The following is a 68,497-nucleotide window of genomic DNA, read 5'->3' on the forward strand; positions in this document are numbered from 1 at the left end:
GGCTCCAAATCTGGAATGGACTATTGAGTAACTTTCACTAAAACAATTCATCGCGTTTTTCGTAACTTTGGCTTTTTATAATTGAATCCAGATTCCAGGGTCACTTCTTTTTTTAGAAACCGGCTGGACCTGGAAGTCTTCTTCTTCCGTGTATGTTTACATGTAAACTGGGCATGCTTGACGCTAGCATCCAACAGCTAGTAATTTGACCAAGAAATGGTCAAGACAGCCGCAATGAATTTTCAAATTGGTAACGGATCGAACGACAAGGGAGCCATGAATGGAGGCTCTGAATTTGACAAGAAGAACGAAGACTAGATGGGCTGATCGTGGAAAAGAAAAGATTAACAGAAAAGAGAAAAAGGAGAGTCGGAAGAGGAAGATGATAATTCACAGGATTCTCTGACAGAGTAACCCTGCTGGAGAAGCCTCATGACAAGCCATGAGCCCACGAAACCCCCCAGCCCCGGTAAGAACGACCGGAAGCCTGATTTACCATCACGACGGCTGGGCGAAGGACTGACTGATTTACTCGTCTGGGTTGAGTCACACTCTCTACGCATAAGAAACTCAGCCCAAGTTGCAGCATTCCATTAAATTATGGGGAAGTGGGAAGAAGCACCGAAAATGAAATGGCGAGAAGTCCAAATGAAAAACAGAAGAAATTTTGGACCGGTTGACCAAGAGGGCGCCCCCTTGAATTGGTCACATTCTGCCTTCTGACTAGCCGCCAAATGAACTCACCACTAACCCAACCACACAACGAGTTGCGTAGTGGCTACGAATCGTCACGTGTTCCACTTCAAAAACAGATAGAAATGGAATAAGATACTCGTACTAAAAAAAGAAACAGCTGAATGGATGGCTGAGATCGAGGCCAGAGGGCACACAATCATAGAAATATAATAAAAAAGAGTCAAAACTAGGCCGTTTTTCTAACTTCGACCTTATCTCTTTTCTATATATTTCTGCCTCAGCACCAACCTCCATTTGGACTTGCGTTCATTACCATCATCCACTCCTTCACCTGTCCCCGGACACCTCTCCCCTCCCGCTTCTCCGCCCAAATATGGCAGACGATCATCAATCTGGCGACGACCTTCTCAAGTTGTTCAGATCTTCTTCTACAACCCGGAGAAGTCGACGGGGATACCTGCGCTTGGATCCCACCCACGTCTTAGACTCCAACGACCCCAAGACCAATGGCACCGAAGCCGCCGGGGCGAGTGTGTTAGCCTCTCCGGCTGCTAGAGCCTCCCCGAGCCCCTCCTTGAAGAAGAGCCCATCGACATCAGCTTCGAGAACCAAGAGCCACCCGCTCTTCAGTTTCTTTGACAAATCTAGCCGGAAAAAGCCTAAGGTGAAGCCGGAGCTCATGAGGTACATGGAGTACATCAAGGAAGGAGGGACTTGGGATCCTAATTCCAACCGACCCGTAATTTATTTCAAGTAGTCTGTCATCCCATTATGTATCCCTTTTTCTTTTTCTCAGTTCCTCCTCTGTGGTTCTGTTTCAATAACTAATGTATCATTTTGGTCCGTCAACGAAAAATAAGATGGATTCATATGTAAATAGCTCTAGCTTTGGGTGTTCGTTTTCAGCAAACTTGTTCCTTTTCGTGAATGGTGGATTAACATCAAATGTTTTCTATGTGCCGTTTTCTTCTATCTGGAGTTACTGGATACAGGAAAAAAGGGGGAAAAAGTGCGAGAATCTCTTCTCAACCAATCGAGAATGAACAAAGTTTTGTCTCGGCACCAAGAGGAATAAAGCTGGGGTGAACCTTACCAGTTGTTCTATGAATGAAAGAATGGCATCGACAACGGGAATGCCAATTTCCCAAGCGATTTACTGAATAAAGGCAGCCCAGGGCCTGATCAGATCAGTTCGAGAAGGCGAATTGCTTAACCAATCCAACCAAAAGATTTCCTCCACCGGGTCCATTTCATCTCAAATCTCGCCTTCACAGTAGAGAAGGAGCCGTCCGTGACCCTAAGAGTGTAAATGATGGATGGTGGGGGCCCTGGGGACGAGGAGCAGGAGGAGAGTGAACGAGAAGAACCAGCTGAGCTGGTTCAATGATTTGGCTCCACTTACTAGTTGTTACTTGGCGCCTTCTGCTCCAATCGCTAATCCCTCCTAATCTCATTATTGCTCTGATATAAACTGGCTGACGACAACTTAGCCTATGATTAGACCACTTATCACATCAATGAACGGACCCCTTTGCATCATTGCTCAATCATTCACTTATACGTGTTTTTTTGTTTGGTGTTTTTTTAAATATCATAAGTAATTATTAAAATATTTATTTGTGGGTATAAGATCCGTGAGGTTGCTTTCTTAAAAGGTTTCTTAAAAGGTTCAAATTTTTTAGTGCACTAATTTTAACATGGAATCAGAGTAGGTCGGTCACGAGTTCAAATTTGTCACTAAGTTTTAACGCAAGTTTCAACAGTAATTAGTTCTCTTTTTGTATTAGTTGAAATCGTCAACCAATGTTTTTATTCAACAAAATGTTATTTTAATTAGATATTTAAGTAGATATAAATGGTTGGTGCTTACCAATAAACCTTCGTCCCGAAAAGTCGGCTCAAAAGCACGTCATAACATGTGATTTATGCCGTTTTGATGAAAATGATTTTTATATTAAAATATATTCTGTAAAATGATCTAAATAGTAATAAAATAAATAATTATTTTCTTTCTCTCTCAGAAAATAAAAATAAAGGAAAAAATATTTTATATATTTTTATTTTTAAATAATAATATTAATATTATTGTAATATATACCCGTTTAGTGAGATTTTTAAATCCGATTAAATCAGATGGATCAGAAGCGATTGGGTCACCGGATCCGGTTTTATAAAATTAGATCCGAACACGTCGAAATACCCGATAAGGGAAAGGAAATGACGACAAATTCCCATCAGATATGTTCTGCCTGTACAAACCCAGACACGTGCAAGTGAAAAAAAACAAAAAATGCTTTCACGGGTATTCGTGTGGTGCGGTTTTCCCGCCTCCGTACACCAAATAGCCGCTCGTGTCGATCTTATCTGCTTCAGTTTACTCTTTTACCGGTTTACCTACCCTGATCATGGACTTGTTGGTAAAATAATGGTCGGGTGAAGAAAAGGAGCAAGAAGCTATGCGAGTAGAGGACATGAGCGTCTTCCCTGCACAGGGCAAGATCCAATTGTCACTGTGATGGAAGTGGTCGACGTCGTCGGCTTCGTTTGATTACGTGGCGGACTCTTTGCGCTGCGTTTTTTTTCATCTACTTCCCTTTCTCTGGCCACAATTTCCTCCCCAATCACTCTCCATCCTTTTCTCGCACGTCAATGCAATGGGCATTTACGGAGCTGAACTGCATGTCCGAGTTGAAGCCTCCGGGTAAGCGCTAGGCGGAAAAAAAGGGAAGTAGGGGATGAACTTCTCCTAATCCCTGGTTCGCTTATTCGTTGCTTTCTATCCTTTTTTCCCTTTGCTTTTTTATCCTTTTCTTCTTCTCTTTTCAGTCGTGTATGGTCTGCCTTATTTGATAATCTCCAGTTTTGATACATTTTCTGGCTTTATTTATGTACGGGATTTTTTTTTCTTTTTTTTTCTTTTTCTCTCTTTCTTTCACGTTGTTGGATCAATCTTTCTTCTTAACAAGCGGCACTTCTAGGCCGTTTCTTCACTTTTTTTGTCCACCCAAATTGATAGAAGAGAGTTCCTTGCATTACTGTGTAGCTCAAAGGTTAGAGCGTGGATGTTAGATGAACGATCTTCAGACTCTGGATGTTCGTTGGCCTTACTCGACTTCCGCTCCCGCAGAAAGCAGTTTCAACTTGATTTACTGATGCTGCTAAGAGTGACTTGAATGTCAGTAGCATTTTAATATCCTGTTCTACGGTTTGGAGGACGTCTTCCATCTCTCCCGCCATCACGTGAGTGATTGCTAGTAAATATGAGGTAAATCTTCGCTCTTTTCTTTTAATAGAAATGTCTGTTCCCAAGTTAGGTATAGCTTCTTGTTTTTTACGATCTGGAGTCTCTTTTTGCCCCTTGTAGCAGCAATCTTTATTGGTTCGAGAATCACAATTTTCTCCCCCAATACGATTTTTGCTAATAAATAGATTTCTTTAAACGAAAGCAATTTTTATGTATTTTTTTATCGTTTTAGATTTTCTCTTTGCGTACACGTTTTATTGATTTGTATATATTGAATATGCTAGTTTTTCTGTTGGAAGCTAAAATTGTTATTCTATGTTTGGCACCTGCAATAGAAGACATTGGCAAATGAAACTTTTTTGTTTCACTCATGTTAAAGCTTATAGAAGAACCTTGTTGCAGTTACTCATCTTCCATTAAAGCAAAGCGACTTTTTATAGTTTCGACTACAATTATTTTCAAACAACATAATAAATAAATAAATAAATCGCACTAGATTTTATTTCTTGATGAAAAGTGCTTTTACTTGAACTGATTTGCCCTAAGTCCTGATAATTGGTTGCGTCCAGTTTCAGATGGTAAAGGTGATCACTCCATTGGATTTATCTGGTGATTCCTTATGTCAGACTCTGTAATACAGAGTGCTAAAGACTTGAAAGCTATAATGTCAGACCGTTCTGCCCTAAAACCTTTTGGTATTAATGCTAAGGCTAGAGGTGTCATGCAACCTTGCCAATCACTTTGGCTAGCCCATTGGATGCGCACAAGCTATGGTCCTGCATCACTTTCTAATGACCCATCCACCATAGGTGATGACAGGAAGGATGGAAATTCTTTCAGTAAACAGAAGATGATAACATCTCAAATAACAGAGTCTTCTAGGAAAGGTACAAGAATAGCCATAGATATAGGCCAAAGTAATCCTCTTGATCATAGCCATGCAATGAAAGGCAGAAAACGAATGTTAGAAATGCCATCTGATGCCTGTCAGTCTGGTGCTCAAGTGGTCACTAGAACTACAGAAATCATGAAGAGAAGTGAAATGCCAACAGGGAGCCCAATAGAAAACTTTTCTCCAGGAGTTAAAGCAACAGCAACGGACTCCTTATCTCTGTCCAACTTATGTGAGCCTCCTTTTGATGGAAGGAATTTAGCCTGCCTATATCCAAAAACAGATCCAACTATCTGCTCTAATGATCCTCAAAGTGGTGGAAAAGCAGGATCTGTTGCCACTGTTCTAGATAGATCCAGTAAGTATCTTGTCCAGGCAGAGAACATAATACAAAACCAACAAAAAGAACCTGATCGAGATTCAGAAAAGGAAAATGTTCTTATTTCAAGGTCTTTTCAAGAAAAAATTGCAGGATCCACTTCAACTTCCGTACCCTATGGAGTTAACACCGGAGCAGCAAGCACAAGTTGTAGTTTCAGAAAAGACCAGGAGAACATCCATACTTTTCACTTCAAAGATAACTGCCAAGGTTTTCGTGCATATTTGGCTGATATGGAAATAGACACTAGGTTGATTAGTCCGGATTCCAGAGGACTAAATGTGCACAATATGGGAGGAGGTTCTTGCTTCATAAACCTTGTCAAAGATGATGGTAGATTTCATAATTCATCTGTTCCAATGTTACTTCCATCCCGTAATTATAATACATGTGTATCAAGGTTGGAAGAGTCAAGATATGGTCAACATGAATCACCACAAAGAATGCCTGCCTACTGTCTTCAAGATCTAGAGACATTGCGGATATCTACCATTATGGATTCCATGGAGCAGACAACCAGGGGGCCCCCAAAGTTTTCTAAGACCACTCAGCATGTGTTAATCACTAAGAAGACAGATGTCAACGTATCCCACAGAGGAGATGATATGGTTAAAAATTCAACTGTGCATACTGACTTGAAAGGAAATACCTTTGATGGAATGCTCAACCAGCCAGCATTTTTTGGCTGCAATATGGACCAACAAAAGCTTCAAGACGTCTTGGATTCATCTGATAGGGAGAAGGAAGATAGGCATGCCATGAGGACTCGTTTTGTCAACAGACATAATGAATCATCAACTGAAACTGATACTATGTTCTTTGACATGTATCAGCTAAGGAACTCATTTGCAGGTGCATACTTGGTCATGGTTCCAATATGCTGTCAGTAATAATCTTCCTCCATAAGTTTTAGATGTTATACATCCTTAAAAAACTAATTTCTTCTACTGTATGTTTTGCAGGTGGAACCTCTCCTCCGTCAGATAAGGTTTGGTTAGGAATACCCTTGTCATTCAATACTTTTGTAGTTTCTGGTTTTTTCTTTTTGAATTTTGAAGATTAGTCTGCTTCTTTTCTGTATGCTTTGGAAATATCCTACACTTGATCATAATGTGCTCATATACACGAGGAATTCCGAAAAATTGCACGAAAATACCATCAACCTCTCTGTAATTATATGGTTCATATTGAAGTGCTTCTTGCCCTGTGAATTTGTTATTTCAGGTACCGTATACTTTTGCTACTTAGTGTGAGTATAACTAAGCATTAGATATCAAGTCATGCAATCCAACTGGAAGAAATCTAGTGAATGATTTTGAATCTGTTGAAGTTGTAAGCTCTTAAAACTAAGATAAAACATGGTTTGGCCAAATCACGATGTTGTTGTTCCTGGCTTTCATCATGATTAAGAATTGTATGATTTCCAGTGCTGCGTATCATAATGGCAGTAAATACAATTTGCACCATCAGTTAATGCTGATAAGATTAGATCTTTACTTTTTCTTTACACTCCAATCATTGTGTGTAATCTCAATTATTCTGATTCTATTGCATGTGGTGCTTGTCAAATTTCCATCGCATTGAGTTATCAGTGCCTTTGGTGGTGTATGTGTGAACTCCACTCAAATAGCTGGAGTCCTGAACCATATGCACATGGCATGTTTGTCAATGACAGGACCATCAATTATAAGGTTCCAGCACTCTACTGTGTGAGTACATGGTGACCCTTACAAATGGGGTTTTCAGGTTTACTCGCCCTTATCATTTGGACAGTGCTTTCCAAAAGCCTTCTGTCTGGATGTGATTTCTCAGATTCCAGATCAAACAGTTTGACATGGTTGGAACAATTGACAGCTTTGGTGGTTAATTTCTCCCAAAAAAATCATTTTCTGGATCAAGCAGCATGAACTGAGATTGTCACATTTCTGACATAAATTGTCAAGGAAATTGTTCAATGTTTTTCAGAATTGACAGCTACGTCTCCATTTTTCTTTATTTCAAGGGAGAGAGGGAGTACTAAATAAAGAAATAAGTCTGTACCATGGACCAATACAGTAGGACTCTTCCCAGTTTGAAATCTGATCTGCTTCTCTAAAACTTGGTTTTAGGTTTGTGTTGCAGTGTATCTGGGGTCCCCTTCATTTGGTGGGATTGTATGCCCTGGGAGTTTGTTTGGTAGTATACTTTAGTACAGTTATATGTTATCATAGTGCTTAAAATGCTTGGAACCTTCAAAGCAACTGAACAGAAGTTACCAAATTCACCCTCATGGATTTCTAAAGATGCTCAGGGTGTCTCTAATCTCCTTATATGGAATGTTGACTGCGATCACTGACTCAATTTCTTGCAGAACGTTGTAGCAGTGGCTTCTTCAGGCAAAGCAGTTGAGATGGGAATGTTGAGAATTGAGTTACCTTATCCAAATGATGAGTTCCCTACTGTTTCAGCTGTAGCAAGGTCTTTAGGAAGCAAAGAGTTGAGCACATCTCCAACTGAGAGTTTGGATGTGGAGAACTTCCTTTCCCAAATCAAGCAACAGCCAGATAATGTAAACTGTTACTCTCAACCCGAAATTCCTCCCACACCGAGCTCTTGCAGCAGATGGGTTAAGCGCCTTAGGACAAGTTCCTCTGATTCTCAACCCCTCGGTACCTATCCTTGGAAAGCAAGAGAAGAATTACATGGTGAAAACATTAATAAGTTGTTTACCAGAATAATGAGTTACCGAAAGACTGGATTAGACCCCGGATTGGGCAATCATCTTGGGAAGGGAACTTTGGAAAATACAGGCATTTTACCAACAATTAGGGAAGCATCCTCCGGGGAGCCGGTGAAGGACCATCAAGATACAAACATCTTGTCACATTTTTGGATTCAGAGACTGCGTTGCAAGCAAGAGGTGGCCCCAGAGACTAGCAGACCTCCTCAAGTGATGTGCGAGCCGTTAAGTTACGACATAGCATTAGAAGAATGTAAAAAAAAGCAAAAAAAGCAGCTTCCCAGCATCGCAGCAATGGCAATGATGGGCAAGGCTGTGGTTGAGCCACCATGTGAATTCAGGAAAAAAGGCGCTTTTGTGGTTTGGAGTACTTGAGAGATGTAATCTTAGTTACAATATGATCTAGAAAGGAATAAAATTTTGACATGCCTCAAAAACATTGGGATGTAAAAGATGGCATTGGAGCAGTCTCAAAGACTGTATATTAAGAAGGATGCTCCAACGGACTATTGTCAAATGAAGCACAGTGAGTCTGGAATGTTGCTGCACTGGTATGTACTCTTGGATTTACGCCATTACTCATTCTGGTGGCCTGTTAAAGTATATCTGGATTATAAGATCTTGCTTATATGTCATTCAAGAGTTTGTGGAAATCAAGAACTCGTGACAGCAAAGTTGACATGTATTCTGCTGTGTTACTGGGATTGTCCATGACCGGTGTCAGATCAAGAAGCCCTTGTGCCTCTTCAGTGAGGTTCGTACAATTTTATACAGCGGTTGGTGTGTTAGATGGTTGTGAGGGATTTTGTTGTGAAAATGTTATGCAAGGGGTTTACACTTTCACTGCTCGTTTGTATTTTCTTCTTTCCGTGTTTTTTTATTTTTTTTTTATAATTTTTTTAGTGAAATGGAGAAACATATATGTTGTACTGTTATTAGACCAGATTGGACTGGCCGGTTGAATCGGCCTAAATGATTCCCGCAGACTAGAAACATGTTAAGGCCTAAAAATGAGTCAAAACTGGGTTAAACTAGGTCATTTGCATGTTTTATTGCTGTGCAGATTTGCCGGCAGTTTGATGGTTACCGCGCTCTCGGCACTGAGAGAAGTGGTCAGTCACCGGGTGGTGACTGAGATAGGTTTTAGTTACATTGTTGTATCAGAAGAAATATGAATGCTTTAGCAAATGACTTGGACTAATTGATAGTTGTTCATCAATGACTTCCTCCGTTTTGGGTGATCCCATCTTGAATTAATCAGACTTCAGCCTTGGACTGGGACTTTTTCTGATTTGAATTTTATGAAAATTGAGCTCCAATGAAGCTCTAGTAACCCATCTACCAGTTTTACACTACAGTTTTCAGATATTCTTTTTACCAAATTCTTACAACTCTATAAAATATCTTTAAAAAACTGATACCCAAGAACAAATCCCAATTTTAATAAATTGATTTTTTATTTTCAAAAATAAAAAATAGTTAGGAATACTGATGTCCATTGGTGGGAACTCAATAGGTCCCTCTCTATTCAAAAACTTGTGCACATATTCTCATTGTATGCTTGTATGGAGCTTGGTAGTCCATCAATTTACCTTGTAACTTCCTGGTTGAATGATTGAACTGGGTCATGCTGACTCATGGGGCTTGCCTGAACTGGGTCCGTCCAACTCTAAACTGGAGTCAGCAGTCGATAGCCTCTTGGGTCCATTTCCTCTCTCCTCTGTCGCCGTCCTCACTTCTTAAGCGCACACCCGACTATCTCCGAATGGATAAAGCCTAAAAAACAACCAGGAAGCAAATCGTCAAGCTCCCATGGAGCTCTCTCTTGGCATCTCTGCATCTCCTTGCATTGATAGAGCTCTCTTCACTTCTTCTCATTTTGTTCAGTCTCAGTACCCTCTTCGTCGTTTTACCAGAAATTCCTCTCGGGAACTTCTTTGCCAGCCTCGAAGTCAAGAACTTTTGCTGGAAAAGCACTTTTTTAACCAGTCGAAAATGAGCAATGAGGACGATGAAAGCACTTCTTGGAGTAGCTTATCGGAAGAATCAAGATTTCTCTCGTTGACCGAAAAGCCTGACAGGAACTTCACGGTGCTTGACGACTACGAGATGGAAGAGCTTGATATTGATGCTGACCCCAATCACCGAAGCGGTTAGAATTTCTTTCTTCTTCTCACAGTACTGTAATTTTCCGTCCTCTACCAGAAATTAGTCGGGAACCCATGGAAGCTCCTGTTTCGATAACATACCCCCCAGTCTCCACGTCTACTTTGTTCTTCGATGAGCTTTATTTTTGGATATGCGTAGCCGTGTATTATGAACTGTTCTGTTCACATACCGAGCCCTAAACTGCATAAAGAAGAGACTGTAAGTTGTTGTGTGACATTTGCTTAAAATAATTAGCTCATATGATTCAACAGGTAGACTACATTTTATCTCAGACTGGTAATCGAGGTAGAGATAGAACCATACCATACTGCAAAATAGACTACGAACTCTTAAGAAAGTGCAGTAGGAAGCCACTAACAACAAAAGAACTAGCAGAAGGAAAAAAAAAAAAAATTCCTTAAAGTTTTGATCAGGAATTCCCAGGGTCAGGTCGCCAGCCTCTAATGGAACATTTCTCCGTGAGTGGAAAATTGAAATGGTGATGTGCCAATCACCATTGGTACCAATGAGGCTAAATTAACATGAAGTAGATAGCTTTGCTTTCTTTTATGTCATCTACCTCTATTACGACCTTCTTATGTGACACAACTCAAGTCTCATGTTACTCAAGTATCAAATAACCTCTCAAACGTCACTTTGCATCAAAGGGAAAATTGCCTTGGGTGATGCCTAGGTAATTGGATTCCTCGATTCCGTTTCTAAATCTAGTGGGCCTCCTCTAGAACTTTACTATTTCCTTTACATCTTTGGACAATCTTCCAAAAACTCCATCATAGTGGAAAAAGAAGGCTTGGTATCTCTCTCTGTATTTGCCTTTAATGTCTCTTGATTGGTCAGGCTATGTAGCTGTACTGGGCAAACCCAATGTTGGAAAGAGCACACTGTCAAATCAAATGATAGGTCAGAAGCTGTCTATTGTCACAGATAAACCTCAAACCACTCGACATCGAATTCTTGGTATATGTTCTGGCCCTGAGTACCAGGTATAGTACTTTCCATATTTGTCACCCTCTTATTTGATTTCTCTCTCTCTTCCCATCATACACACAAACACATGTATCATACTTGCAAACATGCATACAGACAATTTCTTTTTTTATGTAATTGGTTATTCATGTGAGTAAATGTACTGGTTTCCAGATGATTCTATATGACATAGGTGTTATTGAAAAGAAAATGCACAAACCGGATTCCATGATGATGAAAAATGTGAAGAGTGCCGCCATTAATGTCACCCTTTTATTTAATTTCTCGCCCTGACCAAACCATGCTCTCACTCTTTCTCTCTCTCTCTCTCTCTCTCTCTCTCTCTCTCTCACACACACACACACACACACACATGTATGCATACAGACAATTTTTTTTTCTACGTAACTGGTTATTCATCTGGTAAATGTATCAGTTTTCAGATGATTCTATATGATGCACCTGGTGTTGTTGAAAAGAAAATGCACAAACCGGATTCCATGATGATGAAAAATGTGAAGAGTGCTGCCGTTAATGTCACCCTCTTATTTGATTTCTCTCCTGACTAAACCATGTTCTCTCTCTCTCTCTCTGTCTCTCTCTGTCTCTCTCTCTCTCTCTCACACACACACACACACACACACGCAAACACATGTATGCATACAGACAATTGTTTTCCTACATAACTGGTTATTCATCTGAGTAAATGTATTAGTTTGCAGATGATTTTATATGACACACCTGGCGTTATGGAAAAGAAAATGCACAAACTGGATTCCATGATGATGAAAAATGTGAAGAGTGCTGCCACTAATGCAGATTGTGTGTTGGTGGTGGTTGATGCTTGCAAGCTACCTCAGAAGGTGCTTTTAATTATAGAAATCAGCTTACAGAATACTATGATATTTTCTTTAGATCGATTGATTTATAATTTCTGTAGATTGATGAGGTGCTGGATGAAGGTATGGGGAGTCTCACAGACAAGCTACCAGTTCTTATTGTATTAAATAAGAAGGATCTTATCAAACCTGGAGAAATTGCAAAAAAACTTGAGGTTAGTGGCAAAAAAATGCAAAACTCCTAATCAAGGGACAAATTCTGTTAATTCAGTGTAAAGGATGCAGCATATGTGATTCCACAATAAAACTTGAGTGACATGTTAAGTTGTCTATTGATTTATTGTGAATGAATGTAAAATCATTTGTCTATTGGGAATAGTTGGTTTGATGATGTGAAAGGAAATTTTGAGCTGCAAAGGTTTCATTTCTAACTAGTTTCTTCCTATCCCTTTTTAAGTCATACTGTGTTAGTTAATATGCTTATGCATGCTTTGATAGAAGAAACTGGAGTTTAAGCATTTATGCAGATATGCTAGAAGGATTTCCCTTTTTCTTGGGAGAGGGGAACAGATATGCAAGAAGAGTTAAATTATTACGTTTCATTTAAAAAATAATGTCAGGGTTTTATGCTTTTCTCACCACATTTTCCCCAACTTGAGGATCTTTTTGTGGTATGCTCCTTGTTGCATTAGTCCATCTGTTTGGTGCTTGCCGAGATTGGTTCATGATTGAAAAGTAGAATTGTTATTGCTGCCATTAGAAATAAGACGAAATTTTGATTCACTTTCTGAAAGAAATAAGGAAATGAGTTACTGAGATTATACAGAGATTTTAGAAGTATAATTAAAGATTTTGCAAAAATTTTCAGTGGTATCAGAAGTTTACAGATGTTGATGATATTATACCCGTGAGTGCCAAGTATGGCCATGGAGTGGAGGATGTTAGGAGTTGGATAATCTCAAAACTTCCTCAAGGACCTGCTTATTACCCAAAGGTAAGTTAAAGAGTTCCCGTGTGCAGGGATGTGACATTCTGATAATGATCTCTAAAGTATTCAGAACTATGTTTCCTACTTTCCTATTGCTGCTTATTTTTCTATTTTTTCAGGACATTGCTAGTGAGCATCCAGAAAGATTCTTTGTTGGTGAAATTGTGAGAGAAAAAATTTTTATGCAGTACCGGAATGAGGTTCCATATGCTTGTCAGGTAGGTTTAGGTGATTGGTGCCAGCCATTTTGCATGCATTCCCATGCTTCGTTTCTTTTATGATAATGCCTGCACCTTGCAACAGTTTTCCTTTTTTGATGTTTTACACAGGTCAATGTAATAAATTACGTCAGTAGACCAACTGCAAAAGATTTTATTCAAGTTGAAATTGTTGTCGAAAAGAGCTCACAAAAGATCATTCTCATTGGGAAGGTGTGTTAATACTTATATGGACTTCTAAACTTTGACTTCCTTTAGAATTTCTTTATTTTTTATTAATTTTTTACGAGTTTTTATGAAGTGAAATATTGGTCAATCAAGAACTAACGTCTATAGGAGTTCAAAGATGGTAAAGACTATTTTGCATAGATGTGTCAAAAGTATGAAAGATAACTGGGAATGAACTGATTAGAGAACACTGAGGAGAGGCACTTCGAAGTGGTTTTGACAATATAGACCTTAAAGGCATTGGCACTCGTCATTGTTGGTAATGGACAAGAAAGAAATAGATGAGAGCAGAAAATCACGGTGAGGAAGGGTTTTTTTCAGTAGAACAACCTAATAATGGAGTAAGTGGAAGACCAGAATGGGGAAAGATTGCCACTAGAAACTAAAAGATTCATGTTGCCAAGCACAATGGGAGAGGATTCTCATGATGTTGATGATGGTAATAAATAGCAGTTGGTTTGAAGCATTGCATTCCATAATGAATTAAGAATTGATGTGGCTCATAATTAATTTAGAGGATGAGCATCATCTAAACCACCAACAGGAACAGTAGAAAATGCACTCTCAGGAACCTCCTACACCCTTTGGCCCATCAGACTTCCATGTGTCTGTGGGGGTGTGAGAGTGTATAGTAGTGTTTTCTTAAGAACTACCAGTAATCTGTTCTTGATGAATATGTCGCTGATCCCTACACTAATTTATGCATATGGGCAGGAAGGACGGGCTCTGAAGCTTCTGGCGACAGCTGCACGACTTGATATAGAAGATTTTCTACAAAAGAAAGTTTTTCTTGAGGTGCTTGTTTTACAATTTGTTGATTATTAAGACGTTGCTTCTTGCTCTTACTTGGATTGACCAGACTAAATGTTTTATACGAGACAGATTGACGTGAAGGTGAAAGAGAACTGGAGGGAAGATGAAGGCCTTCTGAAGCATTACGGATACGGAGGCCAAATACGAGCTCTTTAGCACCCAAGTAAGGAATGTACATGTAAATGTAAACCAGTCATTCAATTCGCACGACCAGTCAAGTCAGTACCCGCCATAGATGACAGTGTTTCAACTCATCGTAAACGTTAGGAGAGATGAAGCCGTCGAGTCGGGAGCAGACGAGTAATGATATTTTTTGTACCAAGGGTGACATCGGAATCCGGGTGTTGCAGTCAAAAAGTAATTAATTTCTCAGCGTCTCCTTGTCAGGCGCACCATAAATCCTCGTCAGAATTGCATGTGGTAACTGGAGGACTTAATCCCTTACGATCGAGCCTTTTCGGAAATAGAATCTGCTACTATCTCTGGATTCTTCTGAAAGTGAGAAGGCCATGTTCATAAGAATGGGATGGCAGGCAACCGACACTAGCGCACAGATCAGAGGCCCCTCGACTAGATGTTGCAACAAATCCCTTTAGGAGAGAGTACTTGTATCGACTGAAGTTTTTTATTTGGCCGACGATTTGCGTTCAACATGTAACATTTCGGTTCACTTTGCCAACTGACTCGTGGAGACACGATCTGCGTTCTTAATAATTTCAGTCTTCTTCAACAGGTCAATGATTTACAGTGCGTGACTCTGGGAAGGATTTGTTAGTTTAGAATTCAGTAATCGAAGGATCCTCCTGTACTACATCAGAACCAAAGTAAATTCCTGCTTCCCCTTCGAAGGAGGCGTGATTGAAGGAATAAAGAGAGATTAATTTCGCCATGAATTGCGGTAGACGGTGGAAGTGGAAGCAAAGCTGTCACCGATAAAAGGCACAGAAGCACCGGGAGACAGCCACACATGCCCAAAACCTCGAAACTTTCCAAAGGGTCGGTGATAATCAAGGATTTAAGCTGTATCCCCGATTCTCAATAAGAGTTGTTGCGTCTCAAAGAATCTCCGTTGCTTCGAGTGGCATCGGCTTTGTGCTCCAGATTCTTAGATATTGACGATTGGACTGCAATGGGGTTAGCCCCACTCTGGAAAACGATTGAGCACGGCAGTTTACAGATGGAGGACAGGAGCAGTGAGTGGAGAGCAAATGCATTGAGGAAGACGAGGCCCACCCAGGGCGCACGCACCATACGCTTCTTTATTAGACGAGACAGACCCTCACCACCTCCACATGGACTCCTTAATTTGTTAACGCTTCATTAATAGTTTATCCATTAATATGAACCAGAGCCAGATTAAATCTTATTCCTAGTCTGTTTTATCTCCTCATTTGTGTCGATTTAGATCATTTGATAACATTCGAAAGACGAAGGGGTGAAGAACCTTAGCCAGAGCCCGGGGAACCACGTGGGTGGGCCAAGAACCTCGCAAAAGAAAACAAAAGCTTTTTCTTCAATCTCCTCAACTAAAAAGTATGAAATTATAGTAGTTTGGGTGGTGAAGGAACAAGAAAGTAAAAGTGCGGGATAGGAATAGGAAAAGATCGTTCCAAATCTGTTACTACCACTCCATCATCAAGCAAAGAAAAGTATCATATTCACATGCTATGGTCACCTTTAGCTGCTTGTCTTTGTCGTCAATCAATGGCTTGTATGACCTCCAGAGGCGCTTCGGTGGAGCGTTTGCCTAACGTCGTATCTCATTCTCTTATACCACTGGACTTTCAAACCTTACAAATGTAATTTAATGCAGAACCCAGGCCAATTGTAGTGTTTTTCCACCTTCAGACCAGTGAACCAGTGAGCAGAACCCAGCTACTTTATCTGTAATTAATTGCCGTTGCAGTACCTGAGTAGCATTCAATTTAGAAAACAACCTCTGGTAGAAATCTGTACTGTAAAGTCACAGGCTTTCGTTCCAGGTTTGTGAAGAGTTTCAACTGCTTTACGGTGGGGGAAACCGTATACCCCTACTATGACTTCCTTCTCTACTCTCTACGCATCACTGTTCTTTAACAAATGCACTTCTGAGGCCTATTTTAAGCTCCCGTGAGGCCACAGAAGTAGGTGTCAGACCTCTTAGAATCCCATTTCTCTTCTCTGCTGTAAGACGGTCTCTCGGCTGTCTTCCTACTGCATTTGTTCTCTGTGTCTCTAAGCGAGAGCAGGTAGGAAAGAGGGAGATCTCAACAGAAGTTGATGAAGCAAATGGGTATTGCTTTCTTTCTCCTGTTGTTGTTTTTTCAACACCAGAACCTGCTTTTTGTTGGAGCAGATGGTGGTTTCGTGACTACTAAGGGGGTGCATTTCATTTTGAACGGTAGCCCTTTCTTTGCAAATGGCTTCAATGCCTACTGGTTGATGTCACTGGCATCAGACCCTTCTCAGAGAAGCAAAGTTTCAGTAGCTTTTCAAGAAGCCTCCACTCATGGCCTTAACGTTGCAAGAACTTGGGCTTTCAGTGATGGTGGTGGTGGAGCTTTACAGTACTCACCCGGCTCTTACAACGAAAATGTGTTCAAGGTCTGGAATACTCATTTAGTATTATTGCTTTGTTTTCTCATCTTCATTTGCTTTATATTTGGAAAAGGGAACTGATTTTTATCTTTTATGTCCCGTTTTTTGTTTGTGAAGGGCTTGGATTACGTGATATCTGAGGCAAGGAGTCATGGGATGAAGCTGATCCTGAGTTTAGTGAACAACTATGAGAACTTTGGAGGAAAGAAGCAATATGTTGACTGGGCTAGAAGTCAGGGCCAGTATTTGAGTTCCGATGATGATTTCTTCACAAATTCTGTTGTTAAGGGTTACTACAAGAATCATGTGAAGGTAAGAGTATCTGTTCTTCCGTTTCCCTTTTATGGGTCTTCTTCTGTTTTTCAGATTTTTCCAAAAACTTTATTTTTCTCATGATCTTTTGAGATTCATTTGTTTTTTTTTTTTGTATTTTTCGATGTAGCCACAATAGATGAAGGTCCTATCCTTTTAAAGAAGAACAATTTTCGTTCTTTTCTTAAAAAAATTTCGCACGAAACAATTAGAAAACGAAGAAAGCCCCCTAATCACCTTCTTCCTTTTACTCATTTATATTTAATGGGACTGATGTCATGTTTTCTCTTGTTTCCCATTGGCATTGAAGACTGTTCTTACAAGAGTTAATAGCCTGACCGGCGTTGCATACAAAGATGATCCCACAATCTTCGCTTGGGAGCTGATCAATGAGCCCAGACTTACCTCTGATTTATCCGGGAAAACAATGGAGGTAAACGATTTGTTTATTTACGGGCATTTTAGTTTTATTCTGTAGGCTAAAAATGCTGAAAGTCCTCTAAAGTCGGGAGTTGGTACCAAGTTTTCAACACATTCTGCAGAAGCTAAACGTAATTTCTTCAACCGTGGAGCTCTTCTAAAAGTGAAAAGCAATTGATAACCAAACAACTGTAAAATACGAGCTTGAATGTCCAAGAATTCGTTTCGGCAATGATGACTTTCATGAATTGTGTGCTTCAAAAAATCAATATTCCCGTAGTCGATTTCCTTGTCCATGGAGAAATTCCAGTCGTGTCAAGTCTCTGCGTGACTGTCTGCCATAAAAAAATCGCTGGCAATTGAAAGCGTATAATCCCACTCGTAACTCGCGGAGATCGGTGGCCGATCTCACATGGAGAACAGGTTTAAATGGTGGACGAAGACTCCTCACAGCTTTCTTCTGCAAAAGAAAAAAAAAGGATTTCGATAAAGTAATGCTTCATTTCCATTTCTTTGTTACTGGGTTCCGAGCCTGGCATTCTCTCGAACAGTAGCTTGATGAGAACTTCAAAACATATTGAAAGGTCCTTACCCTTTCGCGGTCAGTCAGAATCGTTATGGATTCTCGAAATCTCCCAAATCTCTATAATACATAAAATTTTTCGTCTTTAACCTCTGTACGCTGCTGTTCTGTCTTTGTCTTGTTGTGCGCATTGTGCACAGAGAGATGCCATCCACGAGCCCCTGTCTGCTAACCCCATTTCCTTCATGGAAAAGAGAGCATCGCAGAAACTTCCTTTGTTGGTTTGTTTGTTCTCATCATTCAAGGAATAAAATTAAAAACTAAAGTGGTGACGTCGATCACTGTTGGTTCGTGATAAAGATGTTAAGAGTACTATCATCTACAGGCTTGGATTGCAGAAATGGCCGCTCATGTCAAGTCCATAGACAGTAATCACTTACTGGAAGTTGGTCTGGAAGGATTTTATGGAGCGGCATCAGCAGAAAAGAAACAATACAACCCAGGTTTCGAACTCGGAACAGATTTCATTGCAAACAATCAGATCCACGGCGTCGACTTTGCTACAGTTCATGCGTATCCAGATCAATGGTAACAGCCCAAACTCGTTATCTATATCTTAGGTTTTTTTTTTTTCTTTGCATCTCGCAGGACTGGATGGAATTCAAATTGAATTTTTTATTGTTATGTTTCACGAGCAGGCTATCGAGCGCAGATGATCAAAAGCAACTCTCTTTCCTCAACACTTGGCTTGACGTCCATATTCATGACGCCCAAAACATCCTCCACAAGCCACTGCTCTTCACGGAATTCGGCAAATCCCGGAAAGACTCTGGTTACAACACCTACCAGAGGGATGACATGTTCAGCACAGTCTATTACAAGATTGTAACATCAGCGCGCAGTGGAGGTGCCGCAGCAGGTGGCCTCTTTTGGCAACTTCTAACCGAGGGAATGGACTCGTACAGAGATGGGTACGAAGTGGTGCTGAAAGAGAGCCCCTCGACTGCTAGTAAGATTTTCCAGCAGTCCCAGAAGCTACATAATCTGGCGCGGATGTATGCCAGGCTGAGAAACATACAGAAGATAAAGAGAGCAAAAGCCATTAGAAAGGCTCAGTGGGTGACCAGAAACAAGGGAAAGAACGTTGGGAACTGAGAGAATGGTTTAGCTGTGTATAACTTAAATGGGTTTTTATGTGCCATGGGGACTCATGGAATAGGACTGTGTGAAGCAGCTCTTTGAGATGGATGTTGTTCATCCAAGAGTGTCTTGTGTTTTGTCTTTCTCAGATTTAGAGCTGCTTGTTTTTACATTTGACAAAAAAATATTAGAAATTTTGTCAATCTATTTTGAAGTGAGATAAGTTCTTATAATACATTTCGATCTTAATTCTTCGCCAAATTCTTAAATAGATATAAATTCTCAATAAGACGAGTTATAATTGATAATTGGATATAAATACTGTTTATTAAGACAAAAACGGGCGTTTGTCTTCTCGTTCTTCCACAGGAGAAGAGTAATGGAGTTCATTTCAAAACTTAAGATCCTCAATTAAGAAAGGAAGACAAACAGAATGGAGAGAAGTCTAGTTATATACAAGGATTCATCAAGAATTTATTTCTACTAGACATTATGCTCTCTTCTGGCACAAAACAGGTTCCGACTGAAATACACCAGGCTCTCAGCTAGACTGCATTCTTCTGGTACTCTTTTATACAGACAATGTCCATTGCCGCATCACTCCAAAGCTGGGAGAGAGAGAGACTCTTTTGTTTTTTACTGGATAACTCTATATGACAGTCCCATCTTTTATCATTGCGTTCTTCAGTATTATGGTGATCCCTGAGCGAATACAAAATCCTTCATGTGGTCTGTTTGCTTCTTGAACACCCTGAGCAGTCAAACGTAGGAATAATAAGCCTAGTGCTTACTTCTATTAGAATTGGAAAGATTGAAAGGATTTGGGTAGCGGCACTTACATCTTTGTTTTCGATTATAACGTTCTTTCCTATCTTGGCACCCATGTCAATGATGCAATTCCTTGAGAATAACAAGACCCATTAAAGTTGAATTTGGCATTGTGGCCTGTTTTGAGTCCTTTTATTCCTGAAGAAAAAACAGATAAATTTTTTACCTGATCTTAGAGTTCTGTCCCACACCAATGGGAACCTTCCCTTCAGCCAGTAAGGATGCTATCTCTACTTCTGTTTGGTAGTAGTCAGCACCCATCATCATAGTATCCTGAAACAATTAAAAGTACTTGAAATGGTTCAAAATCATGAAACTGTTTCATTTTCATTGCAGGTAAAAAATCTTTTCTGAATCACATTATTGGGAGTTGAATTTTTGCTGAACAGAGATTACCTGTAACTCCACACCACATTCTAGACGGGAGCGAACACCCACAATAGAATGCTTAATGCTACATTCACGTAAGAAACACCCGTGCGAAATTATTGCATTTTGAATCTGAAAAATTTAGGTTGAACTCCATGAAATTCAAAGCATATTAGAAAGCAAGAAACCCATACACATAGATCAGAAGTACCAAGTACCTGGCAGTTGTCTACTTTGGTTGGAGGCAAGAATCGAGGTGATGTGAAGAAAGGTGTCTTAGGGTCATAGAACTCAAACTTAGGATGCTGCACCATAATAAACAAAAAACATAAAAGAAAAAACATTTGAGTGCACCGTGAGAAACACTTATCTGAAATTCATTTTGCATTATACTTATCATAAATCTTCAAAATAAGAATTTTTGGGAGCATAATCTTTGCTGAGTTTGACCAAATTGATTGCAAAAGTTAGTGTCTACCTCATCGGTTAGGGCCAAATTAGCATCAAAGAAGGATTTAATTGTTCCAATGTCTTCCCAGTAGTCGTTAAATAAATAAGCCTGTCATGATAACAGGAATCCACAACCTCATCAGAAGCCCCTTTCATGAAATTTATAAAGAAGAGTCCTAACAAAGCACAGAAAGGTGCTGTGGTGTTTTTCATAAATAAAGGACATCATGACAGAAGCACATCTAGAACATCAAAGACTTTAAGAATCACCTGGACATTGTGTTCTTTCACAGCTAAAGGGATTATTTCTGAACCAAAGTCATTTGATGTTGGATACCTCCATCTGGGAAAGTAAATCAATTTAGTATTTTTAAGATGGTCAAATCTGGTTTTCCCTTGAAAGATACTCGCCTTAAAAGCTGTAATAGAACATCCGTTCGAAAGACATAAACTCCCATTGATGCAATATATGGAGATCGTGCAGCTTCATTTGGAGATAATCCCAGATGAGTGGTGTCAACTTGCTGAAACAATCCAACAGTGGTTTCACATGAAAAAATAAAGTTATAAACCAAGGAAAATTAAATGTGGGAACTGAAAAAAATCTAAGGAAAATATGTCAAGTAATGTATTGGGTGCACCATGGATTTAAGCTCAGCCCCGGTTGGTTTCTCAGAGAAGTGGATGATCCTACCCGTTGCATCTATCTTCATCAACCCACAATCAGATGCTCGACTGAAATGCAACAAGTAACTCCAAATAAATTAAAGCTGATGTAAGTGAAATTTCAAACTAAATTTTGTGTTCACAAAACACACAACTGCTCATATCAAAAAGCAGAAGAAAAAAAAAGTCACTTTAGGCTATGCTAGTTAGTCATTTGTTCGTGTTACAACTAAAAAGGGTGGCCTCGCAAGAAATGCATTTATTTTAACAGAACCACATTAACATACCTGTCATCAATGGGAATGCATGACACTGTAATATCAGCACCTTTCTCAATATGTGTCTGCAAGAACATCAATGATAGAAGTTCCCAAACACATGAGAATTTTTTTTAAAAATAGATTATAGATAATGCAACCACATATCCAATTCAGGGAGATTGCCTCTTAATCTTCCAGGGAACATCGCATTAAACTAGCTCATACATATATATACCTGAATGAAGTCCATGTAATTCATTCGATAGAGATGATCACCAGATAAGATGAGTATATGTTCAATATTCTTATTTTTGGCATCCTGCATAAGTCAATGAAGGGACATCAAATGAATCCACGCTGAGGAACATAGTTTTTATTCCTTAAAGATGATGATAAAGCAAGCAGGTTGAATTCTTCACCTCAAACATCCAGATAAATTGTCTAACGGCATCCGCTGTGCCCTGGAACCATCTCATTCCTGCTTCACCGGGTGTCTGAGTGGCAGCCAGGACCTGTTCAGGGACAAAGGAATCCAGCTCGTCGAGAATTATGAGTAAAAAAAAGATTTACACGAAGATTCCTCTACTCTTGTGTGCTAATGCCTAAATCATAAAGCAAATTAGAGCGGGAGAAGAGAGAAAAAGCAAATCTTTTCTTCTGTGAATCTTACCTCCACAAAACCATCTCCAAAATTCACTCCATTTCCAAAACTGTAAGTTCGAGCTATGTGGCGATTAAGTGAAGCAGAGTTAAACTGAGTCAGGACAAATATCTTGTTTATTCCACTGTTGATGCAGTTGCTCATAGGAATATCAATAAGCTTATAGCATCCACCAATAGGAACCTACAGAAGACACAAAACCATATGGTATTCCAACATTAATGATCAGAACGAGGGGATCAATTTATAACAGAAACATAAATTTATCCAGAAATACCACATATTCAAAGTAGTCATGACCATACTCTCATCGAATCTCAGTGCTTCTTTCCTTAATTAAGGTGCTAGCTCCCACAAATTTATCCAGGAAAGTTTTTAGGTTGCAGGCAATATTTCTGCCGTAATCGTCTATCTAGAGCGAGCAGAACACTGGCTACGTATAAAAAGAATTAATCTATAGCATGAATGCTTACTGCAGGCGTGGCTCTTGTGCTGGTCAGAGGGAAAAGTTGAGTTCCGGCGCCTCCACCCAATATGATCGAAGCAACATTTTTGGGATTTGCTATTTCCCTTCCAAATGTTGGTGCCCGTAAGTTCTGAAGTAAGGAGAAGAACAGTTAAGTAAATCCATATCGGATCAAGGAATATGATACAATTAGAAAATAAAAAATAAGTAGAGAAACAATCGGCCATTTGGCTGATCACACACGACTGTTTTAACAGAAGTTTAGATCGTACACTTCAACAGTACCAGGAAGGCTTCAGAGAGCAACTGAGCTAAGAGAGGTCAGTATGATCATCGCTGTAGGGAAAACTGGAGGTGAAATTCAGAAATAGAAACAATCTTTTTTTTTTCTTTTTTCTTTTTGTGTGTGTGAAAATACTCACCAGCATCTCCTTGTTGACGTCCGTCAGAACACAAAACGTAGTACCAGCCTTTCTCCTCTTGGAAACAAAGCTCATACAACTCGAACTCTGAGCCAATTTAGTGCCGTAAATGCTGCTTTTGAAGCCTCCTCCCCCAATTCTATCGTCTCCGTTACCGATCGCTCCTTTGGTGAGTTGTGCTAGTCTGGCATTCGCCTTAAGGACCATATTGCAAGGATCCATTGCAGGTAATATGGCGGGTGCTCTTTTCTCAACAAGCCAGCCAATCTACAGACGAGACTGGAGAGAGTAACTTTACAATGAGCAGAGAGGAGGCAAATCAGCAATTACAGAACTTTTTTTTTATTTTTATTTTTTGCGGGAAACATGCCACAAGGAAGAACAAGAACCGTAGCGTAATATTCCAAAAGACAACATACGGAATCCCTGAAATCCAAAAGAGTTTTAACACGTATAACTTCTTACCTGATATAAACCGCTGAAAGCCCAAGAAAGGGAAAACTCCGCAATTTGAGAAAAAAGCAGAGTGCAGTTACAGAATTCCAAAAAGTCCCGGCAACTGAAGGGAAGAAACTAAAAGGCCCAGATCAGAGAAATCTAAAAAAACGCCATAAAATGCATGAACGGAAAGATTGATTAAAGAGGTGGAATCAGCAGGTGGTCTGCAAATGCATGGGTAGCAGCAGAGGTGGTCGGTTTATTGGCATGTGAGCCGTCACGGAAATACAGAAATTCCCTTTTAAACTTGTAATTGCGGTTTTATCAAATCTTTTACATAAATTTGAGCAATGGGTGATGTCGATCGTCCTCTACCTCTCTTGGGGAACGGGAGGAGGGGTCGGAAGCAGGGGAGAGAGTGCAGTGGAGAGCTCTGCACTCAACACTCTTTTTTAAATCAATTCGTAAAGCAGAAAGTTCCAAAATCCAAACACCTAGGTGTAGAACTTTACAATTTTTTTTTTAAACAAACGGGAAAAAACCAGTGTAGCCGTCAAATCGTCATGTTTGACAGACCCACTTGCAGAGGTGAAAGCAGCCGTGAGGAGAGTTTGATATCTTAATCGACATGATTGATTAGATTAGCAGGAAGAGAGAGAGTGGCGAGATATTTAGCAAGTGAGAGAGAGACTACGTCAGTCGACGCAACTGAGAGGCAGAGCAACGGCTCAAGCAAGAAGACGAATTACTGTGTAATAGGTGACCATGCTTATTATCCCATCCAGAGACCAACACATGCTCTCTCTGTCTGAACCCTTTGCATTTGCCAACTTGAGTTAACCGTGACATATAATTCTCAGTTGTCCGCACCGGGGTCCACGTCTTTTTTGACGGTCCAAAAGCAAGTGGTTCCATTAATGAGGAGCCAGTTGGTCGAACCGGAGACAGTCGAGGACAGAGGAGTACAAACATTTTACGTTTGTGTGCGTTGTGGTGGTGACGGAGGAGTTCTCCAGGACCGTCCACGTGGTTTTTGGTTTGTTTGTTTTGCTTTTATTAATGATTGACCCAACAATACCGGGCGTGTAGAGCTGCGACAAATATGCAAGTTGTTCTAGATAGACATGTTGAGATTCGATTTTGTCACCCACCCCTTAGATCTCCTTCCTTCGGACTACCCCTCTCAAATCTGAGTTTTACAGGGCCTGTTTATAATGAGAATGAGCAGTTAAAAACAGAAGTAACTATGTATTCCAATAAAAGTCGAGTCAAGAAGAAGATAACATCCGGCTAGACTACAAGCAGCAAATACCATCCATTACATTGACAAATCTCACCATGGGATGTCGGAAAATAATACATCCCAGACCAGTTTCCGAAAACATTAGTAACCAAATTTTCTAATTTTTTTTCCAAAGGCTGATCCAATCCAAAACACTATCTCTGCGATCCGATCAACGGCTATCTCAGTCATCCGATCATGATCAGCCGACTGAAATAACCATTTCACACTAAACGACTGAAATAGCCTCAGATAGCCTCTTTCTCTGTAAAAGTTCAATCCACAGATTTGTAAGCCACAACATACCTATATAAACTGATCAAAAAGTTTTTTAGAAAAAAAACATACAGAACCCTTGTATTGTAAACACGATTACCCTGGAAAGTAGTTTAATTCCAGTACACTCTGAGTTACAAATTCCTTTCTGGTTTGATGAACCTGTAAGCATCATCTTCAAGCTTTCTGATTTCCTTGTAATCCATCTTTACCACAGAATTATTCCTGCTGCATTTTGCAGTAATTCTTTTTTTCTCCAGGTTTATTTTTTTTCACCAGTATAATGTTATTTTATTTTTCTTCTGGACTACACAACGTTTATCCCTCGTTCAAATGGAAAAACTGAGAAAGATGTGAACGCCAAGGTTCAAGTTCAAATTTAGTCATAACTCAACCCATTAACATAATATCAAACTCGATAGTTTTCTCACTGAACAACAGTAAAAGATACCAAAAACCCATATCTCATATAGCTCTAATAAAACATGCTCATTCAACTAAAACGGGGTGCCCTGCAGAGATTGACCCGGATTTAGAAGGTGAAAATAGATTACAAGGTGTCCTGAAGAGAGAAATCTCATGTATTGGTTGCTCTCGTGTAGATCTGCTGACTTGCATGTTTAGAGACCATCCTAATTGACCCTTTTGACATCAAATCCATAATCGCCCTACGGGCAAGTGACCCATTTATCTGACATTGAAGCAGCACAATTAATTAGCACTTCAATCACCCAAATATTAATAAATAAAATGGTCCCAGTACACAAATTCAAAGTATCAGCATGCCAAGGAACAACCAAATTACACATATTTTTCAATATAGAAACAGGACTTGTATACTAAAAGGTAGAGAGTCAAATTTCCTCCTCCTACACACATAGTTACTTGGGTAGCTTAAGTTACCAAAGGTAGGGAATCAAACTTCAAATTCCACTCTTAAGAATGAAATCGTTGAAATCCGTCAAATGATCAAGGATTACACAATGGTACTAACCTGGATGTAGATAACTGATACCTACCAAGTATGATCTGTAATCGGATAACAATGCCAGACAAGAAAACTTACATGACACTCCAGTTAAATGTAGGTTGGTAAAGAGAGGACACATAACAGAGTCAGCCTTAATCAAGTAAACACCAATTCTTAGCAATTTCCTCACTCATGCTGGAGAACATAACTATAACCCCTAACACCATACTGCAACTTCAATAATTATCCACTCTTCGAAAAGCCTACAATTCCAGCATGTCCCATAAGAACTACAGAAAAGGTGGGACAAATCACACTCAAGTGACATCAATTAGAATGTATCTTCCAACCCACTCAACAGCCATCAAGTGGACCGTATCTTGCAACCCACAACTACTTTCATAAAATAATACACCCAAAAAATAAGAAGGAATTCTAACATTGCACTCAATTACTATAATCAATTAATCACAATTTAATTTTTCTGAACAAAATCAACAGTTATAAGTAATTACCCTCAATCTATCGGACAAGATGGAAGGAGTGATGAGCTTGTATTTAGGAACTTCTGATAGAAGCTTATCATATGTGGCTTGGTCAAACAGCACCACATTGTTCACCTTTTCTTTCTGCTTTCCTTTGCTCCATTTCTGAAAAGCAAACACGTGATAAATAACAACTAAAGACCCAAACACCATTGTATGTTTAAAAGCCAGAAATGGGTAAATCACAAAACATAAATGAAACTTAAATAAGAAAAAACCACATAACAGCAAAATTTAAACTTGGAAAATAAATGATTTCTAATAGGACTTAAACAGCTCACCAGTAGCCACAAAGGAGAAAAGGGAACCCAGACCAAAAGAGAAATAGAGATATTTATAAAAAAAAAAAAATGTACAAGTGTTGCTTAAAGAAAAGAGTCAAATACGAAAAGCAAGCAGCTGGTTAGAATGCAGAACACTCTGATATTTCAATGTATGTTTTCCACTAATATCTGAGATGAAAACCACTCTTCTAAAACAAATAGGTTTTATTCATTCCTTCCTCAAAACACACATAAATGCCAATTATTCCTTAAAAAAAATACTAATACTGTAATCCCTTCCCAATTGAATGACAAAAATACATATCAGCCAGCGAACACTACTAACAGTTGAAGCCCAGACATTTCCTCCCTCTCGTTTATGTAACTTCTTTAGGAAGCTTTCAATTATAAACCAACAAGGTAGCTGAGTGACAATCTTCTCCTCCTCAGAAAAACCATATTAATAATGTCGAAATAGACATCACATATTTGAGCTGTTCGTTCTGTTTAAAATTTTTGCCTTTTTTATTTTAATAGTTGATGGGCGTTTAAATTGGAGGATATGACTGTCAGGTTTAGGTTCTATTTGTATACTTGGCAGGTTTATTTGTGTTACGGTATACTTGCTTTATTAGTTTTTGGATTCACCATTTGTTATTTGGCCTGCTTGAGTAATTCTGCTTATACTAGTGAGTTTTACAGTCCCACTGGTCCAGAAGCTCAAGCTGAAGCATTCACTTTCCAGGTTACAGAGCAAGGCCTAGGACCTACAGTGGGATCAATCCCATAACATTTGACAGAGTTGGTTGTAAACCTCCAAGGGAAATTACAATTAAAAAAAAATTAAAACTTGCTCAGAGGCCAAAAATTCTCGGACTTATGATAGTCTTTCACTCTCCCAGAGCAGAAGAATATTTCCCCTCTTCCTCATTCGTTAAATACATAGTGCAAATAATGCAAAACAATTGAAATATTCATTTTCATCAGGAAAATAGCGGCTGTGGATGAGACGCCAATAGAGAAAAAAAATTCCGATCACACCTCCTATCGTATTTATGTAATAAAAGGAGGCAGAAAATGTAGGTACGGTGGAATGAAATAGAGTTGTTAGAGGCGTTTAAGCACCCAACAAAGAAAAAAAGAACTATAAAGAAAAAGCACTGCCTACCTTCTTCTTTTGCTTGCCTCCGCCGGATTTGGCTGGCTTTGATGATGGAGGAGGAGCTTTGTCTTTCTTGGGCGCCTGACAACAGAAAACGAAAAGAAAAAAGTCGCATCAAAACAGAGAAGCTAAAGGGGAAAGACCCAGCTGCGCTGAATCGGCGAAGAACACAGACATGCAAGAGCTATACGCACCATTTCGTCTAAGTTTGGAAAGCAGAGAGCGAGGGGGTCTGAAAGTGCGGATGGATATGATATAATTGCAGCAAGGACGCATAAAACCCTAACAGGGGTGAGCCCACTGTCCAATAGCGTCGTATTTTGCCTGTCTCAATTCAAAAGTGAGTGACCATACATCATCGATTTAAGATATTATTTAATTTAATAAAAAATAAATTACATTTATTAATTATTAAAAAAATATTTTTCTAATATAATTAATACCTCACATTATCGATTTAAGATATTATTTAATTTAATACAAATATTTGAACTAAAAGAGTTTTATTTCTTTTTTAACTTCTTCCTGAACTTCAAATGACCGAGGGAATCACTGTAGGTGTATGCCATGGATCGAATATCCTCCATTGTAACTCGCTTTTTTTTTTGGAGACAACTTTCCCTGCTTTCTAACAAGTATGTTTGAAGCCCTTCCACTAATATCTCTGAAATCTCTTGTTCTCACTCGCAATGATACTCCTCCAAAAACAGAAGAGCAAGCAAGCATTGATGGTTATCATATACAATAGAAACAAATGCCTGTTTAAGTACTGTATATTTGGGACATGCAGATGGTTCAAATTTCATCCAGAAGCCAGTTTTTAATTACATAGATCACAAAGACTGCACAAGAGCCAACTGCAATAGAAACCACAACGAGCCTAACCCACAAGAAGGACAAAAATGCCTCCAACACAAACCCATGCCACAAGTAAAACCAACCAGCAGAGAATATGGTTCCTATTATAGCTCCCACCACCACTTGGCTCATACTGTGAAGTTGTTGTGATACCCGAAGCCATGACTGCCAACATAGATAAAACATATGGAATTATATCAAAACCATTTATATAACATGGACCCCAAAATAAAAACAGACAACAAAGATCAAATGCAAGTACTCAATTTTTTTTCTTTTTTTTTAATACAACAGGAAATGAACTAATGAATGGTGACGTCTTCAGCAGGTTAACAATGGCTCAATTGACTGGGTGAAAACTCATTTTGACATGGATGATGGCTTGAGAACTTCTGAGCCAGCCCCCTTCAATGGAAGTTCCAACATCTCTGTCCAAGTGTTGAGAGTAAATCTTAACCCTTGAAGGAATTCCTCATACATGACAAGCTTCAGTGAGATCCGGAAGCACAAGGAATACATGCTCAGGAAAAGGTTGAAACTAGGGTCATGAACCCTGAATACTCATCTGTATACTAAGACTATTTTCATTCTTGTTTTGACGACGACGATGATGTACATGAACTAGGGTGGATGTTTTATCATTAGATACCATCTTGGGACCTTTAGAATCTGATACATATCGGCTAATAAATGATCGTGTATCATACAGTATCATCTTGTCTTAAGTTGAAAAAATCATTAAAAGATAAAACATGCAAAATGTTACGCAATTGTGGAGAGTATCAGCATCTCCAAAATCTAAAACATATCAGCTACCATCTTTAACATGAACTGAAATACACAAAAAAGTACTGGGCATATGACATTAGGTCAAAAACTTACCAGATATGCTCCACTACTTAAGACAAGAGCTCCAACAGTCAGGGTAAGAGCATTTATTCCCAGCCACTCAAACACTGTCAGATGAAGACCCAAAGAACAATCATAAGCTAACCAATTACATGGCATTTGAACAATAAGATAAGACTGTGTTTAGGCACTGCATGAATTCTCAAAAAGCTGGGCCCAAAAATCAGTCACTTTTGTCAGTGATGAGACCACTCCCACAAAGAACCAGTTTACATACAGATTTGTTGAATTTATCTGACTCCGAATTAAGACAACACAAAAAAAATCAGCTTCGACAAATTGGACTTGAGTAAAATCAGTTTTGAACAGGCTAATCTTTGAAGATTTTTTATGTTATCAACCCCACAGGGAAATACCAAGAATAAATACCTCGATTTAGAATTTTTTTATATCATTCCTATCAGTCTTAAAATATACACCTTAGTTATATAATTATTAGATCTCCCAACAAGATATGACAAAATAAAAAAGGAGGCATTACATATCCTCTGTTTGTAGGAAATGGCTGCACCATTATATATATACCAAGAGACCAGAAAAAACAGCCCAATTATTTTCCAACATCGTACTTTCTATAATCTGTAATAAAACCACTCATAATACTTTTTTAAACTAACAAGTTCTTTTACAATTATATTAATTAAAAATATATTTTTTTCTGAATGGTTAACAAACATATACCTTAGAAACGCATCCAAGTAAACTGTATGCTGTAAATACTGAAAAACCAAGTCTGTCATCCATTTAATAAGGAAAAGAGAAAATGAAATGCATTAAAACCGTATACAGTAGATACACTTTCCAGAACATTAAAAGACCAAAGATACTCCAATCATGTCAAGCAATGAACATACACTGGAAAATAATCCAACTTTGCAGAAGAGATGAATCTGCACATTTGATTGGCATCATATGACAAGATCTGCTTGCTTAAGGAAGCTTGCCAATCCCATTTTCAGGTTGTGAATTAGCTTTAAGTAGATTGTAGTGAACTCACTACGAAGCTACTTGTTTCCTAAAGTGGGATCAATGTATGCACTGGGAAATGCATCTTTCAAGCTGGAGAATCAGTTAATACAAAATCGAGAGTGTTTTCCTGTAAGTTTGGGAACATTATTCTGGCCCAGGTATAAGGTATAGTCAGTGGTAGAGTAAGTTTGTCATTATCCAGTAGGGTAATAAGATAAATGGGTAAAGAGTATGCATTTAACTCTTTTATCCTTCAGCGCTTTTCCCCAGAGTTTCAATGGTTAGTAAGATAAAAATAGGAAAACATAATAAAATTGAAAAAGTATATATGATTCTAAAAATTCCACTACGTCCACTAAAGCAAAACAATTTACCTGTGGAGAGCCACTGGCAATGATTAATTCGGATTATAACCGCATGGGTCGCAGCAAAGTGATTCTGAAAGTTAAGAGACCCATGGCCTCCCGTGATTCTGCTTGGTTCTGACATAGCACAAACCATCAGGGGTTTACAAAATCCCACAACGTGTAAACTTGTTATGTGTTATTTTTTTTCTCCCTCCATTTAAATTCAATTGATATAAGTTCAAACAATTCCTTCAACTAAGAAAAAGGTAGAACATATAACATGGAAACCTAGTGTTTCTTTCTCTTCTCTAGCTCTTGCACAGTTTTAAGATTTGGTAGAAATTTTATGAAGATATTATAAGAAGCATTAACTAGTTATCTAATTCCATGCTCTCTGAGTAGAGAGTTTGGATATTTCAAAATTGATGCCAGTGGTTTGACAAACAGGAATTCCCAAAAGACTTGGGGACAATCACTAACAACAAACAGGAAACAAGCTCACTACGAGTTTCAGTGTGTCATTTAGTACTTACATGCAAGAGCAATAAATACAACACAGAAGAAGATCGATTGGGCATGAGAAGATGGCATTCCAGGGTCAGACTTCAATCCAGGTACAGGTCGCTGTTGGTTCAGTATCCTCTTTAAAGTAATGGAGAGCCCTGCGTTTAGGACTGATCCCATTGCAGTCCATAAAACTTCAGCATCATGCTTCCAGATAAGTATAACACCAAAAATAACTGCAACAAGCCACTTGCTCTGCAATTAATAGTAGAAAAACTAGGATCAGGTAAAATATATATGTTAAGATAATATTCAAAAGTAAGGTAGTATCAGATGCTGAAAGTTTTCAGTGGTCGGGAGGTCATCAATGGAATAGATAGCTGAAACAGTTTTGAGGGCATAAACCTTGATGGAAGTTACTCAGAACCAACATGAAATACTTAATATCTATTTGTACAAGTGCAGCAGGTATAGCATATGTCTCCGCTGTTCAGTGGAAGAATAGGCTCAGAATGCAGAAATTGCCCTGTTGAATCAATTAGTTTTTCAGTTAACTTCTCGATTGAGTAAACGAAAGCTTATATCTTCTTTTAGAGCAATCTGGTAACAAATGCACGGATTCATCTTCTTTTAGAGTAAGCGAACAACAAATGAGTGGCTTACTCGATTACTGATGCGTAATGAAAACTAAAAATTCAGTTTTTCGACTTAATTCAACCGGTGAGCATAATCCAAGACCTCAGAGCAGCACGCCAAATAGAATCCAGTAGTCAAACCTTCCAAACCTCCCCCCAAAAAAATCATGTAATTCAGATCATTATCAACCTAGTCACGTACTTTCTATCACAATTTCATGCGCAACAATCGTAGAAGAGGAAGTTATGCATAATAGAAGTAAGACTCACCGATTTATTTACTACGTATTCCAGTCCACCCGGTGCAAAATCTTGTTGAAACTCCGGCAATCCATTATCCATAACAGCATCAGTATCCACAAAGGCACTATCTTCCCCACTAGTGCCGCTTCTAAAAGCAAAGACTTGACTTAATTCAGTCATGGGCTTCTGCTCCAGAAGCGTGTGTCTTGAAGACCCAGACCACTGAGAAGCAAAACAAACCGAAATCGAGTTTTGAGAGGTACGAAATATAATGGGGTTTGGCGATTTCAAGCGAGACGCAAGCGACGGAGAGAATTTGAGGTTGGGCATGTAAGAAAAAGTAGTCGCGGCGGACATGTTAGTTTGGGTAAAAGGAAAGGAATAGGAAAGAAGTTGCAGAGTGAGTATGAGAATCGTAAGGTGTAAGAGAACGAGAAGACATTGATGTAGGTAGTTGAATCGGTTTAATAGAGAAATCTGGTCCAGAAAAATCCAATAGGGCACATCAGAATTTTTGGATAGTATCTGGTCGGCAAGGATGATGACCGGAGTAAACAATTTTTCTGGTTTGATCGGAGGAGGGGTCGAAACTCCAACAAGTTGCTCACAAAAGTGGCGTACATGGGTAGTTTGAAATTTCATTTCGACATGGCTGTCTTATGGCTATTATCAGTTTGGCACTTCCGAAGCAAAGATGGGACTTGTCTTTAGTGCTCTGAGGAAACGAAGCTTTTATTCGGTCGACGGTTCGCCAAATGTCAATTATCGGCTCCTGTCAAGGGCCCTGATGATTGCTATTCGACAAGAAAGGTTCTTTTCGCACAGGGAAAGAACATCGTAGAAGCGTATTGCAAGGAGGAGGATTAAAAAAAAAAACTCTGATACTAGTCATCGTCTCATCGGAGAATACTCTGGAGTCTCTGGCCACGAGTTTACAAAAATAATAAAGAAACCCAATGTGGCTGGTTGTCGTCGTTGAAGAATACGAGCAGCAAAAGAGCTGTAACGCCACGGGCGACGCCCCCGAAGTGCCGTCTCTGTAGCTACAAAGATGACTCTTTCTCGACCAATATCAACATTCATTCAGAAGCAGTTCGCTCAACTACTTTGGGTAGAGTTGGTGGATTTTTCATTACTGAGAATCCGAAGTTCCCAAATCCCACCAAGCAATTCGCATAGTTAAAATTCAACTAATACCTGGTAGACTGGTACATTTGATTCATCTGAAAGATTTCGCAGATGCTTGCATTTGGTTTATCATGGTAATGATTTTGGATAAGAGTAATACTTAGTCAGATATCAACTGATAAACTATAGTGCTTGATTATGTATTTAGAACATGTTCATGATGTGAGAATCTGCTAAAATCACGAAACTTGAATTACAGCAGGTCATCGAATATATAATAAAGGCCGAACTTACGGAAATAAATAAAAAACACAGAGAAGCTTGAATTGAAAGGATGCTTTCAATACACCCAAGAGATTTGCGTTAACAACAGGAATTATTGGTTTAACTAAACTTTCAGATACAGTTCTTGGCCTCCAGTAACGAGGCAAAGATCAGACAAAACATACTATGTGAAGTACACGCCCATGTGAAGCATTAAATGAGTTGCAGAATGAAATGATGTGCGACGATTCTGATTGATGATATTTTTGGTGTTCAGAGTTCTTAACATTCGACATAGCAGAAGCACGCAAAACCAGGCCACTGGAAGTGGCAAGCCCCATGCACAGCTTCTTCCCAATCCTTGCACTGTTGGTCACAGTGATGGGTATTGATGCACATACCTGACCACGTTACGCTTCTCTTTTCACACAGTTTCGCCTCCGCCATTTCCAAGTCTGTGAAAGCATCCAAGCATCTGTCATGTCTTCTCCATAATTTATATATTACAGAACTTAACATTTAACACAATCCTAATCCTTCCATTTGCAACTATTTTAACCATCTCGAAAAGAAACATGCAGAAGGAAAAGGAACAGTACTCACCGTAAGGAGAAGAGAGGAGGAAGACGATTATCAGACAAACATACAGGTTTTTCATTCTTCTGCAACACAGAGTTTCGCGATTTAGGAGATTTTCAGAATAAAAATGGCGAGGTTGTTAACAGGAAGTGACTAGGAAACATCGTGGTCGGCGGTGATAAAGATTAAAATAGTGCAGGTTATAGGAAATTCTCGGAAAACTAATACGTGTTTATCAATAGTCTCACGTACATTAATTAGTACGAAGATATTGCGTTTATTAGTTGAGAAAAAGGTTTTTTAAGTTGTTAATCATTTTAAGATAAAACCTTGGACCCAATTTAACATGATATCATAGCAAAATTCTCTTAATCAATTTTTTTTGGCATTTGTACAGCCACAAAATAATATGAAAATTAGTTATAGTGTTTTTGTTTACAGAAGAAATAAAATTATCTTTATTAATAATAAAATAAAATAAAACTAAAAGGTGCTTCTTAGTTTATTTTCCCATAATTTCCTATTGGAATAATAGGAAACTCATTTTCTTATTCTTTTTAATATTTCGTAAAGAGAAGAGAAATCAAGACGAATCAAATAGAAAATTTTCTCATCCATAAAATTGCATAAATATTGGAAAATTTTGACCAATGAGAAAATTTCCCGTGATATTATTTTTCCATACTTTGTGTTTAGCAAAAATACACCCTAAAAATAATTATTAGGGGTGGTTAATCCACAATAAACTTGAAATAAAGTGAAGAATTCAATTCATTTTAAATAAATTGATTCAACTTCAACTCATCATTGGGTGTTAGTGTAGATGAATTCAAGTGCACTGAAAAATAAATGCCAGTGTTAGTGCCCCAAAATGAAAAGTATGATATAAACAAGAGAATGAACAATTTTTTATAATATATTTAAATAAAACATATACCTAAACAGATAATTAACTAAAAGTAAACATGGTTACTATACTTATAAGTGATTTAACGTATAGTATTAGAATATATTAATATCCTAATTAATGAAATATTATATTATATTATATTAATTAATGATTATTATTTATTATAAATTAATACAATAATTACGTGTGGCTAGAATAAATTATTAAAAATAAAAAATAACATAAGCGAATATAATAAATAAATAAATTATTTTTTAATAACATAAGATATATTTTAACATTAAAAACCACTAATTTAATAAAATAATAAAAAATTAATATAGTAAGTAAATATATATTTATCAATAAAAAAAATATTTTTATGTATTATTAATTAATAATATATTGTCACAAAATTTAAAACCATTGGTTTAATTAATTATAACAATAGGATAATTAAACCAAAACAATTTATCAAATATTTATTTTAATAATATTTTAGTTATGACTATTAAATCATGACACACGTGTCATCTTCCACACGGCGCGCGTCATCTTCCTCAATTGCGGGAGACTATGGCGATGGAGCCCGTTTCGACGGTACGCCGAAAGGGAGAAGAGAGGGAGGCCGAGAGAGAAGAGAAGTTGGGAGCCTCCCGTGCTCAGCGATGGGGGGGGGGGAGGAATAAAATGTGGCCGATCGCGGGGGAAGGAGCAACGCGCGCTTCAATTGTTTGATTTGTAAAACAGGTACCCATTTTTTGCCTGAGCGAATTAATTGACGTGATTCATTTAAAGTGTAATTTATTGTATACTAACCCCTTAATCCAATGAACTAAATAATGCAAGAGTAATTCATATCACTTTAAAGTAGACTAACCCCCTAAAAGAGAGAAAGATAATCGTTTTTACTTAGAAGAAGTAAACAGCATTTCCTCCACTTGTTGAGAAGCGGTGGGAAAAAATAAGCTGCCCTACACACCAAAAAGAAAGAATGTCTTTTGTGAAATTATTATTATCGGTGGGCCATTCTCAGACATAAGCTTCCGAATTTCGAGGGGAAAAGAGGGGACACGTTGGACTTCCTTAGGTGCTAAGAGATTCAAATATTGCTAGTGGGCCTTTTCTTTATAAGCTTTTCCTTAGGCCCACGTACTGGCACTTCTCTTTTGCCAACGTGGATCAATTGCTTTCTTCCAATGGTTCCAACTTCGAAGTTTCTCTTCGGACCCGAAATTTGGATCCGGCCTGGGTAATCGGACTTTGCGTCTTCTTCAAAGTTCAAACCCTAACAGAGAAGCCCACTTTACCTACCCTGACTCTCTTTTTTCTGCGTAGGCCGCCTCCTCCTTCCTTTTACATCTTCTATTGGATTTCTATTGGAATGTAAAGGCTCTGTGTCGTCAACCACAAGATAAAATAAAAAGATAAAATAAAAAGATAAAATAAAAAGATAAAATAAAGATGTATGGATCGGTTAAACAGACGTACCCGTGAAGCATTTGTAAGCAAATATGGAGTCGCCGCCTGGTTTGTATTAGGTAATCTCATGCTTTACTGATTACACTTCAATCCCTACAAAACCGACACTCAAAATGCCAGCAATTTTGTTACCCTGATTGTCAAAAACTCTCTGAGACTTTTTTCTGGTTTTCGTCTCCTGTACTTGCGATTGGAGAAGCCATCGTCCAAACTCCGGCGAAAGCCTCACCGGCTACGACACGACCGATTAAACAAACCAAAAAATAAGCTTAGGAGGAAAACGTGAAACCCGGTCCGACCCCACGCACGATTCCTCCGTCCACCCGACATTCCGTATTCCATTTGCTCCGGTTCAGCAGTTTAGAAGAAAAAAAACAGAGTTTGCTAGGTGAACCAGGTAATGAACCCCGGTCTGGTCTATTTTTTTTACCCGATTCAGTAGCGAACTGGGCGCATCTAATCGGTTTACAGCTTACACGCACGTACTACTGTACGACCTTTAGTTAACCGCTCGTGCCGGCAGATATTTTCGCTATCCTTTTCTTCGACAAAGCACGAGTTGCGAGTATAAAAGGCAGAGCTGCACTGGTTGATAGCTCCAGCTATTGGTAGGAGTGACTACTAAAGAGAGCTAAAAGATCGTCAGCACCAAAACAGAAGATAAGAGCTTAAAACCTCTCTTCTCCTCTCTGTTCTTTCCTAGTGGTTTTTTCCCTTCCCTCCGCTTTCCTCGTTTCGAAACATCAAATAGCGGGAAAGGTGAGCCATCCGAGAAGACGGAGGGATCGCCGTGATACCCTTCCAAGTCCCGATGCTAAAATCTGTCATTGGTCGAGTGATCTCCGTGAAACACGCCCTGAGATTTTCTCTCTCAATTTCCATCTCCTTTTTATCTTCTGCTCCCAGCTTTCTTGTCCTCAAAACGCTCTGTTAATTTCTACCTTAAGCGTTTGATACAAGAACCGACTGATTGGTGTCTGCTTGTCGGCACAGAGCTAGATCCGAAGAAGTATATATCTTCCTCTGATCTCCGAAGGTGTGGATTCGTGTGGAAAAAAAAAAAATCATCATTAAACACTACTAAATGGCGTCGTGAATTTCGGCTTCGCTTTCCTGACCTTTTCTTTTTCCCAAGTTGAGTAACTTAGCTTCCGAGGAAAAGTAACAGAGGAGAGGATGGATTCCTTCGAGATCGATCCAGTTAAAGCAGAGAAAACCATGGCGATGCGGCGGTACCATCGGATTCATAAACTAGCCAGCATTTTCCGCTACGTCGAGGTCTTTGTCGGGCTCGTCTTCCTGAGCTGGATCTCCTTTCGCCTTCCGATCGCTATGAAGATCTCCGGCGACCTTTTCCGCCAGGTATTGGACCTCGTCGTCAGCCCTTGGTTTGTCTTCCTCGTCGGAAACGCCATCATCATCACGCTAGTTTCTAAGTCGGGCCAGTTTTCCGTCAACAACTCCCCTGGCAGCTCCTCTTCCGCCTCCACCGATCTCTACGAGGAATTCCTGAAGAACAGCGAAAGTCGAGCCAAGGTCCGTACGGAGGAGGCGGTTGTATACCAGGACAAAGCCGTATGCGTGGAGAGTCGATTCGAGAATGCTGATACGAGCTCCCGTACCATCTCACCAAATAAGAAAAAGTCTCTCAAGTGCCGTACAGAGAGAATGGTGTTTCCAGAGACGAAGCCGGCGATCGAGTGGTCGGAAATGGACACACGCAGGGAAGATGGAAAATGCGAGGAGGCGATTGAGTCTTCTTTCGAGACGGACATGAGTAACGAAGAGTTCCGTCGAGCGGTGGAGGCGTTCATAGCGAAGCAGCAAAAGTTTCAGAGACAGGAGTCCATGGCCATTGTCTTACATGACTGTTTGTGATTTTGTAAATAAAAAGTCCAGAAAAAATGGCGAAGACAAATTCGCAGTCACTACAACGTTTCCTTCTCTTCAGTTTATTTTCTTTCTTATTTTTACAAAGTTCTTTGCGCCTCTGTTCATATCAAATAGGTTTGAAGAACAACGGACTTGCAGTTCAAGCTATTGATCGTTTTTTCACCACTCTAGGCTTTGTTACAGAGACGAAACAAGAAAAGCATGACAAGGAAAGCAGGTCGTTATTGTCTTGAGACTCGCCTGCAAAATGCAGAACCGATATTGCAAATTGTTTTTTTTTTTACCCCCTGAAGGAGGAGGAATAAGATGCTTTTCTCTTTCTTACGTACTAAAAAGATCAACTCGGGGTTAAGGGGTTTCAGATTCTGTGCATTAAGGGGTTTTGGATTATGGGTGTAGGCTGTCATGCACCCAATTGGAAATGTCAAAAAGGAAAATGAAACTGAATGACTTTCCTCTGTAAATATTTGCTTTTCTGGAAGATCCCTTATTTGCACAAACACCCTTTTCTTTATCTTTTTTCTTTTCTTTTCCATTTACAATTTGATGCCACGCCTCCTATTCCCTCACATGTGCAGTAAAGCATCTTCAGTTCTTATTTTTTTGTAAAGAACAGATCAGAATCAGATTGAGATAGCTAGTTCAAATCGTTTGGTTTCTTCTGAGATCTAATTATAACTTCCACTAAGATTGGACTATGGGGTGGTTGAGAAATCTTTTGCTTCTCTCTTGGGGTGCTAAAGAAAACACTATGTCCAGTCTGTGTTTTCTTTCTCTTCTTTCCTCCCCTTCCTTCATTTCTATACCATTTCTTTGCGGCTGAATGCTTTAAGGGCCCCAAATTGATAAGCAATGCTTTGGCATGTTCTAGTGGTGGTGCCACCATTTCTGTAACCAAACGTTATACCGTGTTTACTTGATTCATTTGTCCACTAATATATTCTAGTCTTATTCTCTCTCAATTATATTTCTTTCTCAAAGCTGGCTGATCCTGTGATGGAAGCCTGCCTCGTCTGCAGGCTTCTGTTACATGCCTCTGATTTTGTATATTTCTTTCGTAATTGTACAAAATCTCTATGGATGATGTGTTCTTACTGTACAAATCTTTTTTTTTTTTTTTCTTTTCTGGGTTTTGAGCAATCGAGAAGGATTAAATGTGGTTTTTTTTTTTCTGCTGGTGCTTTTGCATAACGAGGAGCGAATTTTGCAAGACCCACATGATTTAAGATTCGGATAATGTTGCATACAGAGGCTGTCTGCTTTCTTAACCTTATATTATTCTTCGGTATTCCTCCCTTTTACTCATGATCTGATATCGATATCGTGAGCTTCTATATTATCTATATTAAGATGCGGAAGAAGAAATCGGCTTTCTCGCTTTCGTGTCATGTCTTACGCGGAATAGCAACGGAACGAAATGAAAAGAAAGAACAGTCGAGAGGATTAGAATAATGTGCGCACTTGTCTCATATTCCTGCTCTAATATCTTTGTCCCTGTCCACTTGCTATCACGACCTCGTCAGGAGGTCCCATATGGTCCAGAAAGCTTGAGAAATACCACCCCAGTTTTCTAAACGAATTTCTACTGTTCAAGCAACTATGGAAATACTTTTTGAATTGTTGGGCCGAGACAATCCACTACATCTTGTTCGCCTCTTCTTATCGATGCAGAAACAAGTGCTTTGATATAATGAACTCGATCCGTGAACTAGAGAATGAGCATCTTATTCTCTTGGTCAGTATCATATATCAAAATATCGATATCAAAAAGAGAACCAGAAGCGTGGGGAAGAAATAGTTTCTTCTAAGGAATCTGGTTGAAATCGCTTCAAACAGATTCCAATCAACTGGTTGCAGTGTCTGGGATGAGTCAGCTACGACGAATAATAGCGAAAAAGAGCCAGAAAAGAGAGAGAGAGAGAGAGAGAGGGAGAGATAGAGGCAGGGAGGACATACATACTTTTTGAAGTTACATGGAGGCTAGAGGAAAATCGATTAAATGGAATTAGAAAAATTTTCAATGGGAAAAACAGTTAAAGGTCATTTTGTTTTCTTATGATGGGGAGAATGCCTCTTCAACTTGATTTGTTATAATCACAACTTGTAGATTTGATCAATGTTGTTCTTAGTTAAAAATTGCTCCCTGTAGTAAATTTGCTTCATTTTGAAAAACACAAGTTGATTCATCTAGTTGCAAGAAAGGTTATCTATTCAGGAACTGCCATCAGCCTTCTCTCAGCTTGAACCTCCGTATTGGTTCTTCATAATGAAGAAAAGAACGTAGGAGACAGTTCAGAGTCTGTAAGATGTTCGACGAAACAGCAAGCTGAAAGGAACCAAATTCTTATTAATGGCTCATCTGGCCATTACCTACTCTTCACCCACTAACGCGCCTAACTGTACGTGTTCACTCGCTGCAACTGGGTTTGGTCTATGGAGTATGGACAAATACGAGAAGACAAGCAATGATCAAATCGGTGTGACAGGCTTTGCCAGCAGATGGATGATGATTGTCTAATCAGAACAGGTGTGGAGTCAGTCGGGAGGGTGGGGCGCAACTATCTTTACCTCGTCAACTGCTGCAGCGATGACGCCGTACTCTGTGTTCGAAGAATGGAGTAGAGAAGTATCCACTGTTCACAATCATACTGGATGCAATTATTTTGATACATGTAACCTTCAATTAAAACAAACTTTAGCAAGTTTCGTTCTTTCAAATCTTCTTCTTTTCTCTCTGAGGACCTTATAATTGATTGACTGAAGCAGCGGTCAATCAGTCGGAATCCGCCACACTCTCACGGGGCATCCGTTTTTAAGCCTTGGAAATAGAGCTCGGTGCTCTAAGCTCGAGTCCGAATCAATCACCTTCCACCTGCACCAGAATTCCACAGAAGGACAACCGTGTCTTAGATTTCTGATCATCTCTGTGTTGAAAGCACCGAAATATTGGTTGACACCGCACCTGTAAGTTGTAACTAGTCGATGGAGAAAGACGATCATCATGGCCTTGGCGAGGTTCATCCCCAGACAGGTTCTCCCCCCTGTGCCGAACGCTAAGAAGCTGTAGGGCATGCAATCTTCCTGTAGTAAGGGGAAAGGGAAGGAACATCAAATATCAACCATCAATCGTCATTTTATTAGATCATAATGTTAAAATCGACACCACTTACATCGAACCTGGAAGGGGTGAAGTCACTGGGATTATCATAGGTTGATGAATCATAATGGACTGCTCGGGCATCGACGTTCACGATCCAACCTTTCCTTATAAGAATACCTGCAGAAAAGCCAGTTGCTCCTTTCAAATGAATCCACCATGTATATTCAGCTTATGGAAGTTCCAATAAAACCTGTTCTTTAGAAATCGTAATGCTTAATTGTTCTAACCTTCGATCTCACAATCTTTGAGTGCTACCCTTGGAAACCATGGCACCACGGACGCCATCCTCAAGGACTCCTTCACGACCTGAATTTTTGTTTACGAAATTCCCAGTTATCGAAATATGTGACCGAATCAACTATTCTCATATCTAATTTTACCTTCGAGGCGTATGTCATCTCATTTAAATTTTCAAGAGTGAGTGATGAACCAGAGACTCTTTTTGCTAGAGAAAGTTGCAGAACCTGACGAAAGAGAAAAGGCTTTTCACAATTAATTTAATTAACAACAATCATCTTCTACTGAACAAAAAATAATTCCTATCAATCTAAGATTGATTAATTTTTCTACATTTCATCAAGCGGTAATTGCTGGAGACACAATCATGGAAAATTATGAGATTCTTCTTAATCAGAAAAAAAAAAAAAACTTCTACTTACTATACTTCTCTCTCCAATTCATAGTGACGAAGGGAGTCATTTACGAGACTTATTGCTCAACCTTATAACCCATTAATTTTTCTTACCATTTTTCAATATGGAACTTTTTCTATTCAATCATGCAAGTTTTACACCGATTCATACCTGTTTTACATGACTTCCATAGCAGGTTGTTATGCTAATTCGCGTTCTTACTTAAAAGCCGAAAACAGAGATTTAGTTTTCACTTGATCTTACTCTGAGTTTGTCTTGAGCATCCTGGTTCTCGTCAAGGTATTTAATCATCCATGTTATTGCACTTGCTGTAGTAACCTGACCTGCAATTGGCATCCTCATTTAGTGATAAAAATAGGTTAAGCTATATGTCTCTTTTCTCAAATTATGGTATGGAAAGATACTTAACCTGCAATGATGAGTGTCAAAATATTATCCAGAATTTGAGTATCAGTGAGAGCGCTTTTTCTTGAGGATCCTTTATCAGTAATCAGAGATTGCAAAAAATCTTCCTGATTCCCATCTAGTAATTTTCTTCTAGAATCAATCATCTCCTTCACAGTATCCATGAATCTTCTCCTTGCCTGTTTCACCAAGTGATGCTTCTGGCATCATTATAAATACAAGAACCAATCCTGCCGCAGTAATAAATATGTGCGTGGGAAGACCAAGGAAAGGTTTACCTTGAGCCCTTTATAAAAGGTCGTCCATGGTAACTTTAAAGGGAAGGCCAACATCGCATCGGTAATCTGAGAAACATCCTTCTGCAACATTTCCAATCGATCCGGATCTTCCAAATTCATCACCATTTTACATATGGCCATGAAAGTAATCTGGGGAAGACATACAGGGAATATCAACATATCACAACGGGTTCTTTTTTTTTTAATTTAAAAGTGTTTGACAATGAAAGAGTACCTTGAGGGCGTCATTCAGGACAAGCACTGTTTGTTTGGATTCCCAGAGCAGCAGAGCGTTGAGAGTGAGCTGGTCGAATTGTTGGATGACGGAAGACATGGATTCCGTGGTAAAGAGGTCAGAGAGACGTCCTCGGATGAGACTATGGTCCGGCTGAGGAGTACAGAGCAGGCTCTTGCTTCCCACCGCCTCCGCAATGGACCTCATATACGTTTTCGTGAAATTCTGAAAATCACTGCCCAGAACCGCCTTTGCAGCTCCTCTGTTTGAAACGAAGACGTGCGTCTTCCCAAAAATATTTGTCTTGAAGCAGTTACCGTATCTGCACGGGGAGAGATGAAAACATATATAGCAGGTCCAAGGCGAGAACATTCTGTACAAGGCCCACCTTTAATTTACCATGGGAATGAATGGATCATTATCATTTAGGTTGAATCGTATCTAAACACAGTTGATAGAAAGGGTTTAGTTTACGTGGTTGCAGACATGCATGGATTACGAGTACTTCAATCGTCCATGGCAAGAGAGAAGCGACCGCTAGTTGTTTTCATACTTGAGAATGAGAATAGAAACAGTTTCCGAAGATTCTTACCGGAGACGGCGGATTCTGACGAAATCGTAGAACCCCTTGCTGCTGTTATTGGCGGCGAGGAAAGACAGAGTTTCTCCGATCAAAGGGAATCCACGGCTGCCGGGAGGTTCACCCGCCCTGGAACTCCGAACACGGGACATCATTTTCACCATGAGATGAAAGGAGTAGGCGAGTAGAAGGAGAAGGAAGAGGTGGAAGAGGAAGAGAGGCGGCATTGCTGCTACTTCTTCTGTACCGGCTTCCGGAGGTTTTGATGGCTGAGCAAGTAGGAAGCAAATGATCAGTCGTATGTATTTATATATATGTTTATGTTACATAAAAAACAAAAACAAAAGCAGGATTCAAGGAGAAACTACTGTTTGTTCTTGGTTTGGCAGACATTAACAGAACGAATGTAAAAGAAGTAGCAAACATGAAGAACGTCAGCAGATTTCCGAAATCCCAGAAGGTGAGTTAGTGCCCTTAGTGGAAGTGGATCGCCACTTGTCGATTGCTTGCCTGCTCCCCAGCCATAGGGATCCTCTCCTTGGAAGTGCGTTTCTTCATTATCAAGGCCATGACTGACATATAGAAGGGGTTATTCCATATGAAATTAAATTTGAGATGAATTATGATTGACATACCGGGGGGTTAGTCAACTGAAGTTAATCTTTTTCTTCATCTTCATTTTATGCATATAAATGAACGAATTCATATCCACTGGAAAATAATTTCCAATATTAGTGCCCCAAATGAGAAAAATACAAAAAATAAGAGAATTAGTAACTTGTAAAGTATAATTAATTAAAATATAATACTTAAACATTAACTTAGGTAAAATAAATATTATTACTACACGAATAACTAATTTAATGTATAACTAAAATATATTAATATATTAATTAATTTAATTATATATTATATTAGTTAATGATTACTATTTATTATACATTAATATAGTAATTACATGAGTCAATTAACTGTGCACATAATTAATCATAAAAAAATAACGTTAAAAATAACATAAACGAATATAATACATTTAGTTATTAATTTATTGATAATATGTGGTGTTCTTTAGCATAAAAAAGTCATGATTAAACAAGAAAAATCTATCAAATATTAACTTTAACACACTATATATTTTTACATATTATTAATTACAAATATTTTTTCATTAAATTTAAAACCATTGATTTTATTAATTATAAAAATGTGTTAATTAAACCAAGTGCTTGAGTTAACAATATTTTAATTACCACTATTAAATCACTAATACAATAGAGTAAATAAAAAGATATGATTAATAAATAAAAAATTATTATATTAATAACATAAGATGGATGTTTTACAGGGTATTAATTAATAATATATTTTGACAAAATTAAAAATAATTAATTAATCAAATGCATACTTTAATTATATTTTATTTACTAAAGACTTAAATATGAAGTTTAATACAGTAATAAAATTTAACAAAATCGAAATGGGGGAAATGGGGGAAATCGAAATGGGCGAAATCAAACGAAATCGGGGGAAATCGGAAATGGGAGCTATGGGGAAATCGAAATGGGGAAAATCGAACGAAATCAGAAGGTATTTTGGGGGAAAAGAGAATAGTGAGATAGAGAAGGGAGCGGGAGGTTAAAAGGGAGAAGAGAGAGAATAAAGGGAGGCCGAGAGAGATAAGAGAGAGGGAGACCAGAGAGCGAGTCCGAGAGAAGAGAGGGAGGCACGGAGATGAGAGAGGCGGTGCGGGAGAGAGGGCCAAATAGAGAAAAGACCGAGACGGGCCGGAGAAGAGAGGGGGCAGAGACGGAGGCTGGAGGGGAGAGGGAGTAGAGACGTAGCGTGGGGAGACGAGACAGGGGGTGCGGGAGAGAGGGAGAAATAAATAAAAATGAGAAGAGATCGAGAGGGAGGGGGCGTGGTTCTAATCCCTGAGTTTCCTTCATCCGGATGACAGGCAAAAAGGGTCGAAAACCAGATTCCATTTTTTATAACGTGGAGATGATGTTCCGCTTCATCTCCAGCATCGAGATGACATGAAGTCTGGTGCTCCATTAACGACGTAAACTAATGAACGGCGTAATGAGGCTGATCTTCATCTTACCCTTTAAGTTGACTGACTCCCCCTCTATGGGGGTTATTCCATAATTAACTTAAATTTAAGATTTCAATTCATCTTAAATGAATTGATTCAACTTCAACTTCAACTTCAACTTCAATTCATTTATAATTTAAATGAAAACATATTCAAGTGTTATTATCCCAAAATGAAAAATATGATATAAACAAGAGAGTAATTAACTTTTTATAATATACTTAAATAGAACATATACCTAAATAGATAATTAACCAAAATAAACATGGTTACTTCACTTATAAGCGATTTAATGTGTAGTATTAAAATATATTATAAAATAATTAATAAAAGACTATAATATATTAATTAATGATTATAGTTTATTATAAATTAATACAATAATTATGTGTGACTAGAATAAATTATAAAAAAATAAAAAATTTAAAAATAAGCGAATATAATAAATAATTTTTTTAATAATATAAGATATATTTAACATTAAAAGGACTAATTTAATACAGTAATAAAAAATAAATATAATAAATAAATAAATATATTAATTTATCAATAACATAATATATATTTTAACATATTATTAATTAATAATATATTGCCACAAAATTTAAAAACATTGGTTTAATTAATTATAGCAATGGGATAATTAAACCAAGATAATTTATCAAATTTTACTTCAAAAATATTTTAATTACAACTATTAAATCACTAATTTAATATAATAATTACAAAATGAATATACTGAATAAATAAAAATAATTATTTTATAAATAAAAATGTGGATAATAAAGTTATGATGCGGTTTAATTTTTCCTAACTTAGGAAAAATTAAACCAGCGTTGTCTTCCTCATGGCGCTGACAACGACGGGAGACAATGTGCGGGCTAGTAGGCAACAACGACGGAGGCGACGCTCCGATGGTACGCCGAGAGGGAGAAGAGAGGGAGGCTTTGCAACGGAGCGGTGGCACGGCTCTGCGACAGAGGCTCTGCCTCCCGTGCTTTGCAATGGCAGCTCTGCGATGGAGGCCGTGAGGGAGAAGATAGAGGAAAAAAAAATTGGGAGAGGTAGGCTAAGAAGGGAGCAAAGAGGGAAATGAGGGAGAATAAAGGGAATTTTTTTCCTTTAGAGGGGAGGGAGAAATGCATCCCGCTTGTGATTCTTGTGGATGATTCGTAAAATAGGTATGAAACCTAATTCCTCCGTTTTTTCTTGAGCACATTACTTGACGTGATTCAAATGAAGAGGAAATCATTTTGGGATGATGGCTTAATCGAATGAACTGAGTAATGCGATAGGAATTCATGTCTAATTCAATTTGGACTAACAGCCCCATAGAATTTGCCCCTCTTAAATCAAATTCGCCCAGGCCATTAAATTCCACTCTCCGTGCCTTCTGATCTCTTACGTTTGATCCGTGTATTGTTTCAAATTTGGATGGTTCCGGCATTAACAAACCAGAAAAAGTGAAAAAAAGCTCAGATCTCTAATTCGTTTTTTTTCCCCTTAATTTTGGTTTCAGCAAATCATTCATTTGCAAATGGGTAAAGTCGATCAAGCTTTCTAAAAGGTCTCTTTCCAAGTAATAAAAACATATCTTTTTAATCTTCAATTTGTATCAGATTATTCTAAAACTTTTTCTCCTCTGTGAGGTTAGGTTCTTCAAACAAGTATTTGGGAATCAAGGAAAATTAAGTAGACGGAACGAAGGCCATTTGGTACAATCAACAATCAATACAGCCCATATCTTTTCATTACATGTATTGATCCAGGTTTTAGATTAACTTTCTAAGAACCAGTAGAAGAGCAAAGGCTTTGATCTCTTGTTTCGACATCTCCTCGTCGAGCAGTTGGGCGTATATCTCAAACAGACGATCAATGATTCCTCCGCCAAAATGGTGCGTGATTAAGGTCTCTTGGATCGCCCTGACCGCGGCCGCCATAGACTTTCCGTCTTCTATGTTGTTGTCGTAATTGCCTCCCATTTCGAACTTGTCCAAACGATCAATCGCGAAAGACCCTTCCATTTGCAGTATTTCTTCGATCTCGTCGATAGATGGAGCATAGAAATGGGTTTTGTACGACTCCACTTTTTCCTCTTCGATCTCTCCCTGCGCGCAGCCAATCAATCGTAGCAAATGTGACGAAGATATATAGAGTAAATTCAAAAGTGTGAGGAAAAAACCGACCAAGCACTAGCGCACAGACCAGGGAGAGCATTCGAGCGAATGCTTCGGCTAAGAGTTCCCAGTAGATGGTGTTTCCTCTGTTGGTGTGATCTCTGCCTGGCCTTCCCAGAAACATCAACACCATCCGACCTCCTGAAATCAGTTCCTGAGATCTCGACTCCAAGAACACACGAAAATCCTTGTGAAATTGCGACGAGTACGCTTCTGTTACCGATTTTGGACTACTTTCGGAAATGTAGATTTTCCCCTTGTTTATGGATTTGCCGCTTTGATCAAACAGCTCCGGTGGGACCTGGGCTAGAAACAGTTTCGAGTTACAAATGACGAAAGAAATTGATTGAAATGGCTGCAAGAGCTTGAAAAGCTGGTCTCTGGTACTTCCCAGAGTTCTAGAAACGGTTGAAAAAGGCCATTGACAATCATGGATGATGGCTCTCAAGGTTTGAAAAGGAGACGTCCCATTTGAGTGGCTCAACTGTTGTACTTGAGAGTGGCGCATGGGATTCCCACTTAGTCTCGCTCTCTTGGCTCTGCTTTAAAGTAGTTGCAGACAATAATGGTAGCCCTGCCTCACATAAACAGAAGAACACGATCTCCCATGAATTGGTTCCCGAGAGAAGTCTTGTCTAGCTCACAAAATCTCAGTGAGACCGACCAACCCTCTCTCAACTCCCAACTCAAGTGCATGGGTCTCAATCTAACCTGATAGATGATGAGGAGTGAGGATCACACACATAGGTTGGGTAATCACTATCCAATTTAGAAATTTTTTTTCCTTGTACTCACAAATTCATGTGGATTATTAGCTCAATACTCTCTTTTGTGGCTCTACATATGATAATTTGGGTAGAAGCATACAAGTTGGGTCAAACGCCCCCGGAATGACTAGCCAAATTGGAAAGGTCTAAAGCCTATAATAACTAGCCAACTTGGAAAGGTCTAAGGCCTATAAATCCTATAATGACTAGCCAACTTGGGAAGTTTTAAGGGCTATAATGATTAGCCATGAAGTGAACTAATAAACTTAAAATATTTATATTTGTTTAGTTGGTTTAGTTAGGTGGGAGGCAAAAATAGAAAGTTGAGAAGCCAGCTCATTATTAAGTGGGGGAACTGTGCCACCCTGTACGGTGGCCCGCCTGTCCCCACCTTAATTTGTTTTTACTGAGTAAAGGGCAAAAGAGGAGACCGGCTCACTCCACCAAATCAAGTGGCACGTTGCGTGCCATCGTAAAAGTGCATGAAGCCATCGTGTCATTCGTCAAATCGTCCAAACGTATAAAGCATACACAGTGTTCCAGTGTATTTGCTCACCTGAGACAGCCAGTGCAGACTGAACGAGGAGTGGACAAAATGCAAGCTCTTGCTCGGGAAAAGCCTCCCATAGAAGGAACCCGCCACTGCTGCCACGAATACCGCCTCCGGACTACTCTGTCCTCGCTTCACTTTGCCATAAAACTCCGGCAGCGCCAGGAAGATGGAGTTGAAATCGTTGGTCGGAAGATCGTTGAGGAATAGCCTGAACTCCGGCGTCGCCCGCTGGATCTTGCGGCATTTTTCCTCCACCCCTCCGATGAGGTCGCCAAGGACGGAGAATGTGTTGGGTCCCGATGAGCAGCCCAGATCGGCCACACCCATGCTCTCGGGCGTTGTACTTAGATACAGATCGGTAATGGTGTCTATCGTTATGTGCTTCACCATCTCCAAGGCCTTCCTCTGAAATATTCAGACGACCAAAGTTAAACGGAATTGATCAACAGGAGCAAACTAATTAGTAACCGAGATACTAAAATCCAAGACCTTCTGCTCATTGTTGTCGTTCATGGGTGCAAGTTCTCGCTGATTAACTTACCTGGTTGGAGGAGTTCCTAGCGTAGCTGGTTTCCCCTATCCCCTCTTTCATGTGAAAGATTCTCTCGACCTCCATAGTTGGAAGACTGGAGTTTTGGTAGATTTGAGCTGCTAAGTTATTGCCATAGGCGTCAGAACCCATTTAAGCTTTTCTGTGCTCCAGCTACTTGTCAGAGGTTTGAGGCACTCTTTCTCAAGGTTGGTTGCTCAGAGAGAGAGAGAGAGAGAGCGAGTTCTGGTCTGGAATTTCTGGATACACACTGTACACAACACTAGAGCAGCTATGGCGACTGGTGAGATAATTCATGAACAGCTGTGCAGTTAAATACAATCTCTACAACTCCCAAGTGCTTCAATAACTGATTCATTTATGGTGTTTTTCAAAGTTAAAAAACGAATTGGTAGGTCAACAAGCATATTCTGCCCAGACTTAATTGTATTTTAACCGATTTCTCCTTCCTATAATGCTTCAGCCGAATCATTTCGTTTCGTTTGTGCCTGCTTTTGCAGTTGATGACATTGCAATCCTTTTCAGCCCCACAACGGAATTCTTTAACATTTTGTTTCCCACGTGGAAAGCTTCCACTGAAGCATGTAAAAAAGCCGAACCAGAGACCAGATTGACGACGGTGGTTCCTTGTCGGAAGACACCCATTACCACTCACTTCAGCAGGTCCCGAACTACGTTCGCCTTCCCATCTGGGTCCTCGATCTCGCCTCCGCTCGACGGTTAGGAAGTCTTCCTTGCTCTTTGACATTAGTGGTAGGGTCCTCCACAGTGCCGCCCAGCATCGCTCCATTATAACCTTCTGGAGAATGATGGCAGCGTTGCATTATTATAACTACACTGGTCACGTCAAGCCGGGGAAGATGGGATGATCAAATGGATTGGTAGAGTAGGATCTAGTAGACAAAACGGGAACGACGACATTGATCATTCTCTGCTCCCATCGCTCCCCTTTCCAGAGTAATTACGGCGGTATCTCCTTGTGACGACACTGATTAATTAATTAACTATCTGATGAAATAATACTTAACAGTCACGAGAGGCTGAAATTCTCGGTTGGATTGACCGGAACAATAGTGAGCAGAGGCACTGGTAATTAAGTCCAACGCTTGCCACTGCGAATCCACTTGTCTGGATTTGTCGACCAATTTGGTTGGCACACGGTACGTCAAGCCACTAAAGAAAGTAATCCCTCTTTCTCCACGAAACCCATTGACTGAATTAGTAGAACGGAATAATATATTCAGTTGATAGGTTCGATCACCGAAAGAGCTTCGTGAAAGGAAATATCCAGACCTAACATCTCAATAATACAGAAAGATCTTTACGGGGAACGAGAACCTCTGGAGTCTGGATAATGAAGCTCAGGCGTCTGGTCAAGCGAAGTACGACAAAACGGTCTATAAATGGATGTAGCTCCGTTCACTTTCATTCAGTGTCAAGAACCCTAAACGGTTCACTCTGTGTTTTATCGGTACCGGCAAAGGAGATTCTAACAATGACTTTTTACCAAAATACCCAATTTCAAAAATATATTTTGAGAAATGACGACGCTATAAATTTATTTTGAAAAATACCCAACTTTTACCGGTCCACTGTACATGTGTACAGTCAAATGTGACATGTAAGCTTTGACTAATTACGTGTCACCACATCATCAGGACGGTGTGAGTAAATGAAGACATCGACCTCCACATCACTATTCCAACACGTTATCTGCCAGGTAAGATGTCACGTCATAATCTATTAACCTTCTTTTTTTCCTTGTCATCTCGCGCCACGTAAACCCTCATTTATTATTTTTTTTGTTCTATCTCTCTTCCTCGATCTTTCTCCTCTTGCCCCCTCTCCTTTCGCCAGCCGTCGCTCCCTCTTCCTCGATCTTTCTCCTCTCCTCTCCTCTCGCCCATCGCCGCTCGGCCTTGGCCTGGCCTTCGAAAGCCCCCTCTCCTCTCGCCCGCCGCTGCTCCCTCTACCTCAATCTTTCTCCTCTCCTCTCCTCTCCTCTCCTCTCCTCTAGGCCGCTGCCGGTCCTCTACTGCTGCCTCTCGGCCTCGGCTGCTCCCCTGCTGCCGCCGCTCGGCCTCGGTCTCACCCTCGACGCCCCCTCTCAACTGCTCCCCCTCCACCACCACCACCTCCACCTCCACCTCCACCTCCACCTCCACCTCCACCTTCACCTCCGCCTCCGCCTCCTCCTCCAGCTCCAGCTCCAGCTCCAGCTCCTCCTTCTCCACCGCCACCTCCACCATATCATTTCCTGATTCATTTTTAGAGCTTTTTTGCATAGGTTACGAAAATGAAAACGTATTGTTTCTTTCCTGTGAATAATGATGTAATCTTGTTTCGAGGATCATATTATGAGAATTTTGAACTTGAAATGTTGCTTCCTGCAGATAAGTTTAACTAATATTTTCATATTTTTTCACTTAATAAATATTTTAAATCGATAATAAAAGGTGTTGTAAGATTTTTAATTAACTAATATATTTTTTAAATAAGGTGATAAAATTTATACAAATAAATTGTATTTTTAAACTGTAAAATAACTTTTTTGTTTAATTTTTTCAATTTATAAATATTTTAAATCAATAATAAATGGGTAAGACTTAAGAGTAAGATTTTTTCAATTTATAAATATTTTAAATCCATAATAAATGGGTAAGAGTAAGATTTTTTTCTATTTATAAATATTTTAAATTTCTAAATATTTTAAATCGATAATATGTTAGTAAAATTTTTAATTAATTAGTACACTTATTTTATTTTTAATTAATAAATATTTTTATCGATAATAAATGGTGTTAAATAAGTAAGAGTTAAATTTTTAATTATTTATTATATTTTATGATAATTTATTATTTTAGATATAAGGTAACAAAAAGTGTATTCATAAATTTTATTTTTAAAATAAAAAAAATTTATTCAAATATTTTTCATTTAATGACGTGGCATCTTACCTGGCATATGATGTGTTTGGATTAGTGACATGGCATTCGATGTGTCCATCTACTCATGCAGTGCAGATGACATGTGACACGTAACCAGTCAATGCTTATGTGTCACCTTTTGTACACATGTACAATGGACCGGTCAAAGTTGGGTATTTTTCAAAATAAGTTCATGGCATCGTCGTTTCTTGAAATATGTTTTTGAAATTGGGTATTTTGGTAAAAAGCCTTATAAATAAGCATTTGTCGGCTTGAGGAAAAGACAGGTTGGTATGATTTTCAGGCATCTTAATTATTCACCATAGTATCTGCTAATTGGTCATGATCAGACCTGTGTTTCCATTAAAGCTGAATGTGTCACTTGGGCATCGATACACAAGGACCCAGAAACAGGAATATGGGAAAGGGGAGATGATTTGATTAGTTAACGAAGCTATCAACTGTATGTTGCATTCTAATCCTAAGACCTTTGTTTGAAAATACAACATATACTAATAGTATTTATCAATTGACAATTCAGTATTATAGTTATGATAATCAAATTTGATAATATAAGAATAAACTCAAATTAACATCTTAGATGAATACACAAGTAGGGATGGCATCGAACTGAGCCGGTTCGCAAACAGTTGGAGTTCGGCTCCTTCTTGGCTCTGTTTGGCTCGATCAATCCCAAACTCCAACCAAATATGAGTTCTGGGTTGTGTTCGTTTAGTTACACGAGCTGAGCTCAACAAAGCCTCGGTTTGGTTTGCGAGCTCACAAGCCGGCTCGGTAACTTAAAACAATTTCAGCCGGTTTGCGATAGTTCAAGTTCGGCTCCTTCCTAACTCAATTTGGCTTGATCAATCCCGAACTCAAACCGAATTCGATTTCTGGTTTGTGTTCGTTTAGTTACATGAGTCGAGCTTGACCAAGCCTTGTTTTGGTTTGTGAGCTCACAAGCTAGCTCGGTAACTTAAACAATTTTGGCCGATTCGTGAATAGTTCAAGTTCGGCTCCTTCTTGGCTTGGTTTGACTCGATCAATACTCGAACGAAATTCGAGTTCTAGGTTGTGTTTATTTAGTTACACGAGCCTACTTGGCAACTTAAATAATTTCGGGCCTTTAGAGTCTTCACTCCTCTTCTTTAGGAAAATTAGAGTTGTAGAGATAGATGAAAAAATCATTGCTCTCGACTCAGTCTCTCCTCCTTTCCCGTTCACTCTCCACAACTCCACTTATCTTGTATTCTCTAACAGATTGAGAGAGTCAGAAAATTCTCAGACTCTGCATGGAGGGATGCTCAACAATGCCATCACCTTCTTCACCGCCAAACGTCGAACAATGCCCTATTTTTTCAACAACTTCTTCAATCAACTGGTTTTAGCCGACATTTGTCCTCGTCAAGGTTCGGTTTTGTGAAAGGTTCAACTTTCTTATTTTTTGTTTATTTTGTTCAACTTATGAATCTATGGTTTTATGAAAGATTCGGTTTCTATTTATTTTTGTGTACTTATGAAAAAAACTATAGCTCCGAAGTAACAACATCATAAATACTATTCACAAACTTGGTTTTTTTAATAGATATAAATGCAGATACCATATAGTCTACGATTTTGGAATTTCTGTTTTACTATCCCCTATTTTCTCTCTTTGAGTAATATTAGCAATTTAAAATTTTATTTTTATTAGATACAAGATTCAAATTCAAGTTGTGCTTTTATTGATCATCTCGTTCTTCCTGTTGTTGAGTTGGATCCAATTACTCATCCCACTTTGGTTCGTATTCTGTTCTTCGGGTTGGGAAATTTAATTTAGAAAACAAACCAATAGTCCACAACCGATGCAATGAAACCCATAAAAACTTGCTCTACTACTCTAGCTCTTCTCAGGTCAGTTTCAAATCTCCATTTTCTTTTCAATCTTCGCTTCTGTTCCGTTTGATAACTATCTACCCATTGCCATATATAGGTAGTTATTGTCATTATTTGTTCACTTGTATTTCTTATATTAATTTTATTATGTATTAAAGTACAGGTCAGGTTTAGTCATAGATCGAACAATCCATCTGTCTATAGAATGCACAATGGTCTCCATTTTCAAGGACGTTGTCAAACAGAGGTTTCAAATAATATTTTTTCGATGATCCAGTCTTCTCCCCGCGGAGGCTATTTAACACACATTACATTCTAATTTTAGGCCTAATTTAGATCCTAAAATCAAGGAAAAAATCACGGAAACAATTCATTTCCTACAATCATGCTACAAGCAAGCTAACAACTTTACAGACAACTCATTACAGCTTTGCACACACTCCCCCTCAAGTTGGTGCATAGATATTGGTCATGCCCAACTTGTCAATTATACCATGAAATGCTTTCCTTGATATTGCCTTCGTGAGCATATCAACCAGCTAACTCTCAGATTGAATAAAAGGGAATTGTATAATCTTTGTATCGAGGTTCTCCTTGATGAAATGATGATCAACTTCAACATGTTTGTGCGATCATATTGAACATGATTCATAGGTTCAACGTATTCAATCCCTAAGTCCCTTAGTATATTTCTTATCCATAACAACTCACATACACCATGAGCTATGCCTCGAAATTCAGCTTCAGCAGTTGATCTTGATATTACCTTCTATTTTTTATTTTTCCAAGTGACAAGATTCTCTTCCACAAAAGTAAAGTAACTTGATGTGGATTTTCTGGTTGTCCGATCACTTGCCCAATCAGAATTTGTATATCCTTCAATATTAGAAATACCCCTTTTTGAGAATAACAAACCTTTTCCTGGAGCACTTTTTTAAGTATCTCAAGATCAGATAGACAGCTTCCATATGTTCTTCACTTGGTGCATGCATGAACTGACTCACAACACACTACATATGTTACATCGGACCTTGTGTGTGACAGGTAGATTAATCTTCCAACTAATCGCTAATAATGCCCTTTGTCTGCTAGGGTTTGATCTGGGAGAATTCTGAGCTTATGATTCATTTCCATGGGCGTCTCTATTGATTTACAATCAAGCATTCCAGTTTCAGCTAGAAGATCCAACACATATTTTCGCTGTGAAAGGAAGATTCCATGTTTCGATCTTGAAATCTCAATTCCCAAAAAATATTTAAGTTGTCCGGGATCCTTCATTTTGAATTTAGTGGCTAAATACCCTTGTAAAACTTGCATTTCACATGGGTCATCTCTTGTCACGACCATATCATCAACTTACATAATTAAAACTGTTACTTTTCCTTCTTTGTGTTTTATAAACAAAGTATGATCTGAGTTACTTTGCTTATAGCCAAACTTCTTCATTGTAGCCGAGAATCTCCCAAACCATGCTCTAAGTGACTGTTTCAGCCCGTACAATGACTTCTTCAATTTACAGACTTCACCTTGAAGCAAAGAACCACTTTTAACTCCGGGTGGTAGCTCCATGTAGACTTCTTCTTCTAATTCTCCATTGAGAAAGACATTTTTAACATCAAATTGTTGCAGAGGCTAGTCTCAATTTGTTGGTATAGATATAAGAATACGAATTGTATTGATCTTAGCTACTGGTGTAAAAGTATCCTGATAGTATATCCCATACCTTTACATATATACCTTTGCAACTAGCCGAGTTTTATATCTTTCAATACTTCCATTCGGCTTGAGTTTCACCGTGAACACCCATCGACATCCAATTGTCTTTACTCCTTTAGATTGTGGAACAAGTTCCCAAGTGACATTCTTTTGTAGAGCTTCCATCTCTTCGTTCATCACCTTTTTCCATTTTGGATCAGCTAATGCATCCTGGACATTATTAGGAATAGAAACCCTGGATAATTGATCAACGGTAAATGCATACGATTTAGTCAACCTATGGAAGGACACATAGTTGTTGATTGAGTATTTGGTCTTGGTTTCAGGATTAGGTTCATACTATTTTTTTGTAATTCCCCTATTCAATCTTTGTGGATATCTAGGAGTTATATTTTCTGTACGAACACATGTTTCATTGGACTCATCATACACAAGATTCGTATTTACCTGAGGAGGAACATTCTGTGTTGATTCTTCAATTGATGGTGCAGACGGAGGCAACTCTGAGGGTTCTTCAGGAGAAATTAATGAATCACTCTCGGTTTCATGGTTGTGATCACAATCTTGTTGCACATCATGATGACCTGATTGCTTAAAAAATTCATTCATTGCTTCTAACTCAATAAACTCAGTACTTTCACTATTCTCTTGTTGAACATTCTCTTCACTTGAACTTTCCCCCTGAAGAGGATTCCAAGAGACTCCCCCTGAATAAAAAGGCACAGATTCATGGAAGGAGGCATCTAGAGTCACATGGAGCTTTCGGGTGTGTGGATCATAACATCGATACCCTTTTTGAAATTCAGAGTAGCCAACAAATACACATCGTTTGGTACAAGGATCAAGTTTATTTCGCAAGATTTTTGGGATATGAATATATGCGGTACACTAAAAAATCCGGGGTTCAAGGTTCGGAAGATGGGGAATTGAAATCAATGATTGTAGCTTGCGTTGAGGAGTTTAAAATTTTATTACTCGAGAAGGTGTTCGATTGATGAGGTAGGTAGCAGATTTGACAGCTTCACCCCAATAAAATCGAGGCATGTTCATGCCAAAGAGGGAGGCACGCACTACTTCCAAAAATTGTCTATTCTTCCTCTCTGCCAATCCATTTTCTTGGGGAGTATTGGTGCAAAAGGTCTGATGACGAATTCCATGATGGGTCAAAAACTTTTCGAGAGAAGAATCGATAAACTCAATACCATTGTCGGATTGCAAAACATGAATTTGCTTTTGGTGCTGAGTATGTATCATTTTGTAAAATTTCTAAAATGTTAGACACACATCATTCTTTTTTATAAGCAAGGATACCCAAGTTATTCAAGTGCATTCATCAATAAATATCACAAAGTAACGAACTCTAGAAATAGAGGGAACCTTAGCCGGACCCCAAACATCAGAATGAATAACTTCAAAAGGTTTAGAACTTTTATTCAAACTCGATAAATAAAAGATACGGTGACTCTTAGCTAGTTCACAAGTATCACAATGAAAATCCAAATCATTCAAACCTGAAAAAAGTTATGGTTGCAATTACATAAGATAAGCAAAGGAAAGATGACCCAATCTTTGGTGCCATAACTATATAGTTGCTTGAGCATTTTCTTCACTGTTAGCTTGATTTGCCTGATTGTTTTCGATCCCCCATTCTTTGTCAACTCCAAATAGTAGAGTTTTCTTCGTCTAACACCATAACCAAAAATCATCTGGGTTAGAATGTCCTCAAAGACACAAAATGAGGCCAAAAACTTACAGTACAAGTAAGAGTGAAAGTAATTTGGCTAACAGATAAAGATTTTATACAAGAGATGGAACCACAAGGACAGTATCTAATGTAAGATTATTAGACATAACAAATCCTTCCCCAGTAATAGGAGAGGTACTACTATTGGCGGTGAAAATAACAGATTGCGGAGAAGGTAGGACAAATTGTAACTGATTGGAATCCCTTGTCATGTGATCGGATGCACCTGTATCAATAATCCATGTTCTATTCTTAGAATTTATAGAGAATACTGATGCTTTACCTATAATACCTGGATGGGCAACATTTGTCGTAGGTAGCTGTTGATTTTCTTCTGTGGATGTCACCATAGCTTTCCCAACAATCTTTTTACATGGTTTATTTGAGAAATCCCATCACTCTAGATAGCCAATAATCTCGTAACAACGCTGTTGTGAATGACCTTTCTCCCCGCAGTAAGTACATACCCGATTGTTAGCTTTTCCAGAAGATTGAGTGGTTCAATTGTTTGATGATCCTTGTCGAGTTTGGTTGACCAGCATAGCCGAGGTTTCAGAGATTGGACGACAACTCCCCATTGTCTGTCTCTGTTGATATTCTCTTATGACATATGCATATGTATTCTCCAAATCAAGTTTGGGGTCTTTTCGCAAGATTTCTCCCCGAACCTGGTCAAACTCAGAGTCAAGCCCACTGAGAAAAATATGAACTCGAAGCCTGGCCATCGCAGAGTGGAGCTGGATTAGCCCTTCGACTGTCTACCATTATAGCAACCAGTTCATTATAGTATGTTGATAACTGTCTACCATTTTGTTTGGTAGAAAAAGATCTCTGGTTCAACTCACATAGATAGGTTTCGCCTGATCCATCATAAAATATTTTTGATACGGCTTCCCATATCTCCTTGGCAGTGGAGAGGTGAATAAATCGCTACATTAGCAATGGACTTATTGAGTTAATAAGCCAAATTTTCACTCTTTTATTTTCAGTAATCCATTTGCCTGTTGTGGTCCCTAGCCATGGATCTAGTAACTCGGCGAGGTAGTGATGAATCCAACATGTTAAGAGGGTTTAATCACTGTAATGAACCAAGAACAATCTTTTCTCTTTGCTGAATTCGTTTCCCTTGAAAAGAAGCTTCCTTTTCTCAGTTATAGGTGCAACAAAAGAAGCAATGGACTATTTGAGAGCCTCCTTATGAAACCCCTCTCTTATGGTTCACGTCAAGAGGTAGGGTTTCTCTACCATGCAACTAATGGTCTCTTACGTAAAAGAAACAAAATTATAATCTTTCTATTCTCGGGAAAGGTTCAAAATTACCTTTTGAATGACCTCCAACCCAGCAATCCGAATCCCTTCTCCTTGACTGAGAAAAGGTTCACGCTAACCCCTTCCCTCTTCCTGATTTCCGTGAAAGAAACAAGGAATCTCCTTCAGCTCGGAAGGTAGTGTTTAACTCCCTTTTTCCCTCCTTTCTCAATCACTTAAGATACCCACGAACTCACCAAGACAACAATGAAGATTCACGTCAAGAACCCTAGAACAGGGAGCTCGAACAAGAACCTATTTACCCTAAATTACTCTAAATTCGAACTTGCTTTATTTCTCCTTCCTTACCCCTTAAATAGGGTACTTCACGTCATGATAGTTTAGGGTTATAAATCCCCACTATAACCCTACGTCCAAGCCTTATTACATAATCAATGAAAATTGAATAATGAAAGTAAAAGTTGGTGACTCGGTGAGTCAGTGTCTCCTCCTCTGAGTGACTTGGTGTGCTATTGAGTCCATAACATCTGCCTCCCCTTGGAGAAAGAGCTTATCCTCAAGCTCGTAAGGTGGATAGACTTGTTTGAAGGTCAACCGCTCCCATGTAGCTGCATCCGGGTCTGTAGAGGTCCATTGCACGAGAATGTCCCACTGATCATCGGTCAAACGCGCCCGTAACACCGCGTAAGGTGTCAGAATGACGTGGCCATTGTCCACTGGAGGAAGGAATGGAGGGGAAGTAGCTGGCGACCCCTTGTGAGGTTTCAAGAGTGAGACGTGAAACACATCATGCAGCTTCACCGTGTCTGGCAATTACAGTTGATAGGCCACCTGCCCTACGTGTCGAACAATGGCGAAAGGCCCAAAGTACTTGGGGGAGAGCTGGCGTGTTGGCCCAATGAGGGACTACTGTTGGTAATGTCAAAGGTGTAGCCAAACATAGTCCCCTACCTCGTAAGAGACATCCTAGTGTCTCTTGTTGTATGCACTCGTCATCCGGTCTTGAGACCGTTGTAGACGGTCGGTAATAGTCTTCAACACCTGATCTCGATCCATGAGCGCCTAATCAATGGCGTCCACATGGGTGGAGCCTCTGGTATAAGAGAGAAGCTGTGGGGGATCCCTCCCATAAAGAACCTGGAAAAGAGAGGACTGCAAGGCTGAGTGGAATAAAGTGTTGTAACAGTATTCTGCCCATGGTAGCCACTGAACCTAATGTTTTGGTCGATCTCTAACAAAGCACCTGAGATACATTTTGATGGTCCAATTAACCACTTCGGTTTGGCCATTCGTCTGAGGATTATATGCGGAGGAAAATTTCAATTTAGTGCCACTTAGACAAAAAAGTTCCCTCCTGAAAGTACTTGTGAATACCGCGTCCCGATCACTGAAATAGATTTTGGGATTCCATGTAAGTGGACAATATGCTCCAGGAAAGTGTGTGCCACGCGAGCTGCCGTGTAGGGGTGAGCCATCAGAATAAAATGACCATACTTGGAGAACCTATCAATCACCACGAACAAAACCGATTTCCTGGTTGAGAGTGGAAGACCCTCCACAAAGTCCATCGAAATATCTGCCCATATCTGAGTAGGGAGGGCGAGAGGCTGTAGAAGACCCGCTGGACTCAAATGCTCGGATTAGTTTCGTTGACTCACCTGACAATCAGAGACATATGTAGCAATGGAGGTCTTCATAGCCTGCCAATAGAAATCTGCTCGAATACACAACAACGTTTTCTGTAGCCCCTCATGGGTAGAATCGTGATAAGCCGAGAGAATGGCTGGAATCAACTCGGACGTGGGCGGGAGGTAAATCCGATGTTTATAACAAATGAGTGAATCCTAAACAGACCACTTAGAATCCATCTGCTTTCTGAAATCTTTCTGTGCACCTCCTGTAGTGCTGGAAGTGTGACATGTGCATCACACACCATGTCTAGGATGAGGAAACGCGGCTGGCTAATGGCATATATGAGTTGCTGGTGTTCAAAACGCCTGGACAAGGCATCCGTCACCTTGTTTAATCGTCCCGCATGATACTCAACTGAGAAATCAAAGCCCATCAACTTACTGATCCAATGCTGCTGTGGTGAAGTAGTGAGGCACTGCTCAAGTAAGAACTTGAGACTATAATGATTAGTACGAATGAGAAAAGTACAACCCCATAAATAAGGCCTCTAGTGTTGGACTGCCTTGGCCAACCCGATCAACTCTCGTTCATAGGTAGCCAATTTCTAATAACGAGAGGCCAACTGTCAACTGAAATAAGCAATGGGGTGTGAGTTCTGTTGTAACACAGCCCCAATGCCCCCACCAGAAGCATCGCATTCCACTACAAATAAGTCATCAAAATTCGGAAGCTTTAAAACAAGTGTAGATGTAAGTGCACCTTTAAGTGCATCAAAGGCCTGTGTGGCCTCTTCGTTCCAATGGAAGGAGTTCTTCTTGAGGAGGTTTGTCAGAGGTGCGGCCAAATGTCCATAACTCCGAATAAATTTTCGGTAATAACCTGCCAAACCCAAGAATCCACGTAATGCTGAGCAAGACTGAGGCTGTGGCAACTCACTAATGACCTGAATCTTCTCGGGATCCACAGTGACCCCCTCATGGGAAATAATATGGCCAAGGTAAGCAACATGAGATGCCCCAAAGGAGCATTTGGACTTCTTCAAATACAATTGATGTGCTTTGTTATAAGTCAAGCACAATCCTCAAATGGGCTAAATGGTCCTCTCGAGACTTGCTATATATGAGTATATCATCAAAAAATACAAGTATGAATTTTCGAAGGTAAGAGCTAAATACCTCGTTCATCAACGCCTGGAAAGTGGAAGGAGCATTTGACAACCTGAAAGGCATGACCATAAATTCAAAGTGGTCGTGATGTGTTCGGAACGCCGTCTTTTCAATGTCTGCGGGATGCATGCGAATCTGATGATAACCAGACCGTAAGTCCAATTTGGTGAAGACCCATGACCCATGTAGCTCATCGAGGAGCTCCTCCACCACAAGAATTGGAAACTTATCTTTCACTGTCTGCGTGTTCAATTTTTGATAATCAACACAAAAACACCAAGTCCCATCATGTTTCTTCATGAGTAGAACAAGTGAAGAGAAAGGGGACCTGCTGCTGCGCATAAGGCCCTGTTGTAGCATTGCTTGGCACTGTCTCTCAATCTCATCTTTCTGGAGGTGAGGATACCGATACGGTCTAACAACTACCACATCAAACCCTGGTTTCAAACATATCCAGTGATCACAGTGTCTCAAGGGGGGAAGCCTTGTAGGCTCACAGAAAAAGTCAGAGAACTCATCAATAAGACTATCAATAGTGCTGTCTGAATTATCCGGGGCAGTCAGAGAATGAATGTGATGTTGTTTATCCGTTTGACTTCCTTGTAGGAGTACTTGGCTACAACGTAAAACAAAAATCATTGTCAATGCAGAGAAGTCCAACAGAATGGGTCCCAATGTTTGCAACCATTTTATTCCCAACACCATATCAAAAACAGCAAGAGGAATAACAAAAAACTCTGCATGAAACAAAGTAGTGCCAATAGAAAATTTTATTGCCTTGCTGATTCCGTAGCTAGGAACCTTCTCCCCATTGTCCACTGAGACTGTGGCTGTCGGATGTGGAAGAATCTGTAACTGTAGGTGCTGAGCCGCAGTCAAGCTAAGAAAATTGTGGGTACTCCCCGAATCCACTAGTCCCATGAGTTCCCGATCGAAGACCTGAGCTCTGACTTGAATGGTTTTGGGCGATTTTCTGCCCAGTAATGGCATGCAAGGAAATTTTCGGTGATTCATCCTCTATCATCTCCTTTGTTTGCTCTATATCATCAACGTCATCCACTTCAAGCCAAAACAACCTTTTGCACTGATGACCAGCCCGAAATGGTTCATCACAGTTGTAACACATATTTTTAGACCGCCTTCCGCCATCTCAGCACTTGTCAATTTTTTTATGTACTGAAGTGGATGACTGCTCGATCTCATATCCCCTGGTAAAGTAGTACTTGGAGTGTGTCTGGGAGGAGGGGTTGTTGACTGAACCCCCTGAGGATAATTGCGCTTGCCCTGCCTGGTGGAGGAAGTGCTCCTCTCCCCTGACCATGGTGGTCGTTTGTGCTGGACCTTTTGTTGTAGTTCCAAAGCTCGGGCTATATTCATAGCGGTGGATAAGTTAATAGGTGCATAGAGCTCCACGTCAAGCCTTAACGACTTAGTCAGGCTTGCTATAAATAGCGCAACTTGCTGATCCACTCATACCATACTGTTTGCTCGTGCTAATTTTTCCTAGAACAATTTTTGATATTGCTCCACAGAGCCAGTTTGGCGTAACAAAACCAAATCCCCCAAAGGGTTGCTGTAAGCCGGAGGACCAAAACGGAGAGAGTATAAATTCTTAAATTCATCCCAATCTACAACCGATCTATCAACCTCAACCTGCTGATACCAGAGTTGTGCTTCCCCCAGTAAGTGGAAAACAACCAACAGTACTTTATCATAAGTTGCTACTCTTTGATGGGCAAAAAATTTCTTGCATCGATACAGCCATATCACAAGGTCTTCTGACCCATTATAAGTAGGAAATTCGAGTTTAGTATACCTGTGTATAGTGCCTCCCCCTGGTTGAAGTGTCCTTGCTGGCCAAAGAAACTTGTGCACCTAGTAAACTCATCTCCCCCTCTGTTATGCGAATGGTCCCTTCCTCTTTGCTCTAGAATTGTGTTCCTTCCAATAGTCGGACCAGTCTCCATGTTATCCATCCTTCTATTCAAGGTCTCCATACCGAGATCAATTTTAGAGCACCTCTCCTCCAATCCAGCAAATTTTCTATCATTCTCTGCCTAGCCTTTAAGGATCGCTTCAAGCAATTCATTGGTGCTGATCTCTGCCGTGTTACCCTGCTCTGATACCAAGTTGTTATGGTCCCTAGTAACTCGGCCAGGTAGTGATGAATCCAACACGTTAAGAGGGTTAAATCACTGTAATGAACTAAGAACAATCTTTTCTCTTTGCTAAATTCGTTTCCCCTGAAAAGAACCTTCCTTTTCTCAGTTATAGGTGCAACAAAAGAAGCAATGAATTGTTTGAGAGCCTCCTTATGAAACCCCTCTCTTATGGTTCACGTCAAGAGGTAGGGTTTCTCTACCATGCAACTAATGGTCTCTTACGAAAAAGAAAAAGAATTATAATCTTTCTATGCTTGGCAAAGGTTCATAATTACCTCTTGAATGACCTCCAACCCAGCAATCCGAATCCCTTCTCCTTGGTTAAGAAAAGGTTCATGCAAACCCCATCCCTCTTCCTGATTTTCGTGAAAGAAACAAGGAATCTCTCTCAGCTCGGAAGGTAGTGTTTAACTCCCTTTTTCCCTCCTTCCACAATCACTCAAGATACCCACGAACTCACCAAGACAGCAAGGAAGATTCATGCCAAGAACCCTAGAACAGGGAGCTCGTACAAGAACCTATTTACCCTAAATTACTCTAAATTCGAACTTGCTTTATTTCTCCTTCCTTACCCTTTAAATGGGGTATTTCATGTCATGATAGTTTACGGTTATAAATCTCCACTATACCCCTACGTCCAAGCCTTATTACATAATCAATGAAAATTGAAACTAAAAGCAACATAAATAATGAAAGTAAAAGTAGGTGACTCAGTGAGTCATTGTCTCCTCCTCTGAGTGACTCAGTGTGCTATTGAGTCCATAACATCGCCAAGATTGGGATCTCCAGATTCTGGTTTTCTCGTTTCGTCGATGAGATATCCAACTTTATTGCAAGCACCAATTCGTATCTCCATGATCTGGGACAATAATGAGCAATTGGTCTCATCAAGGATGATTCCAGTTGGAAAGGCAGAAATGTCTTGGTGAATGATAATCTACGATGATGGTGCTGGGATATGTTTGGTTGATGAGCGCCTGTAGTGGTAGCCATCAATTTCTATCACTGGATTACCTGGAATAATCCCAATCACAACTTCGTCCAGTCTGAAAATTTTGTCTGGTCCAGTTCAATTTGGTTTGGTGTGGCCTGGTTGTTTGGTCCGGTCCGGTTTGGTCCGATCTAGTCCAGATTGACTGGGTTGACCCGCCAGTCTCGATCGGTTTGGTCAGCAGATAATAAAGGAACAGTAGTTCCTAAGTTTTAAAAAATAAAATTACATCTTCTTCTTCGGCGACGGCGACGGCGACGGTGACGGTGTGTCTATGGCTTAGGCGGCGGTTCGTCGACTTTTACGAGTCCGAGTCCCGCCGGAGTTTGGGCGGTGACTCGGTGTTTCAGCAACAGCAGAGCGTCTTTAGTTTCATGGTACGATCGTCGACAACAACGGGGTTGGTGGTGCAGTCGTCGGCTACAAGATAGATGTGCAGAGACCATCGAGCCACAACAAAAAAATAGAGTTCTGCTTTGTTTTTTCAACAACTTATCTTCTCCTTCCGATTGTCGAACTACTCTGATACTATGTCAAACAAAGGTTTCAAATAATATTTTTTTGATGATCTATTCTTCTCCCAGCGAAGGCTATTTAACATACATTACATTCTAATTTTAGGTCTAATTTTGATCTAAAAATCAGGGAAAAAATCACGGAAACAATTTGTTTCCTACAATCATGCTACAATCAAGTTAACAACTTTACAGACAACTCATTACTGCTTTGTACACAGACGTGATGGCAGTGACATATCTTTTTCTTGCTTCTTTCTTTTATTTTATTTTTGTTTTTTGATGTTTTGATCATCTTTTGATTCCTTTTTATTTTTTGTTTTTAGGTAGACATACTTGTTGTTGGTAATTGCTTTATGTTATTTATATGTCCGAAAAAATTTATTACGTTTGAAACTAAAATCAAATATATTTCTAACAATATATAATTTGCTGACCTCAACATAGTTGGGAAAATTAACATAGGTTGATAGTAACAAGATAAAAAAGGTTTAGGGGCACTAATTTGAAAACTGAGCTGTTATTTATTTATGAAAAATAAGAAAATGTCACGAGGAAGAAGAAAGGACAAAGCTTAACTATTTTTGAAGAAATGTGGTTGTCACTTTAAAGTTTTATTTTGTTATGGAGTGTTACAATGGAAGCTTCATTACCATTTGCTCTATGCTGTAACCAAAACCTCTTTAATTAGATTCTTTAAAATTTGGAATTAGGAATGGGAGAAAGAGAGAGAAGATGGTGATGCCCAATTTTATGTAGAGGTCATGCCCAATTTTAAGTAAAATTTATGCATAATTTTATATACAGTTTATTTGACATGTATTTTATGCAAAGTTTTAATGTATGTTGGAGCTCAAACCCAACTCGAACTAGATTAAAATTATTGGGCACAAGATTAATTCCAATTTTAGGCTCAAGCACGAGTTCAAAATATTTAAATCACGCCTAACTCGAACATATGCACGTTCGAGCTCGACTCAACTTGATGCCACCCCTATACACAAACATGCAAAACGACTATCTCAATCGGTCGATCATGATCGGACAGTTGAGATAACCATTGACAGATGGCTGTGATAACGCCCCGCTTTCATAAATAGATGAGTTTCAATTATCCTTTGGCAAATCCAATTAGGGTTCATCTTTTTATTGTCTCTTGCATTCACGACTGAAATTTATTTTATAAATTTTTTTATTTTTTATTTTAATGACAAAATTGAAATAATAATAATTTTGTAAATATAAAATAAGTAATATCCTTCGGGCAAAAAGTTGGGTGAAAAAAACTTGGCCAGATTTGGGTCTGAGATAAAAATACATAAAAATTGCCCAAGTAAATTTCTTCAATAATTGTAAATTTCAATCAACTCTCACCTCTTGCTACTTGCTCTTATATACCGTGCCCCTTCTCACTCAGGACATTTGTAGTCATAAAACATTGCTGCCAAGTGTATTTTTTGGAGACTTAGAGGTAGTACGTGCTAGTCGTGCGGTCCATTCATCTTAATTTAGCATCAATCTCCATGCCTAAAGGCTCTTCTTTTACTAGTTAGCTCTTCTAATTTCCATTAATGCTATGTTAGTCGTATGATTTTGATCATATATTTGATAATAATATTAAAAAAGGAAAATAAAAACACATAGGCATTTAAAACAGATACTCCAAAAAGAGAGGAAATAATGGAAATAAAAATGTTGGTGGTTACGGAGACAATTCATCCTTTATATAGGTGCAGAAGTCGAAAATAAGATTTCAATTTTTTGATGTATTGCTATTCACATTGTCTGGCTTAAATAGCCGATTTACAGATTTTAGTAATTTATACACGGAAGGATTGAGAGAGATTACAGTGATTACAGGATTTTAAGAATAAGAAAAGAGTATCTTTCTATATACGGGAAGAAATCTCAATACTCCCCCTAAAGTTGGTGCATAGATATCACTCATGCCCAACTTGTCGAGACAATTGTTAAAAGCTCGCTAAGACACTGCCTTGGTCAGCACATCGGCAAACTGATCTTGAGACCAAACATGAGGGACTTCAATGATTCTTGCTTCTAGTTTTTCCTTGATAAAGTGCCTATCAACCTCAACATGTTTAGTTCTATCGTGTTGGACTAAGTTGTAGGCAATATCACTTGTTGCCTTACTATCACAGCATA

General features: G+C 39.2%; 10 protein-coding genes across 14 annotated transcripts; 5 read left to right on the forward strand and 5 right to left on the reverse strand.

Annotated features, from left to right (window-relative positions):
* The first annotated feature begins 983 nt into the window (after positions 1-983).
* LOC137937579 (uncharacterized) lies at positions 984-1,651 on the forward strand. Its single transcript, XM_068782672.1, has one exon. It carries the CDS (start codon positions 1,070-1,072, stop codon positions 1,451-1,453), a length of 384 nt encoding a protein of 127 aa, XP_068638773.1. The 5' UTR covers positions 984-1,069; the 3' UTR covers positions 1,454-1,651.
* A 1,565-nt stretch (positions 1,652-3,216) lies between these two features.
* On the forward strand, positions 3,217-8,888 carry LOC137936818 (uncharacterized). 3 transcript variants are annotated; one of them, XM_068781715.1, is made up of 5 exons: positions 3,217-3,397; positions 3,740-3,961; positions 4,510-6,063; positions 6,174-6,199; positions 7,562-8,888. In XM_068781715.1, the coding sequence occupies exons 3-5, from the start codon at positions 4,560-4,562 to the stop codon at positions 8,303-8,305; spliced, it is 2,274 nt and encodes a 757-aa protein (XP_068637816.1). In that variant the 5' UTR covers positions 3,217-3,397; positions 3,740-3,961; positions 4,510-4,559; the 3' UTR covers positions 8,306-8,888. The 3 variants fall into 3 exon arrangements, with proteins under 3 accessions (XP_068637816.1, XP_068637818.1, XP_068637817.1); XM_068781717.1 differs by having other exon boundaries at positions 4,516-6,063; XM_068781716.1 differs by lacking the exon at positions 3,217-3,397 and having other exon boundaries at positions 3,404-3,961.
* Positions 8,889-9,667: 779 nt separating this feature from the next.
* Positions 9,668-14,871, forward strand: LOC137937067 (GTPase ERA-like, chloroplastic). Its single transcript, XM_068782104.1, has 9 exons — positions 9,668-10,082; positions 10,937-11,082; positions 11,788-11,928; positions 12,006-12,119; positions 12,773-12,898; positions 13,012-13,110; positions 13,222-13,323; positions 14,053-14,133; positions 14,221-14,871. The coding sequence occupies exons 1-9, from the start codon at positions 9,743-9,745 to the stop codon at positions 14,305-14,307; spliced, it is 1,236 nt and encodes a 411-aa protein (XP_068638205.1). The 5' UTR covers positions 9,668-9,742; the 3' UTR covers positions 14,308-14,871.
* Positions 14,872-16,265: 1,394 nt separating this feature from the next.
* On the forward strand, positions 16,266-19,377 carry LOC137936412 (mannan endo-1,4-beta-mannosidase 1). Its single transcript, XM_068781060.1, has 5 exons — positions 16,266-16,734; positions 16,846-17,040; positions 17,351-17,473; positions 18,369-18,571; positions 18,682-19,377. The coding sequence occupies exons 1-5, from the start codon at positions 16,411-16,413 to the stop codon at positions 19,136-19,138; spliced, it is 1,302 nt and encodes a 433-aa protein (XP_068637161.1). The 5' UTR covers positions 16,266-16,410; the 3' UTR covers positions 19,139-19,377.
* Positions 19,378-19,452: 75 nt separating this feature from the next.
* On the reverse strand, positions 19,453-24,165 carry LOC137936410 (glucose-1-phosphate adenylyltransferase large subunit 1-like). 2 transcript variants are annotated; one of them, XM_068781059.1, is made up of 16 exons: positions 23,711-24,165; positions 23,246-23,512; positions 22,831-22,953; positions 22,367-22,540; positions 22,116-22,208; positions 21,932-22,015; positions 21,724-21,779; positions 21,412-21,505; positions 21,182-21,294; positions 21,041-21,113; positions 20,799-20,879; positions 20,539-20,625; positions 20,348-20,452; positions 20,118-20,224; positions 19,963-20,023; positions 19,453-19,874 (listed from the first exon to the last, which is right to left on the reverse strand). In XM_068781059.1, the coding sequence occupies exons 2-16, from the start codon at positions 23,465-23,467 to the stop codon at positions 19,773-19,775; spliced, it is 1,575 nt and encodes a 524-aa protein (XP_068637160.1). In that variant the 5' UTR covers positions 23,468-23,512; positions 23,711-24,165; the 3' UTR covers positions 19,453-19,772. The 2 variants fall into 2 exon arrangements, with proteins under 2 accessions (XP_068637160.1, XP_068637159.1); XM_068781058.1 differs by having other exon boundaries at positions 23,246-23,524.
* Positions 24,166-25,549: 1,384 nt separating this feature from the next.
* On the reverse strand, positions 25,550-31,395 carry LOC137936413 (small ribosomal subunit protein eS25-like). The gene is made up of 7 exons (XM_068781061.1): positions 31,292-31,395; positions 29,922-29,995; positions 29,123-29,204; positions 28,376-28,505; positions 28,188-28,262; positions 26,727-26,861; positions 25,550-25,932 (listed from the first exon to the last, which is right to left on the reverse strand). Exons 3-7 carry the CDS (start codon positions 29,200-29,202, stop codon positions 25,819-25,821), a joined length of 534 nt encoding a protein of 177 aa, XP_068637162.1. The 5' UTR covers positions 29,203-29,204; positions 29,922-29,995; positions 31,292-31,395; the 3' UTR covers positions 25,550-25,818.
* Positions 31,396-34,320: 2,925 nt separating this feature from the next.
* Positions 34,321-34,485, reverse strand: LOC137935864 (defensin-like protein 19). Its single transcript, XM_068780250.1, has one exon. The coding sequence runs from the start codon at positions 34,483-34,485 to the stop codon at positions 34,321-34,323; it is 165 nt and encodes a 54-aa protein (XP_068636351.1).
* A 3,123-nt stretch (positions 34,486-37,608) lies between these two features.
* Positions 37,609-39,046, forward strand: LOC137937591 (uncharacterized). Its single transcript, XM_068782688.1, has one exon. The coding sequence runs from the start codon at positions 38,165-38,167 to the stop codon at positions 38,864-38,866; it is 702 nt and encodes a 233-aa protein (XP_068638789.1). The 5' UTR covers positions 37,609-38,164; the 3' UTR covers positions 38,867-39,046.
* A 2,528-nt stretch (positions 39,047-41,574) lies between these two features.
* Positions 41,575-44,762, reverse strand: LOC137937379 (abscisic acid 8'-hydroxylase 2). Its single transcript, XM_068782444.1, has 11 exons — positions 44,703-44,762; positions 44,205-44,461; positions 43,613-43,934; positions 43,378-43,527; positions 43,104-43,278; positions 42,938-43,017; positions 42,422-42,505; positions 42,269-42,347; positions 42,052-42,158; positions 41,844-41,962; positions 41,575-41,753 (listed from the first exon to the last, which is right to left on the reverse strand). The coding sequence occupies exons 1-11, from the start codon at positions 44,760-44,762 to the stop codon at positions 41,651-41,653; spliced, it is 1,536 nt and encodes a 511-aa protein (XP_068638545.1). The 3' UTR covers positions 41,575-41,650.
* Positions 44,763-47,918: 3,156 nt separating this feature from the next.
* On the reverse strand, positions 47,919-50,570 carry LOC137937592 (probable methyltransferase TCM_000336). 2 transcript variants are annotated; one of them, XM_068782689.1, is made up of 4 exons: positions 50,326-50,570; positions 49,788-50,189; positions 48,493-48,765; positions 47,919-48,395 (listed from the first exon to the last, which is right to left on the reverse strand). In XM_068782689.1, the coding sequence occupies exons 1-4, from the start codon at positions 50,464-50,466 to the stop codon at positions 48,060-48,062; spliced, it is 1,152 nt and encodes a 383-aa protein (XP_068638790.1). In that variant the 5' UTR covers positions 50,467-50,570; the 3' UTR covers positions 47,919-48,059. The 2 variants fall into 2 exon arrangements, with proteins under 2 accessions (XP_068638790.1, XP_068638791.1); XM_068782690.1 differs by lacking the exon at positions 50,326-50,570 and adding an exon at positions 50,274-50,311.
* Positions 50,571-68,497: the final 17,927 nt, after the last annotated feature.

This window comes from Aristolochia californica, unplaced genomic scaffold (assembly GCF_029961685.1).
Source record: "Aristolochia californica isolate CCGP_79_NKW_82.1479 unplaced genomic scaffold, dmAriCali1.0.hap1 SCAF_7, whole genome shotgun sequence".
Lineage (NCBI taxonomy): Eukaryota > Viridiplantae > Streptophyta > Magnoliopsida > Piperales > Aristolochiaceae > Aristolochia > Aristolochia californica.

Coding starts and splice junctions, on each gene's coding strand:
- LOC137937579 (XM_068782672.1), top strand. CDS start 1,070: ATGGCAGACGATCATCAATCTGGCGACGACCTTCTCAAGTTGTTCAGA.
- LOC137936818 (XM_068781715.1), top strand. CDS start 4,560: ATGTCAGACTCTGTAATACAGAGTGCTAAAGACTTGAAAGCTATAATG. Junction 6,064..6,173: donor GCTAAGGAACTCATTTGCAG/GTGCATACTTGG, acceptor TATGTTTTGCAG/GTGGAACCTCTCCTCCGTCA. Junction 6,200..7,561: donor CCTCTCCTCCGTCAGATAAG/GTTTGGTTAGGA, acceptor AATTTCTTGCAG/AACGTTGTAGCAGTGGCTTC.
- LOC137937067 (XM_068782104.1), top strand. CDS start 9,743: ATGGAGCTCTCTCTTGGCATCTCTGCATCTCCTTGCATTGATAGAGCT. Junction 11,929..12,005: donor CTTGCAAGCTACCTCAGAAG/GTGCTTTTAATT, acceptor TAATTTCTGTAG/ATTGATGAGGTGCTGGATGA. Junction 12,899..13,011: donor GACCTGCTTATTACCCAAAG/GTAAGTTAAAGA, acceptor CTATTTTTTCAG/GACATTGCTAGTGAGCATCC.
- LOC137936412 (XM_068781060.1), top strand. CDS start 16,411: ATGAAGCAAATGGGTATTGCTTTCTTTCTCCTGTTGTTGTTTTTTCAA. Junction 16,735..16,845: donor ACAACGAAAATGTGTTCAAG/GTCTGGAATACT, acceptor TTGTTTGTGAAG/GGCTTGGATTACGTGATATC. Junction 17,041..17,350: donor ACTACAAGAATCATGTGAAG/GTAAGAGTATCT, acceptor TTGGCATTGAAG/ACTGTTCTTACAAGAGTTAA.
- LOC137936410 (XM_068781059.1), bottom strand. CDS start 23,467: ATGGATCCTTGCAATATGGTCCTTAAGGCGAATGCCAGACTAGCACAA. Junction 22,209..22,366: donor TTGGAGATGGTTTTGTGGAG/GTAAGATTCACA, acceptor GTCCCTGAACAG/GTCCTGGCTGCCACTCAGAC. Junction 21,506..21,723: donor TGCATTCCCATTGATGACAG/GTATGTTAATGT, acceptor GTTGCATTTCAG/TCGAGCATCTGATTGTGGGT.
- LOC137936413 (XM_068781061.1), bottom strand. CDS start 29,202: ATGGCTTCGGGTATCACAACAACTTCACAGTATGAGCCAAGTGGTGGT. Junction 28,506..29,122: donor AGGAACCATATTCTCTGCTG/GTTGGTTTTACT, acceptor GAATTGAGACAG/GCAAAATACGACGCTATTGG. Junction 26,862..28,187: donor GAGGCAAGCAAAAGAAGAAG/GTAGGCAGTGCT, acceptor TTTGCTTTTCAG/AAATGGAGCAAAGGAAAGCA.
- LOC137935864 (XM_068780250.1), bottom strand. CDS start 34,485: ATGGCGGAGGCGAAACTGTGTGAAAAGAGAAGCGTAACGTGGTCAGGT.
- LOC137937591 (XM_068782688.1), top strand. CDS start 38,165: ATGGATTCCTTCGAGATCGATCCAGTTAAAGCAGAGAAAACCATGGCG.
- LOC137937379 (XM_068782444.1), bottom strand. CDS start 44,762: ATGGCCTTGATAATGAAGAAACGCACTTCCAAGGAGAGGATCCCTATG. Junction 43,279..43,377: donor CCTTTTATAAAGGGCTCAAG/GTAAACCTTTCC, acceptor TTGGTGAAACAG/GCAAGGAGAAGATTCATGGA. Junction 41,754..41,843: donor CGACTAGTTACAACTTACAG/GTGCGGTGTCAA, acceptor ATTCTGGTGCAG/GTGGAAGGTGATTGATTCGG.
- LOC137937592 (XM_068782689.1), bottom strand. CDS start 50,466: ATGGGTTCTGACGCCTATGGCAATAACTTAGCAGCTCAAATCTACCAA. Junction 48,766..49,787: donor GTCTGCACTGGCTGTCTCAG/GTGAGCAAATAC, acceptor TTTCTAGCCCAG/GTCCCACCGGAGCTGTTTGA. Junction 48,396..48,492: donor TCGCTCGAATGCTCTCCCTG/GTCTGTGCGCTA, acceptor GGCTGCGCGCAG/GGAGAGATCGAAGAGGAAAA.